Here is a 72089-nt window from a genome sequence, read left to right as displayed (position 1 = left end):
AGCCTCAAAACTTGATTGCTATGATTGACCACATACAGAATCTGTTAGTTACTTAATACTCAATCTTCTGTGAATGGGCTTAGATCTCCAGCAAGTTTAATTTGGCCTGTGTCTGGTTAGCTCTATGCCATGGGAGGGCCATATGGCTGGGTGAATCTAATGATGATCACTTCTGTTGCTTTACCATGTTCGGTCGCCCAAATCCTTAAAAACGAAAGCACTCCGGCACAGCTGGCAAGGATTAGGGTATATTGTAAGGCAGAATGCTGATAGCAGATTTCTCCATGCCATATGTGATGGGTATGCAGCTGCTGTGCTCCAGATGGAGAGCTTAGGTAAAACAAGAGCCTAACATCTGGCAAAGGTAACAGCTGGCCTTTTTATCAAATGTGAATAGAAACAGAGTCAAACTTTTGGAGAACAGCAAGTTATAGAATAGGAAGAAGACAGTAAGGCTATTCTGCACAGAGTGGAAGAAGAGCAACATGAAGATGATGGCCCACTAAGCAACAAGAAGGGTTAAAGGGAAGTAGCAAAGTAGAAGGGCATTTGAAAAAATTAAAGAAAGGTGGATTCAAAAATGCCTCAGTGGTTAAAAATTAGAAATGGTGAGAATTACGCTTAGTTAAATTTGGTTGACTTAATGGAGTTGGCAGTGGAACTGGTGTTAAAGGTTACCACAGTCAACATTTGGTTTGAGGTGTCCTGGGGGCATCCATCATTACTAACTGAGTAAATGACATTAACAGAAAAAATGGACAGGTCTATCTTCAGCTCATTTCACAGAGTCCTGCTGCTATCTAATAGATTCTGCCAAATCCAGCTTTTCTTCAAGTGAATGAAAAATGATGCCGGAAGCAGCCTTAAGAAGAATTGGGTCAACGAGTGATGCAGAAAGATGCAGGTCTCTTTTCTTCAAGTGTTCTTCAATACTTATTTCCTCTCTTATTTTCATTTTCAGTTTCCCCAAACCTGGCTTTCTTCCAATAATTTTTAACCAATATGTAACTATTGGGCCTGGCCCTACTGAAAAAGTAGATTTCGGAACTGAAAGAGGAAACCCATTCCATGACAGAATTAAGTGTGAAATGAAAGCAGAGAGGGCCAGATCACAATGTGAAACTTAGTTTAGCTCTAAGGCATGGGAAGATAATTCTAATTCTAGGTCTTGGAACTCTTTTTAACCTTGAAGTAAGAACCTCACAAGCATTCTTTTTTTCAGGTTGAGCTGACATTGAAGAAACAAGCTGTTCTAGTTGGAGACAAACCAGACAACCTGTCCATTCTTCTAATTGGATTTGGGATATGTGTTGAGGTAGTCAAAGCAGGAAGTTTACTCCACTCTGTTCAAATGCCAAATCCATTGGCCTAGGAGTATGTAGAATTTAATACAATAAATTAGCAAAATAGCTATGTTGTGGACATTTTCAAAATGTATATTGTATGGTTGTGCTCAGTCGGAGACTCTTTTATTTCACTGATCAATTAAACTTGTCTAGCTACATGAATTGTTCTAATTACTGAGTTTTCCCAGAATTAAATACTCTAAGTTAAATCAACTAACATTTAGCTACTTCTTCTGTTTCTCTCCCTAAGAGCCCTCCATAGAATTAAAGTTAGGTGCTAATTGTAAATGATTAAGTGCTCACCATTCTTAGAGTATTTTTTCTTTCAATATTAATGAGATGGATTAGCCTGGTACATGTCTTCTATTAATATTATAAATGGAAGCTTGCATGGATCACTGAGTGCTGTTTTGTATAATAAAGAGCACTTAGTTTAAAGAAGCAAAGAAAAAGTACACTCTAAAATGTATCTGCCTTTCAATTGAGAAATAAAATTCCTAAGGAAAAATGTTTAAATATCATTAATTCAGAGCAACCATGTAACATCTTAACTATCATCACAGTAGAAAACTTTTATATAAAACTTCTTTCATCAATCTCTGTGAGCAAGAATTGCACATTAAATTAGAGTAGAGCTTAAATTATTTCACAAAGTAGACATAGAAACATCCAGCATTCCATAATACTTAGAGAAATTACTAAGCAGTTTAAGGCTATTTTCAGACACCTGTATTCTCTTCCATGATTACTACTTGCCTATTTAAAAATGCTAATTAATTTTTCTTGTTTTAAAATGGAAAACTGAGTGTTTTTATTTTTGAAGAACTGTTACTTAATAATCACTTCTTACCACCTGTTTTTACCAAGAAAATGACATGAAAAGGCAAACTTATGTTTTACACATTATTATTTTATAATCTACCACATTAAAATGTCTCTTAAGTTGTAAACAGAGCATAATTCTGTTTTATTTCATAAAATGTATTCAGTTAAAATATTGTTAGTTTGGTAAGTACTAGTAGTACACAATACCATAGAAACACTGACTTGGTAATTTGTGATTTAATTTTTTTTTAGTTAAAAATACTTTCAAACAAAAACATATACATTCAGGCTAAATCAAGTCCTGTGTTCATTCAATATGTACCATATTTTAAAGACTTAACCTCTGAGTCACACTTTTTGTCCTTACTTTTTATTCTTGAATCCATGTGCATATTCATCATTTACCTAGATACACATGTCCAAGAAGAGTACCAAGAGGTGACTATTTATGCATATTTAATAATAGAGCTTGTATTTTAAAAATCTTTAAAGTGATAATAACTAATATATGACTGTAAAGATCATAGAAAAAAATGAAAATATTCAGACAAAACCTTTGTAGTCAAAAATTGCATGTTTAATTCAATCCAGATTATGCACTAAATGTTGGTCCATTGTATTTCTTTACTAACCTACTCAAATGTTATATTCTTAATAATCTAAAAGTTTTATTAAATAATTTATTAACATTGATTTTTATATGATATTTCAAATAAATTTTTATGTAAAATCACAATTTATAGCTATGATATATTATCTAGATCAAATTAGTATTTGAAATATTTTGTCTTCTGAAGTATGTATTATTATTCCCATAGATGCTGAAATATATACCTAACTTAAGTTCATATAAAGAGTGATAAAGAGAATTTTAAGTTGCCTGCAAGTGATAGACCCTGGATGCCCACATATCCCATCATTTCCTCTCTTTGTGTCAGCAGGACCACTGACTCTGAAGAGCACCACTCTATGATTAAAGTATGTAATTTTGAGTGAATCAAGATTAACTTCTGTGAGTTTAAGCTAATCAGAAGTGTTCTTTAAAAGTACAGAGTACCAGATATACTCTTCCTTGCTGACCTGAAAGAAAGTCGGAGATAATGGCCACAAGGTCAGAACCTAAGGACAGCCTTTAGCCGCTGAAGTTTCAATTATCCAACCACTTTCATATCCAAATGAATTCCACCAACTATCCATCTCTTTGGGAGGGAATCTCAACCCTGTTGGCATATTGAATTCAATCTTCAAAACTCTCCAAAAAAACATAGCTACATCATATCTAGACTTCTGACCCAGAGAAACTTGGAGATAATAGATCCATGTAGTTTTCAGCCACTAAGGTTTAGAGAATTTGTTACCAGTCATAGAATGCTAATATGCAAAGTAGTTTTTTGTTCATTGCATGAAGAATAAATTTAACCTGAGCGTTGCACCCTTCTCACTTAATAAAATGGGGTTATACACTTGTAATAGCCCACAAAACATGATATAATTCACAGAAATTGAAGAAAAAAAAAGAAACAACATAAGTAGCCCCAAGTAAGACTGCTAATTACACAAGAAAACAAGTGTTCATAATTTTGCTTCCTTCTGTTCTTCAGAGAAGATGCTATTATCACTGACAATGAAACTACCAATCATTCTTGAATGATATTTTGCAAGCAATTGGCTAGGCATGTTTCACAAATCTCTTCACCATTCACAGGTTTCAGATTTCCAGGCTCATACAGCTATTAAAAGTCCTTTTAAGTCACAGATTGCAAAACCTGAGCATCACCCCCATCCACTGATGTGAAAATGTCTGAATTAATTTTATTCTCTGGGAGTTCAGACTCTGCTGACAATAAACCCTATTCCCAAGACCCTTAGGGTAAGATCACAATTCATGACAGCAAATGTTTTTGTTAACCCTCTTTGCAAACTCACCTGAATGTTACCCCCTGAGTATCCACAGACTGTATTTCAGACAATGATTCTGAACATCAGTGATTTTCCTTCATGTTTCCCTTGGTTTACAAGACTCTGGTTGGCACACTATTGAATTACATGGATACCTGCCTTTAACAACTCTTAGGAGTCCAGAGGCAAGAATCATTTTGTTTGGTGTAACATGGGCTGAGGCCTGTAGCAGAAGGAACTGGTATTGCAGTTTTCGGGGAAAATGGCAAAATGTCTGTAGAAGTTGAAACTTCAAGTTATTATGAGTGGGTGTTAAATGTACATACAGTCTTGGGAATGTGCTCTAATAATGCAATTGCATTTTTTAAATGCACCTACAACTCATACATGCAAGAGTGTATACACACATACATATACACAAATAATTTCAGAGGGCCATAGGCTCCTATTAGGAATTCTTTTACTATTCTTCTTTTCTAGACTATAACACTATCCTGCAGAGAGAAGAGTTATAGCTCTCTCTGTAAGAGAAACTATCCATACTCTGTCCTCAAAGTAAACCAGCTTAATATCATTTCAGATATTACCCTTGAGAATATACTTTTATGTCTATAACCTATTTAAAATTCCAAGACAGCATCAAGTCATTACAAGAGAAGTTTGCCTTTTATTTTTCTTATGAGAAGACAAACAATTGTAATCAGAGGTTCTTCAATTAAATGTGTATCACACAATTACTAATCTCAAGTTCGTTCATAGATTTGTATGCAGTATTAATAATCTTAATATGGCTAGCTAACAAATTCAGCCTGGTCTATTTTTTTCTCTACTTTGAACTCATGTATACACAATGCATCTTTCCCCCACTTAAGTCCAAAAGAATAAGAAAGAATATGTGAACCTTTGTGTTGTTCATGAAAGATCTCTGGAATGAAAAAGCCTATGTTTGAGATCAGATCCAACTCTTCTTGGCAGCTAGAACACTCTGAACTCATCATTTTTTTTTTGTTTTTTTTAAAACACAATCAAACAAATGCTTGCAATACATTGATGGTCTTGTGGAGATCTTGTCTGAATGAAATGAAAGAATATATGTGGTTGTGCTGCTGGTTACCTGACTTTGAGTTTTAAATTCGTTATCTACACTTTACCTTCTAATCCCATGATTCATCATTTTCTATCTATATCATTTTCTGCAACGCAAATAGCTTTGACACAGGTTAAACAACGACCTGGAGTATTTCTCTCTTTTAATAGTTAATCTGTTTTGCTGTAAATCCTCCATCTTTCAAATGTATACCAGTCAAGAATTTCCTACATAGTCTTATTTCTGGTAAGACACTTTTCTTTGGGTTTAGATTCTTACCAGGTGGTCTCTCTTATGGGTTTTTTTTGTCACTACCTGCTCCTAATCCCTGTCACTCTAGGAGTAGCAGCTCCCAGATTTTGCCTGTCTCTCAGTGGTTTCACCATCTCTTATGCAGCCCCTCTCTCCTCCTAGTTATATAATCAATTAATTGCGCTAATCTTTCTATTATGAAGCAACACAGAGTCTTGGTTGGTCCCTGACTGGCAAATGAGTAAGTGCTTTACATTATAAGTGTTGTATAAGTGGAGACTCTTAGCACTGCAGTCTTTTTAACAATTGAATTATATATTTCCAAAGCAACAGTTAATCAAAAATTTTGGCACTCTTCCATTGTCACCTCCATTCTTGGATATGCAGTATCATGGAATGTCTATGAAATTATATGTAGAGAGATGGGATTTTATGGTTTGTTAATATCTGGAATGTTATGTAATGGTTTTTGTTTCTACTTTACAAATGTGTATGTAATGTAATATATATGTAAATATTACATGCATACAATGTTACATATATATAAAATTTTAGTGGAAAAATATAGAATTGGAAGACAGTATGTTTTGATGTCTTAATTCAAATTTACTTCTTACAAGGAACAGTGGAAATGGTAACCGTTTTCTTTTATTTTCTCTTACCAAATTCATTTCCTGACATTTGCGAAGGAATACAGCAGTCTTCAGCACAAGTGCAGTGAAACAAACAGGCAAGCACTGGAATGAGATATTGAAGTGGTTGATTTTGTCTAAGAACAAATTGATGAAGTTTTGCTCCACATCTATGAATATTTTCTCACCTATGTACTTTAGAGACTTGAAAAATTTGAGGCTGGTCATTGGCATGTATATTAATGAAGCTTCTTGGACTAAACCGCAAGGTTTAAATATTATACTTAAAGTCAAATCTGACTTTGCTGCTTAGTTTAAAAAGGAACACCAGATCAAATTCATGATAATTAGATCATAGAGTGGACATATTCTAAAAATAAGGTGAAATAAATTCTTAACTACATACTTTGGATAACAAAAGTATTTAATTCATATGATAGTGTAAGAGCATTTGCAAAGATTTTCTTTAATTTTGCATTTGTTGGGTCAGACTAGGTGTAACCAAGGAATAAGAAACAAGTCTTGTAAAAATGTTTTTTGATGTTAGTAAAATCTTTCATAAAACAGAGAAAGTAAAACTGGCTGACTTACAAGCATTTATCGAATTACCCATTGTACTCAGTAAAATCACAGAAAAACCAAGATGAGTTTTCAGCTGATTGATCAATAAAAATAATATATTGCGGGCCGGGAGTTTGGCCTAGTGGTTAAAGTGCTTGCCTAGCATGCACGAAGACCCAGGTTCGATTCCTCGGTACCACATACATAGAAAAAAGCCGGAAGTGGTGCTGAGGCTCAAGTGGTAGAGCTCTAACCTTGAGAAAGCCCAAGGACAGTGCTCAGGCCCTGACCTCAAGCCCAGGACTGGCAAAAAAAAAAATAAATAAATATATATATTGCAATGTAATTTATTTTTGCCAGTTCTAGGCCTTGAACTCGGGGCCTGAGTGCTATCCTTGGGCTTTCTCAAGATTGCAGCTCTACCACATGAACTACAGCACCATTTCCAGCTTTTTCTATGTATGTGGTACCAAGGAATTGAAACCTGGGTCTTCGTGCATGCTAGGCAAGCACTTTAACCACTAGGCCAAACTCCCAGCTCCTGCAATGTAATTTTTTATATATACCTTGGAAAATATTTTCATTATGAAAACTTTTATAAGTCTGTATATTGTGGGGTAAGGGGGCTTGAATCCCAGACCTGGTACTCTAGATTGTATTTATTTTAATCACTCATAACCATTCTATAACTTGAGCCACATTTCCACTTGTGCTATTTTGCTGGTTTTTGGAAATAGGAACTTTGCAGATTTGTCTGACTGAGCTGACATTGAATCATGATTTTCAGAGCTCAGTGTCTTGAGTAGGGAAATGTGTGTGTGTGTGTGTGTGTGTGTGTGTGTGTGTGTGTATGCAAGCCACTTGTATATACTTAATATATATATAGTATTTAATAAATATTAAAATATTGTTTAATCAGCTAAGTAGTATTATAATTATAAATTAAAGAAAGCCTAATAGAAATAAAAGTTTCAATTTGTATTCACATTTTTATTAGAGTGGAAAGAGAAGCATAAAATATGTCACATTAAGATACAACTTTGTATAGTAATCAAAATGGAAATATGAATTCAAGGAATGAATGAACTAACACAAAATTTCTCAGTCAGAGGAAAGCTTGTTTATATAATGTTAAAAATGGAGTTGATTGATATTAGATTGGAATGGTATTTAGATACTTTAGAACACTTTCTACAAAATGATCCAGCTGTTTCATTTAATAAATGCTAATTCTTACAATATACCAGAAATTGTGTCCTTTGCAACCAATTAAGCATGGTAAAAAGTCTTTTAGCCAGTATGTAAGAAAAAAAAATTAAGACTTACCCATACTGGGCTCTCTCTTCTGTGAATGTATTCTGTTTGTGTGCTTCTATCTAAGACCATTAATCCTTTCCATCCTGTCTTAATTGTTTCCTCTCCATCAGTTTTATCTTCATCTGGATCACTTATAATGTCTAACCCTATTCCTGGACCCAAGCATAGTAATGTGGCCTCAACATATTTAATATATGAGTCAAATAAAATAAAAATAATAAGTTCATACCCAGAAATATCTTCTGATTTATTTTATCCATCTTACATTCAGCAAGCCACCTATTCTTGTCTATTTTCCTCATCTTTTTCTTCTGCTGATTTGAATTTGCATAACTCCAGTTCCCTGTTTATAATAATGCCTTTATCCTTCCCTTTCTGAAGGAAGTGAATTTAGGTTTAGTATTAGGTGAGTACCAAGTGAATTATTTGGATTGTGAAAAATAGAACTGGTCAATTTCTTTTATTTCTTTACTACACTGTTTTAGTCTTGTTTTACTTCCTCTTTTATGAGGGTATTACTCTGGCACTTATCCCAGTTGATGGAGGATCTCCAGAAAAGAGCGTTAAATTAAAAATATCAGTTACTGGCTTACCTCTTAATGAAGCAGCTGGCTTAAGAAGCTTTAGATTTAAATTATCTACCCCAGCACTATTATTCAAGTCCACCAACTTTCCTTTAAGTCATTGGCTGAAAAGTCACAGACACCTACATTAGCAGAGTGATGAAAAACATCATTGGTACTAGAAGAGGCGATACTTTAAGACAAAGTCAGGTTCAGTTCTCTAAATAGTACTCAGATCAAAATTTATATAATGAGTGTTAAATTATAGTGGATGTCATATTAAGAAGAAAATAATCAGTGAGCAAAATGATTGGAAGGACAGTCTTATGATGATCTATTGTAGATCAAAAAGATTTCTATTATATGAGAAAATGTCCATAGTAGCTTTGTTTTCTCTTTCTATGAGAAGCAGTAGTGGTGCCATCATTTTTAAAGTGAAGTTTTCTTGTTTTATACACACAAAATTTTGTAAACTATTACAATAAAATTTCATTTATTTTATCATCTATAGCATTACTGTGACTTGAATGTATGTTCACACACAAATAAATATTTAAACTTGATGGTCATTGTGTAAGTATTAAAGGGTGATTATAACTACAGGAAAATATGGGCATGAGTGTCAGAGTAAAATCGTATTAGTAATATTGGGAACTTTAAAAAGAATGAGGTTTTCCCCCTTCTCCTCCTCTTATTCTTTCACTCTTTATTTGCCTTTTACTTTCTACCATAGGAAAAGACTTTGCCTGGTACAGGTTCTTCAATTTTAGATTTCTTATCTCCAGAGCATCATAAATAAATCTCTGTTCCTGATGAATTACCAACTCTCAGATACTATGCTATTAAAGCATAAATGGAGAGGCTAGAAGGAATGTAGAATTTACCATGAAATTGCCAGTCCTGGCCCAGGCCTTAGAAATTGTGGTAACAATGTTAAAAAATAATATCAAATTCCTGAAAAAAATGCAAAAGTCACAAAAGTCCTCTTCACTGGAGGTAATACAATTTCCAAGTCTGGTATTGATTTAATTTTCATTTTGGTCTGACTGAAGTTTTCATTCTTGGAGGAGAGCAATGAAAATAGAGATAAAGAAAGAGTGGGAAAGATTTAAAAGAATGTTAAAATGAGACAAGGAAGTACTCTTTAAGTACTGATCAACCATACTGATGATTCTGCCACTCCCCTAATAATAGCAGAAATTTATTGGGCACTCTTCATTTTCCAGGCTATTGTAAGTGCTTTACACATATTGCTATATTAAATCCTCACAGCCATTCTACTGTTCCAGTGAGGTAAATAATTGTCATTAGTCCAGATTTGTAGATAAGGAAAATGGAGGTAAGAACTGTTCCCAGTGCTAAAGGGCCTTCATCACACCCGAACCAAGAACTCATGAATTTGTATGTATCCTAAGGTGTGTAAGTTCTGATTTTAAAAGTGTTGTTTAGCTGGTGGCTTACTCTGTAATCCTAGCTACTCAAGAGGGTGAGATCTGAACTTTGTGATTTGAAGCCAGCTTGGGCAGGCAAATCTATGAGACTCTTATCCCTAGTCAACCAGCAAAAAAAAAAAAGGAAGTTGAGCTGTTGCACAAGTAGTATAGTCCCATCAAGTTTGCACAATAAGAAAAACAATAAGCCCAACAAGACCACAAGGTCCTGAGTTCAAGCCCTAACATACTCTCACATAATTAACTATCAAATTATTTTTATTATGAACACTCCAAAACTATAGTTATCATTGCTGTCATCTTTTTTTATGACTGGTATGACTAGATAGCATCAAACTCTGAGAATTCTAATATTACAGGCCCATATGCTCATTCAACTCTCTAAGATACATAGGTACTGCCTGATAGAAGGCATTATTTAAGGAAACTAAAATATTTCCCACTCAGAATTTCTTTTTTCTTTTTTTTTTTTTTTTGCCAGTCCTGGGCTTGAGCTCAGGGCCTGAGCACTGTCCTTGGACTTTCCTAAGGCTAGAACTCTACCACTTGAGCCTCAGCACCACTTCTGGCTTTTTTTCTAGATGTGGTACCGAGGAATCAAACCCGGGTCTTCATGCATGCTAGGCAAGCACTTTAACCACTAGGCCAAACTCCCGGCCCCCACTCAGAATTTCTGTTCCATAATACAAAATGAGGTTGTAACTACTTCTCATGGAGACAGTCCTTCAACTCAGGGCACTTTTTTACCAGAAGGAATTAATCAACAGAAATATTTACATTAGTATTAACTTGCTCTAAGGAGCCAGGGAAGATAATCATCTCTGGGACAAAAGCAGCTTCATAGTTGACATGTCATAGTAAGTTGTGCAATTATCCATGTTGCTGGTTACCTGGGAACAAAGACTGGTACCTTTCCAGAATGTGTGATGATTACAGGGACTTTGTTCAAAGATAATTTTCATTCCTGCACCACCTCGTCATATACTCTTGCTTTCTGTTTTCTACTCCTTCCATTCTAATGTCCAAGATAAAACCAGCAACAGTGTGGAGCATATACATTTTCAATGTTTCTGAGACTGAAATACAATGAGCAATAAAAATAAGGGGGAATATGTATAGTAAAGAAAACAGTTCACATGAAAGTGTTTGTGGTCAGGACCGCCTACAAATTAAGAGTCACAGACATAACAATCTGTCAAGAAGATCATAAAAGTAAGGAGATACCTGTTTCATTCAATAAGCAGGGCATGCAAAAGACATGAGCAGTGGCAAGAAACAGAGTTACAGGGGCTATTAAAAGCTACGACAAATGATGCTGAAGTCACAGTGTTCTTTCTGCCTCTCATTACACTTTCTATCAGGTCATTAAGTGCCTAGGCCTTTCCCTAAGGTATTGGTCAGCATCAACACCTTTGCTTACCACAGTCAGCCTGATGCTCCTGCTGTTACAGATATTAATGGTGTGGTGAACTTATTTAGTCTAAGTATGTCTTAAGGTGCATTATTGCATTATCCATCAGTTGTATGTTGCCCTTAGCAACTGGTATAAAGTTGTCTGTAGCCAATTGCTAACTTTGTCTCTGTCTTTGTTGGGTCAGCATTGCTGATTTCTCTGCTTTCTATTGCTTCTAGGTTACAACTGATGAAAGTGTGTTCTTTAACTATTTCAACCATACCCATAAACACTGATTGGAGTTCATCAATGACCCTGGGTACATAGGGTCAAGACAAAGGTCTCTGGTTTTGTGGTTGTTCTATTTTTTTAATTTTTGTCGTTCAAATATTCTTTTGGCAAGATAGCCTACTACAGATAAAGAAAACAGATCTACTCTGTATCAGCAATCCACATTTTGAGAACTGTATGTATAGTTTCTTTTTCTTTTTTTATAAATGTTTTTTTATTGTGATTAATAGAAGGGTTACATTATATTCACCAGATAGAAGGTACGTAACTTCACAAACATTGATACCATTTCTCATGACATGGTCCCCATTTCCCTCCAACTCTCCCCCTGCTTATCTTGATTTCCCCCTTTCCTATCTAATTTTAAATAACCAATTAAGCACATATAAAATATATCAGATAAGAAGGTGAAAAATTGTAACAATATGAGATGACTAAGGGATGGCAAAAGAAAGATACCATAGTACATTAAGGACAACAGTCACTCATTATATGGCTTTTGTATGTATAGTTTCTTTTTCTTGCCTTTTTTTAAATTTGGATATCCTTCCTGGGACTTGAGACTGATTTAGAGGATGTGTTTGAAACCAGATGAAAGGTGATATGGCTTTTTTTCTCATGTGAGCTAAAAAATACACTGCCAAAATTGCTTTCAGACCCAACTAATATGCTGAAATTTTGTAAGTCAGGTCATGTTGAGAAAATGCTGTTCATCTTATCTAAGGTTGAAATCTGCATTTGATTGGTGAAACAGCAAAGAGTATATTTTAGAGTCAGTCCCATGGTGCAAAAATCAATTTCAAAAAATTATTATTCATTTGTTTGTTTGGCTAGATTTGGAGCTGAATTGGAAACTGGGGATGAAGCCATTAAATCTGTGTGAGAGCAAATCATCTCGATTTCACATTTCATTGTTTAACCTCTCCGGGTCGCTTCCCTCATCTGTAAAATGAGGTTAGATGACTGATCTCATGGTCCTATTTGAAAGGATAGACAAATAACTGTACTTTGTTCCCTCTTCCTTTCCATAGATTTGCACTGGTATAACACTTGATATTTCATTTCAGCACAGAAATCTGGTTTTAAAATACAACAATGCAATTCTATTATTGTTAGAAGATTGCAGTGATAGGAACTTGTAAAATGCTAATTGAGCCTTCATGGTAAGATCAACTTGTAATTGTAGCCATTTCCAAGTACTGTACTTATATTTTCTTAGTGGCATTAAGCAAATATCAAATTAGATTTTCCCACTGGTCAGGCTAATTTTTGAGTAAATGCAAAGAGGCACGCATGTGTAGAATTGTTTAATGTGTAGTGGCAATTAGAGTTTTATATATTATCTATTAGCCCATTAATATACTTTAGAAGCATGCAGTAGAAATTTATATAATTAAATTGAATGCCGTCTCTCCCATTCTGAACTTAACTAGCAGTTTACTAGCTTAGTTTAGCATTTAATCCATATGGGTCATACAAAAACTTTTTAAAGAATTTATATTCACTGCCCCCCATCTTCCTAATTTAACCCCTTTAGTAAAGCTTGAAGGTATGATTCAGTAGCTTTATGAATCCTGTTTTTGTATAGATTTCCATGTTAAATTAAGAGTTTTGATTCCAAGATTAGTAATATACAATTCAATTAGTAAATGTGGGCAAATTATTCCACATATATTCAAAACCAGTATTTAAAGTTGACATTTCATATTGAAGTTGAGTTTCTTTTTTAGCTTTTGTCTTTTACCATTATAGATCTATGTGAAAATCAAAACATAATGGAAAGAATGTATTATATTCTGGTGGACCCTTTATGGAAAGAATTCTAAAGACTGTCAATTTACCTCTTGTCAGCTATTGCTAAGACCCTATGTAATTTATCCCCAAAGTTTACTTCATGAGTTCTCTGTGCATTGAATATATCTCATTCAAATTTATATGTAAAAATTCGTTAACTTGCAAATTGACTATATTTGGAAAAATTGACGTTTAGAAGGAAATTAAGGTCAAGTGAGGTATTAAAAATAAGTCACTAACCTGACAGCACTGGTAGAACTGAGAGATGAAACATAATACACACACACACACACACACACACACACACACACACACACACACACGCACATACAGAAAAAGAGTGAGATCTCTGTGTCTTGTGTCAACCCAGAAAATAAGAGAAATATGAGGACTTGAGTTCAAATCTACGGACTGACCAAAAAAAAAGAATTCATGTAGGGCATGAATGAACTGAGTGATTTAGTGACTTTTGACATCTGTAAAAGGAAGTCAAGGCAGCTCAGTTTTTGGTCTTGATCTCTTTACTGTGATGTGATCAATTTGCGCATTCTTCAATACACTGACTTTTTCAATCACTTTAAGTCATCTCGACACTCAGACATTTTGATGTTCAAATGTAATTTATTGTTATAGTTGTTAAGACCCTGAAATGGAAAATATCATCTGTAAGGGCCTGTAAATGAATTCATATTAATTTGATGTTTGCTGTAATGATTACCTGGATAGTCACACAGAAAACATCATCCATTGATAAGGGAATGTAGGTTAATTCATGCTGATCTTTTGTTTTCTGTAATAACCACAAATGAATTACTTGAAGAGTTTTCAGGGCTTTTTTTTCCCTTTTAAACTCTAGTATTCTAAATAATAGTGTTTGCATGTCTTTATAGGACCTTATTACATCATAGGAAAGCTACTGCTAAGTCTGAGTGAAAAGTGTGGCAATGATCTCAAACATCTTTGTAGGTCTATGGTAATGACTTAAATAATTGCCTTTATGGCAATTTAGTTTTGAAATTTGCTAAGATTTTTTTCAAAAATTTCTGTTTGTCTTACCATATTTTACTCTTGAAAATATGGATTTCTGTTTCTATAAAAATGGTACTAAGAACAATATATTTTAATAATTCCACCATTCTAAATCTTTCTTTTAAGAATCTTCCTTTTAAGTGCTCTGTTATGAATCAGCATCATAAAAATATTGCAAACCCACAACGAACATGCTAAGTCTGTCTTTGTTCAGAACTTGGTATGTGCCCTGAGTCTGGTTTCACCTCTCCATCACCTGTTTGTCAGCTTTTAATTATAACTGAGAAAATTGGTGAGATTGAGGCTTCTGCACTGCAAGAAAATTCATCTGATATTGGGCATTCTTGTCAGAACATTTTTCTTACTATTACTTCAGTATTTCATCCAGGCCTAGATCATAACAATTGCCTTTTAAATTAAGTGCATCGGTTTGTTATCTCCCTTAAAATATGACATTGAAAAGGTCGTACTTTTCTTAGTTTAACTTGTGGCATTTTCCATAAACCTACTTCTGATTCCTATTGGCCTTCTCTGAGCCTCCCAACTTCAGTTTGTCTTACATATAATTTCCTGTATTTTATTCAGTGATTACTTTTCTTCTCTTTTGATATACTAAAAGAAGGATAATTTTGGAGTCCTCCTAGCTATTCGAAACATGTAACCAGTTTTAATTTCAACTATAAATTTCCTGATTAGTCAACTTTTCAGTCACTGGAACTACTCTCATGGTACAACATGAAGTTGAAAATGCATTACAGAACTTTGCAGTAATTAGTTTTGTATTTTTTAGTATTAGTTCAACAATAAATCAAGATGCTTGAAGAAAGGCCTAGCTTCTGATAGTCAAGTCTTTCCCATCTTGTTCCCTCACCCCCTAAATTTAATAGATTTTTTCAGATATTTTTATTGTAATTAATAGAAAGGTTACATTATATTCACCAGCTAGAAGGTGCATTACTCCACATACATTGATACCTTTTCTCGTGTCTTGGTCCTCATTTCCCTCTCCCCACCCCTGCCCTTCATTTTGTTTTCCTACTTTCCCTATCTGACTTCAAATAACCAAATACGCATATATACAATATATCAGATAACCAGGTGAAATACTGTAACAATATGAGATAACCAAGAACAGCAAAAGAGATGAGAGATAACATAGTACATTAAGGACAACAATCACTCATTACATGGCTTTGAAATTACTTTTGTTTTATTTTATTCTCAGGGTGATATATAGAGGGGTTACAGTTATATTTATTAGGTAGTGGGTGCATTATTTCTTGAACATTGTTAACCCTTCCCAAATTTTTCTCCCACTTTTCGTCCCCTCACCTCTTTCTACTCATCTTGTTTTTCCCTCACTTTCTTTTTCTTCAAATAAACAAATAAACGTATATATAATATACCAGGTACCAAAGTCAAATACAGATAAACCATAAGAGATAAAAAGAAAAAAATAATTTCACATAAGAACTATAGATTTTTAAAGATTTAGACCTTTTGACAAGTGACAACTGAGGGCCAGTTTCATTTATTTATTTAAAAAGCCTGCTCTTAGCTGGGCTCAGTGGCTCACACTTATAATCCTAGCTACTCAGCAAGCTGAGAACTGAGGATCACAGTTCAATGCCAGCTGGGGCAGTAAAGTCCATGAGACTCCTATCTCCAATTAATCACTACAAACCCAGAAGTTACACTGTGGCTCAAGGGGTAGGGCAGGAACCTTGAGCTGAAGAGCTCAGGGACAGCACCCAAGCCCAGAGTCCAAACTCCACTACCGACCAGGCAATAAATAAATAAATAAATAAATATACATAAAGCCAGCTCTTTCTAAAATATCTTCCTTTTAGTATAATTGGGGTTCTCCTAGCTATGCATTTCTTGGTACAGTTCTCTTAGCTAACATTTTCTACATCTCTCAAGACTCTTACAGATGTGAAACATCCATGATGATTGCAGATATTTCACATTTGAAAGATATCTTCTCTCTACTCATTGAGTCTCAGACTCCAGACCTATATAAATGTCTTTTTCCTGTGCCAACACCTATTATGAAACCGTGTTGTTATGGCTTGAATATGAAATGTGTCCCATAGGATTCTGTTTGGATTGCCACATCCCCAAATGTGGTGCTATTTTGGGAGTGTCTGGAAATTTCAGGTGGTAGAGACCGGGAGGAAGTAGATCACTTGGAGCCAGTTGATCCTTGAAGGTTTTTTACGTTTAGTCCTTTTCTGTTACCAGGCAAAGAACAACTACTGCCACATACTTCCACCACCATGGTGCTTTGCTGAAACACATGAGAACACAAAATCTAGTCCTCATCCCTCTGAAAGCTTGAGCTGAAACACAATATTTATGCCTTACCTTGTTTCTATGAGGTGTTTGGTCACAGTATATGAGAAAAATAATACAAATGTGATAATACTGTTCCATTGTTTCTGTCTTGTTTATCTATAAACTATGCTAATAATTTAGCTTTTGGAAATTATAAAACAGTTCTGTTTGATGTAATACTCACACAAATGCAGAAAATAGGTAATTAAGGACTATCAGTTTAATTAATATAGAAAGAATGTAATTACTGAGTGACATTATGAAAGATGTCAAACATATGACAGCATGTAAAATATGCACACTCTAATATAAAAGATATAAAGTGAAATTTTGCCACCATATATGTGAAAGTAATAGAACATAACAATGTCTAATCCCTTTCTATTTACTAAGTATTTTAAAATGTTAATATTAAAATAATCCTCTTTTTGTTTTCCCTGTATTTGTATTAAACAGTAAATAAAACAGATTTTTGTGTGTCGGTATTGACTTGTATGGAACTATAATTGCACCATAGAAAGCCCCTTCATTTGTTCAGGATTTTCACCTTAGATTTTGTATAGATTGATGTACGTAGTTGAAATTTTAATTTTATAATAGTACCTAGATACTCCATTTGCAGTAGTAAAAATGCACATGTCTACATTGTGCTGGTACTGGTGTTTGAAATCAAGGTTCTGTGCTTGCTGGGTACAGACTGCACTGTTCCATGCAAAGCACACCTTCATTGCTTTTTGCTGTTGCCTGAGTTATAGTGACCTACATTTCTCCTATTTATGACACACTGCTTAGGATGATAGTTGTGCACAAACACACCTACATTTCTATTTTGCTCTTGATAGACATTGTTGCTGGTTGTATTCATTCATTTATTTATTTTTACTACTTAAAGTTTAAACTATAGACTTAGGGAGATAAATCTTAATTATATTTTCTCTGGGAAAAGTAACAAAGTACATTTTTCCAAGAAGAAAACATGCAATTGTATAATTTTAACAGGTGATAACAAAATGCCTTCAAATGGTTACTTCATTAATACACATACCAAGGGTCAATAAAAATTCTTTTTAATTCTTGGAGAGTGTTCTTCACTTTGTAACCAATAGAAGCATCTTCTAACTTTCAGTTTGTTCCCAAGTCTCATCCATATGAAAAAATACAGATATGATTTGAATTTGGATTTATCTGATTACTCATTCAAAGAAACTTTTCTTTATATATGATTAAGAACTTGTGATTCACTTTCCATGAAAAGCTGATTTGATTTTATTCAAATCCAAAGAGTTGTTGGGCTTAAAAAATTATTTGTAGGTTTTAATGCTGGATACACTCTATATGTAATAAATATGTTCTCCACTTTGTCACTTAACATATTTATAGTTTGCTACTCACATTTAAGTCTTTAATTCACCTAGAATTGATTTTGTGCCTATATGAGTTATGGATGCAATTTCCTTTTTTATGAGTAACCAATTGTCTCAGGATAATTTATTAAAAATAAATTAAAATACATATTCTTACTATTCTAGTCTATGATGTCTGCATTGTTATAAATCAAGTTTCCATATACACAAAGTTCTGCTGAATATTTATTTAGCATAGTGTCAGGATACTGTCTTAATGTCTTAGCTTTATACTAAATCTTGATTCCTCTGTTTTTATCTCTGACTTAATTTTGTCTACCTTATTTTTTTCTCAAAAACATCTATTCTTGTTAGTTTGGCTTTCTATGATAATTTGGGTTTCAGATTGTCAAATTCTATAAACATATTTACAGGAGATTTGATTGAAATTACATTGACTGCAGAAAAAGTTCATTTTATGACATTGACTTTTTGAATCCATGAATACGTAATATGTTTAGATTTATGTAAACATTTAAAATGGGTTCCAGTGAAGTCTAATTTATATTAAAGTAATTTTCTTGATTAAATTTATTCTTAGATGTGTTACATTCTATATTAAAATAAATGCATGCATGAAATATATATTAGTAGATACTTTGTATCTCAGAATAGCATATTGTTCTTGTTATGATATATATTGAAATACATTTTGTAAATAAATTAATATGGATTATAATAATTTTCTATATTTAGTACCTTGCTATACTTATGTTTCTAGTCACTGACAGAGCATTCTATCAAAAATTTCTTTATGGTTATTGTTGAGGTTATTTAATAATAGTTAATAATGGTTATTGAGAGATTGTTAAATAATCTCTTGATATTTTATTTATTACAAGGCATGTATATTTTTTAAAATGTGTTTTTACTTTATGTTCTGTCTTGTTCATTTACATACTGAGTCTGTAGTTCTTACAGATTCCATCTGTATATTGAGTATTTTCCTCCTTATATTTTATTTCTTGACACTACATTCTATGCAAGAATAGACACGTAAGTGTGCATTTTCTAGCATCTAGGACTAAATAAAGGTTTTCCTAAGTGTCCTATGCTTTTATTCTTATCTGAATCTTTCTTTATATGCCAGTTATAGTGAGATACCCATTGTGCACACATACATATTGTACAAATACATGTGTATATACATATCTGTATTTAATATAGATAGTTGTACATGAAGAGATGTTCAACATCCTTGACCATAAAAGAAACACAACTCAAAACAACAGTGAGGTTCCACCTCACTCCAGTTAGAATGGCCATTATCAAGAAAACTAAGGATAACAAATGCTGGCAGGGATATGTCCAAAAGGGAACATTAGTATACCCTTGTTTGGACTGTAAACTTTTTCAACTAATCTTACAGAAATTTCTTAAAGCACTAAACACAGAATTTCCTTATGACCCTGCAATTTCATTTCATGGCATTTATCCAATTGATCACAAACCAGACCACAGGAAAGCTACCAGCACAATTATGTTCATTGCAGTATTATTTACCATACCCAAGGAATTAATACAAATGCCCATAAGTGAAAGAATATATAAAGAAAATATTATATATACACTATAGATGTACACAAGAGAAATCTATGCTTTCATCAGAAAGAATGATATTGCTCCATTCTTAAGGAAATGGAAAAACTTGGAAAAATTATATTAAGTAATCCAGACCCAAAGAAAACACAGGTTGCATGTTTTCCCTCATTTGTAATAATTTGAATGTGCTTATAAATCTACAAGTAAACACAGTACTAAGAAACAAAAAATTATACTTGGACATGATATATTAAACAGGACTAAACATTCACACAGTGAGAACAAAGGAGGATATCCTTAGGAGAGGACCATAAACTATCAGTAGCTATATGCATATGATTATATAAAATGATGCTTATTAAAATGCTGCGAAGAAATAGAAAAAAGAGGTTTTATTAATTTACTTTTTGTGGATTTTCTCCTTATTTTTGCCCTTCTGTCACCATTTTTTCTGTACATTTTTTCTTGTATGTAACTCTATCTGATTTGGTGAGGGTCAGGGAAAGCACAGAAATGATGGGAAAAAGGCTGAACTCATTCAACAATGATACTCACTAGACAATATGTTGAAAATAAACTATACATCACCCCATTTGTTAGGAAATTGAAAGACTTAGAAAAAATCATATTAAGTGAAATAAGCCAGACTCAAAGGAACTTAGGCTCAATGGTTTCCCTCATTCGTCATAATCAGTAGAAACCTTGGGCTCTACTAGCAGAGATCTGTAATAGAGCAAAATCTTGATACATAAGGCCATATAGTATGAAGCTAATTGAAAGGACCTCCAAGATATTGAAACAAAAGCCATATAAGGAATGATTGTTGTCCTTAATGTACTATGTTGTCTCTCATCTCCTTTGCTGTCCCTTGGGTATCTCATATTGTTACAGTATCTCACTTTGTTGTCTGATATATGGAATTTATTTGTATTTGGTTATTTGAAATTTGATAGGGAAGGGGGCAAAACCAAGGGTGGGGGAGTAGGGGGGAGGGTAATGGGTACCAAGACATGTGAAAGGGTATCAATGTATGTGAATTAATGCACTTCTATCTGGTAAATATCATGTAACCCTTTAACTAATTACAATAAAAAATAAAAAAAGAAAATAAACTATACAATGTGTGGAGGAACGGAACCTGGAGGTAAAAAAAAAAACTGTGAGAAAATGAGGGAGGAGGTGATACTGTTCAAACAGAAATGTACACATTACCTGACTTGATGTAACTGTAACATCTCGGTACATCAGAATGATAATAAAAATAATAAAAATAGAAAATAAAATAGTTGTATGATATGTACTCTGTGTCTGTGCATATGAGTATCATATAAACACTGTGTCTGTGCATATGAATATCATATAAACACATATGTATGTGTAATTTATATGGATTCCATGTATGTAGATTTTATGCATACAAGTATGTGTATGGATGAACATATACACGTTAATCTTTCACTATGACCAATTTAATCAAAAAAAGTTATTGGAGCATCAAATATACGAATACAATTTGCATTTATGAAACTTATTCTTATGAATTGAAATCTAATAGGTCAGTCAATATTTACCAGTTATGAAACACTCTAGTTGACCATGAAATAAGAATAAAGTTGGTAGCATTAGTACATATACTGTCCATGCACTGCCCATTGTTTTGTAGCCGAACAGGGAAAACCTATTTCTAAAGTTTAGTATTTTCAAGAATTTCTTTTCATAGTACTTTATATGAACAGTGATTTGCATTTACATAGAAATCTCATCTGTGTTTGCTACTTTGATACCTTTGCTTGTTCTTTGTAACAATTAGCTTAATCTATCTCAGTTTTAAAAATAAAATTTAATGAGTGGGGTGGTTGACAGTGAGGGAATGATAAAGAGGGTGACATTGATCAAGATTCATTGTGCTCATAAACTGACATGTTGAATTGAAACCACTTTGTACAACTAAAGATAATTTTTAAAAAAAGAAGAAAACTACAATTTAGAAACGCTAAGTGCCTTGCACTAGGCAAGGGAGCTCATCAAAGGTCAGCCTAGCTCTGCACTTCTGCACTCTAAATTCAGAGGATGGCAGCTGGCAGGGTTTACTCTCTAGATTTCTATCTTGTTTGACTATACCTATGTATGCCTTGTATGAACAACTCATGAAAAAATTAAAAAAAAAACAAATGTAAAGGAAACTTTAATTGTGAAGAAAGTTGCTACAGTGTGCAATGTTTTCAGCACAGCATTTAATGCAAAGTCTTATTTCCAACCCATCAACTTCTTTCAAGCATATCTATAGTATTGAGTCACCTTTCATTCACTCCCCAAAGATCTGTATCCTGTGTAGCTTCAAAGAGGACAATTTGATCACTAGTTGATTAGATACATATGCATATCAAAAAATGAACAAGAATTTCAAAAAAGAATAAAGCATGTTCTTCTGGTCAAAGAGCAAAAGTCATTCACTCCAAAACAATATACTGTACATATGTTATTTATATGCCACTACTGTAACTGCTTTTCAATGAAAAACATCTTGTTACCATAGCAACTGCCACATCATCACATGCTGTCTTCAAGAGTAGTACGTCATTGCACTGGACACATAGAAAGACACTCACATCCTTAAGTCATTCCAAAGTTAGTCATTGTAAGAGTTTAAGGAAAAATGATAAATATGGTTTAGTTATCCCTTCTTTGTTGACTTGCTTTAGATTCGCTTGGTTCTATATAAACTATATTTCTCCTTAATTTTAAAAAGGAAGGTTGGCAATTTATGTTTCACTATATTGGAGGCAGCAATAGACAACAAAGCAGTTTAATAGAGAAGGAATGACAATCTGACAGCTACGGCTATATTGTATGCATTTGCTTTTCATTGAGAAGTTTATATCCTGTCACATTGGTGACATCTTACTGAGCCATGATGTGCAGCTAAACATATGGGCTTTCATTCTTCAATATAGAAGTTAGACATGCACATATCTTTCATTTCATCTACATTTTGAATTAATTGTCAACAAGTCCCAAGGGTAAAATGTACCTTTGTCTGAAATAAAACACCTAAGTAGAAATGTGCTATTCTCTTTACATTTCTTTCAAATGAGTCATATTTTTAACTACTAGTGGAAAATTCCAACAATGAATACTAAGACTTACTGAGTGTTTTCTACATAGCAAGCCCTGTATTTTAATCATTGTTTATATTAATATTAAGTTGTTTTAGTGACAAAGGTGCTATTATTATCCCATATTATAGATGGTAAAAACTAATACTTCCCAGTTTAAACTTTCTTTAAGAAGTGATGCACAGTAAAGTGACAGATTTGAATCTTGAGCTCAAATCACTAACCAAAAATAAAAATGCGTTCCTTTCTTCCTTCTTTCCTTTCCTTTCCTATCCTTTCCTTTCCTTTAGTCCTGGGGTTTGAACTCAGGGGCTGGTCGCCACCTCTCCACTTTTGTTCTCAAGGCTAGTGCTCTAATATTTGAGCTACAGCACCACTTTGAGCGCTTTTCCTAAATTAATTTGAGGTAAGAATCTCACAGACTTTCCTGCCTTCTCTACCTCAAACCTCAATCCATCCCCAGATCTTAGCCTCCTGAATGGGTAGGTAGCATCACCTGCATGAGCAACCAGTGCCTGTGAAAACACAGACTTTTTACCTCAGTGCTATATTGTGTTCCCTGCTAAATAGAGAAGTCATAGTTCCTGGATAAAAAGAGAAAAATTACATTTTAAGGTGTTAGATAGATTTAATGTCAATCTGTTTATTGTTTAATTGTTTTAAGTGATTTTAAATCACTTAAAATTAAGAAATGTTCTGTACAATACAGAAATAAAATAGAAAAAGTTAATGCTTATAATATAAACTGAACTCTGATCAGTTAAAACATCTCTGATTCTATTCTACATATTGCCTTGCAGTTATGAAATACATTTCCTGTAATTCTTTACATAATTAATCTAAAATAATTGTAATTATGATAATGAGTCCATGTTAAATCTTTGTAAAATTATTAGAAATATTGGCCTTTAATATGATTTGTTGCATTCACTAAGATAGTAGAAATGACTTCAGCTAATAAATCAACATAATAACGCCCAAAGATTCCCTTTATTACTTTACCAGAACCCAAGGGACACCAAACCAATCAGAAATTTTGGGTTGAAATAAAGTAAAACTAGCATTCATAATCTCTAACCATGAAACATCTGCTTGCAGATGCTGTCATGTATAAACTGCAATTGTGAACTCTATTAATGTCTCTTGATTACAAATGCAGATATAGGGAAATCAGGAAATGAGAAAGTTTAGATTCACTAGGTCATACCTACATGATTATAAACACATTGTGATTGCATATAGACAACTAAAACTTTGGACCTAAGAATTGTATCAAGCACAAAGCTAAGTATTAATTTAAAAAAGAATTTTGTCAAAGAAATGCAAATCAAAATACCTCTGAGATTTCACATCACTCAGTTAGAATGGCCATGATCATGAAATCCAATAACAGATGCTGACGGGGATGTGTCCAGGAGGGATCACTACTACACTGTTGGTGGGAGTGTAAACTCATTCAACCATTATGGAAAGCAGTATGGCAGTTCCTCAAAAGATTAAACATAGAGCTAGCACGATCCAGCAAGTCCGCTACTGGTCATTTACCCAAATGTCCAGAAACAAGGACATACTAAATCCATTAGCACAACGATGTTCACAGCAGCACTGTTTACCATGGGGAAGATATGGAACCAACCCAGATGCCCCTCAGTTGATGAGGGGATCAACAAGATGTGGTCTTTATACACAATGGAATTCTATGCTGCTGTCAGAAATAACAACATTGCCCCATTTGTAAGGAAATGAAAAGACTTGGAAAAAATCATATTAAGTGAAGTAAGTCAGACCCAAAGGAACACAGGATCAATGCTTTCCCTCATTTGTAATAATTAGTACACATCCAAAACTCTCCTACAAGAGGATTACAATAGCTCAAACCCAAGATACGTAAGGCCATAGAGGATGAGGCCAAATTAATGGACCTCCAGGACATGGAAACAAGAGCTTAATTATGAGTGAATTCTGTTCTTAATGTATTATGTTTTCTTCTCTTCTCTTGCTTTGCCCTTTGGCTAATCTCATATTGTTACAGTATCCCACTTTGTTTCCTGGTATATTATATAGATGTTTACTTGTTTATTTGAAATAGGGCAGGAAAAATGAGGGGAGTGGGTGGGTGGAGAAAAATAGGGACAAAAATATGAGAAGGGATATCAATGTGTGAGAAGTAATGCACCTTCTATCTGGCGAATATAACTGTAACCCCTCTATACATTAAAATAAAAAAATAATTTTGTTGTTTTAGGTAATACATATATATGTGATCCTAATGACTTATTTAGTATATCATTTTCACATTGTACTCAAAATCATAGCTGAGATTGAAATAGTGATAGAATTTAAGTTTAAAATTATAAATTTTCTAGCAGAGATTTGCAATAGAGCAAAACTTACATACTTAAGGCCATACAGTATGATGCTAAATGAAAGGACCTCTAGGATATAGAAACAAAAGCCATATAATGAGTGATTGTTGTCCTTAATGTACTATGTTATCTCTCATCTCTTTTGTTGTTTCTTGGTTATCTCATATTGTTACAGTATTTTGCTTTGTTATCTGATATATTGGATATATGCGTATTTGGTTATTTGGAATTGGATAGGGAAGGGAGAAAACAAGATGAGGGGTGGGGGTTGGGGGGGAGGGAAATGGGGACCAAGACATGAGAAAGGGTATCAATGTACGTGAATTAATGCACCTTCTATCTGGCAAATATAATGTATTACTATTACAATAAATTATTAATTACAATAAAAAATATATGGAAAGAAAAGAAAATAACTTTCCATATAATTACTATTTAGCTTAATACTATACCAAAAGATTTGGGTAAATATCCAGGATTTAGGACCATGCGAATAAAAGATAATAACATATGAGTGTACACTTTGTGCAAATTTACTAATGGGAATGCATACAGTTAGGGATGTTAATATGTATTAACGTCCCTAAGAAGACTGCAAGCAAAAGTGTCCTTCCATCTCTTGTGAAAATCTGTACATTGCTTCTGATTGCCTGTTATTGAGTCAAAACATATAAGGTTAGACAGATGGCTTAATGTCACAAAGTTATTGGCTCATATAACTAGATTTTTATTACTAAGTTTGAGATGAAACAAAAGCACTGTGAATAATAAAGCAAAACCATACCTATTAAGTCAAGCTATTCTCCAGTATTGAAAATGCAGTACTAAAAGTTTTAGGTGAAAGTTTGGTAGGAGGAGAAAAAATCGCATCAGAATATGTATGAATAAATCGAATCCCAGTGTTTCAAAGATAGAGACACAAATATTTATTATGCATGAACTTTAGAAATCTTCATAAGGTAAAACATGCACACGTGTGTGTGTGTGCACGTGCACACATACACACACACACACACACACACACACACACACACTACTCTTCTGAGCTACAGCTTCTGTGGAAGGTGCTTTCTAAATACTTGATAGAAAAATAGTTGCAGAGACATGAACCTGTTTACAGAATAAAAATAATTCTTATTTTGTATAAATTTATAAACACAGATAAAAACAACTGTTGAATTTGTATCAAACTTTAAAAACTTTAAAGCTGTATATGTGTTCATTAAACTGTAGGTGTTCATTTCTATTAATTATCAGCAATGATTAAAATGCTAAAATCTTGTTTATTTCACTGTGATTATTATTTCCCTGTTAAGAAATATTGCAAGAAATTATTCAGTCTTTAAATTGTGTACACCTTTTAACTTTGGTGTGTAAAGGGTCAACAGACACTTCAAGGCTATTCCCCTCTTTGTTCCTCTGTCATATCTCATCTGATGTGTAACATGATAGATAGATAGATAGATAGATAGATAGATAGATAGATAGATAGATAGATAGACAGATAGATGTCTTACCTCTTATACAAACTTTTCTTTTGTCTAAATCAATCCCTATTATAACTGAATTATTCTTTTCTGTGCATAAAGAATACAATACCAAGTAACAGTATGGACGAACTGCTTTTTGTTTGCAAGCATCTTCATTTGCTAGTTTTCCTGCCTCCCTATCACAATGAAGCTGCAAAGTAAACAGAGTGTGTGTATTTAGCTTTGTTTGATTTTATATTACTTTTAGTTAAAAATTTTTTCTGATTGTTCATCTGGTTAAGTTTTTTCCATAGTACATTGTGTTCCAGTATATTTTTTCATAGTCTCTGAAGATGATTCTATCTGTTTTCAAAGACCATCCTGATTATTTTTCAAATGAGAATACATGAATTAATCTATTCCTTTTTCTTTTTTAGTTTTTTCTGTTTTGTTTTGTTTTGGTTTTGTTTGTTTTGATTTTGCTTTTGGTGGGCATGGAATTTCATTCTTAACCCTTGATCCTTTGAGGACATCTTCCTAAATTGTCTTGTAGCTAATCATGTGAGTCAGACATACAAGTAATGGAAGGGAATGAATGCACAGAAGAGGGCAGTTTTTCTGATCAGAGGCAGGCATGGGAGAATCTTCAGAACTTCTTTCCCCATCCTTCCGTTGTTGTCCTTGTTTTTGTTTTGACCAGTCCTGGGGCTTTAACTTGGGGCCTGAGCACTGTCATTGGGCTGTACTCAAAGGTAGAGCTCTAACACTGTGCCAAAGTACCACTTCCGGCTTTTTCTATGTATGTGGTACCCAGGAATGGAACCCGGGTCTTTGTGCATACCAGGCAAGCATTCTACCACTAGGCCAAACTCCAGGCCCTCCTTCTCGGTTTTTTGATAATTGGGATAGCATGAGTAGAGGAAAGAGATGCTATCAACTCCGCATATTTCGGCTGGGGATAAAGGGAGCAAAGGCTAACAGTCGTGCTACTTTGCAAACTGACACATACAGTTCGTCTTTCCAAAAAGCCAGTTATAAGGCTTGGTGGTACTGTAGATACTATTGTTTCTTTAATTAGCAAATTCAGAGATCAAAGATTTGAAAACTAATTAGATCATCAGTTTATAGTCAGTAGAGTCAGGGTTCTCTACTCTATCCTTGCAGCTGCTTTTTAAATTCCATTCCTGTGTATTTGAAACCTGTATGCAAACCTTTTCATTTCTAAAGAGCCTTTGGATGCTACTGTTGCTTCTCATGGAATTAGAAGAGTGTTCTGACAACCCAGCACAAGGAGGAAAATACAACTTTCCTTTGATTTCTGCCTTTAGTAATGACTATGTCCTGGAATGAATACCTTCCAACCACTTCGTCTTTCTCTGCCTTCCTTAAGACCAGTATATTACTGTGTTAGGTTCCATGCTGCTTATCTCATGCAAGTGTGATCTGAATGTTTGTGCATTATTTCACATTGGAGAATACTAATTAATTACAGTACCTAGGTGACTGATAAGCCTTCCCATTAAATGTATGATATGACATGATTGGCCAATATCTGTCATATGTTGTATCAGTAACCTGGTAATGACAGCAATTAAAAGTTATTTGGTTTTCAAGACATGTTCCAAACAAGCCCAATAGAAACTCTGAGACTGAAGGGTATACTATATCAAAAGATGTGAAAAGAATGAGAACAAGAATCCCTTAGGATACCAGCTCTATCCCTCTTTACTTCTGCTTCATTAAGTTACACATCTCAGAATCTGGAGAGTTGAAGGGATTTTTTTTTAGTTAGTTATTAGCCCTTCTTTCAGCTCTAGGGCTCCATCTACTGCAGTGCCTCAAGAGTTAATAAACTCTGGACTTCTGTTGCTATCACACATGGAGGGAGACACTGCTGCCTGCCCTGAACAGGCCCCCAAATGAAGTATTAAGACCTGCTGACTTGTGTTGCAATGCCTTTGACCTTCTACTTGTATTTGAACAAAAGCTGAACTGTAAGAACAATCCTTGCTCCATCGTGGCAACAGGAGATTATGGACACTAAAGCCTGCATGTTAAGAGAAGTCTTTATGAAAGTCAAACCTTAGTAAAAGACAAGGTTGTGAAGAAATAGTGAATTTTAGGATTAAATTAGCTTAAAGGCTATTTATAATATATTTATTGTTTGTGTTGTTATAGTTGACATTTATTTCTTTATATTTTGAGTTGGGAGCATAAATGCTCTAACAAAACAAAAAGTATTCCCTGGTGTCCTGACACCTTATTGAATTACAAACGGCAATTTCATACATTTGGGATCGCAACTCCTGAGTTTAGAGAAATGGAAAACAAAGAATTGGGTGAGACACATGTGGAACAAAGCCAAGGTTTTTAAGTACATTACAATTTTATGTGAGAATAAACCTGGAGAAGAGCAGTATGATGTGGAGGATATTTTACTCAGAAGAGTTTAAGAAGCACATTCAAAAACAAAGTTTCTTAGAATGTTGTCACTGAAATTTTTTTTTACATTAATGAAAATTTAATCTCACTGACTTTTCTGCTATGATCTCATATTGAGGAAAATTTGACATTCTGTGCCACATTGTATTACCCCAAAAGTCCCTATTCATTTGCTGGTAATCCCAAATGGCTCAATGCATCTGATTATCCAGAATATAATACTTAGGATATGTTGGAAGCCAAACTGCAAGAGAGACTGGCTTGCAGTTTTTTAAATCTGATTTTTAAGGACAATTGCTTTAAAATGGTTATTTCTGTACCTTAGGAGCAAGAAATAACCTGGGGCAGCAAGATCCTGGTCAAAAGGACCTCTGTAAGTAGACAAAACCATCATAGCAACAAAATAATTTTAGCAATATATAGATTTTACAACACTTCATTATCTCTTCCTCCACTAAAATACAATTATGTGAAATACAGTGTCACAGTGTGTCACCATTTAGACTGTAGCTTTCCATTCTTAGACTATAGAAATGTACAGACAAATCTCATCTAGGGTTAAAATTAGTTTCTATAAAAAATGTTGAGTTCACTTTTCTTATAATTTGTATTTAAAAATTTATTGTATTTTACAATTATTATTCATGAGCAAGCTTAAGCAACTCCCTAATAGAACTAATGGTAGGCCACAAGATGAAATTAAAATTGCTTAGGTAAAACAGGATGACCGTTAAGACCTCTGTTGGAGAAATAGCAAGTGTCCAATTGTGCAAGTGATGGTTGAGTATATGAAAATTTTAATTTGGCTAATTAGTGACCTGGGTTTGATAGGCAATCACTTTGGTTATGAGAGGTAAGTGGTTTCTACATCACCCTTTTGCAAATGAAATAATGTGACATAAGGACTATGAAGAGAAGGTTCACTCAAAAAAGCAAAGAAGGGAAAATATAAGGATTTCATTTTTTCTTTGAAAATGTGTTCCCAGCTAAGGCTTCTTATTCCATCAAATGCTGGAGGCAATCTACCCTCTACCTCACCTTTCACCTCTCACATTTTCTATTCAAAGCTTGTTAGGCCAGATGGCCATAAATGCTATCTTTATGGAATCATGAACCTTAGTACTTTGTCTGCATTATGCAAGCATTAATCAAAGTCCCAAGATTTTAGGAAGAAAAAAAGGTCAAATTTTAAGAGTTGGAGAAACATTGCTACAAGCAAACTCTCACATGTCTCAGAAGGAAGAGTGGTTAGAGGATGAAGAAGACAGTTTTTTTGAAAGTACCTATTCAGCAGAGATCACAAGTGGCCACAGACACCAACTTCTACAGATCAAATGACCCTTCGAGTTTCTCTTAATTTCTCACTGCTTCAAGGCCTACTCTTTAAAAGGAATCAAAGCCCTGCCAGCATTAAAGGTATTTTGATGAAGTTTACCTTTTGAAGTGACTAGCTGTTTTCAGTGACTTGTTGGCAAAATAACAAGAGTTCAATCTACTGAAAGTCCCATACATTAGGAGATTCTTGTGGATGCTCAGGCATGAAGGAAGAACCAGAATCATCAGAAAGGAGGACAATATTGTAGACCAACTGGAAACTCCTCATGCTTTCAAAACATAGAATTCTGTCTTCGAAACAGTCTATGTAGTCAATAAAGAACAGAAATACCTAAAATCATTGAAGATATTGTTAATCTGGGGAGGAGGGGCAGGAGGGAGAGAGGGGGGGAGGGAGGAAGAAAGAGAGAGAGAAAAAGAGAGAGAGAGAGAGAGAGAGAGAGAGAGACAGAGAGACAGAGAGACAGAGACAGAGAGAGACAGAGAGAGACAGAGAGAGACAGACAGACAGAGAGCATTCATGGTGGTTCTGGGATTTGAACTGAAGGCCTAGCAGCTGTTCTTTAGATTTTTCACTCAAGGACAGTGGTCTACCACTTAAAACACAGTTGAATGTTTGGTATTTTGGTTGTTAGTTGGAGACTAGCGTCTAGGGTATTGTCAGGACTAGCTTTGAACAAGCATCCTCTGATCTTGCCAATCTGGGTAGTTAGGATTACAGGCCACTGGTGCCCAGCTTATTTGTAGTATTCTTAAAAGAACATTTCTAAAACAAAGTGGTATGGTAATATCTATCTGTTCAGTCATTTCTCAGAAAGTTTTTTTAAATTTAATTTAATTTTTTATTGTCGTGATAATCTATTTAAGGGGTTACAGTTATATTCACCAGATAGTAGGTTCATTACTTCTCACACAATGATACCCCTTCCCATGTTTTGGTTCCCATTTCCCCAACCTCCCAATCATTTTGTTTCCTCCCCCTTCCCTTTCCTATTTCAAATAAACAAATAAATGTGTATACAATATACAAGTAAACAAAGTCAGATACAATAACAATATGAAATTGACCAAAGGGCAACAAAAGAGAAATAACATAGTACAATTAGAATAATCACTGATCAGGAGTTTGGCCTAGTGATAGACTGCTTGCCTAGAATGCAAGAAGACCCAGATTCAATTTCTAAGTAGCATATACATAGAAAAAAAGGCAGAAGTGGTGCTGAGGCTCAAGTGGTAGAGCTCTAGCTGCAGTGCTCAGACCCTGAGCTCAAGCCCACAACTGGGGGGAAAAAAGAACGTCAGTACACAAGATAAAGCTCTTGTTTCCATATCTTAGCTATCCTTTCATTTAGTGTCATCTTATATGACCTTATGTACCTAGGTTTTGAGCTATTGTGATCCTCTGCTAGGAGAGTCCTAGATGTGTACTAATTATCACAAATGAGGGAAACCATTGAGCCTATATTCCTTTGGGTCTGGCTTACTTCACTTAGTATGATTTTTCCCAAGCCCAGAAAGTTTTTTTTTTCTAGCTATTGTCAGTGTTTCAAAGTATGTAAAGGTCCTTTGGATGGTGGTCATGAAGAAATGTTTTATATTCTTAATGAGAATAACTTATGCCTACTAGTTTCTGCTTACTATGGCTTTTTATTTCTATTAATTTATTTTTACTCACCCTTCCTCCTTCCATTCATGTTCCTCCTTCTTTGCCCCTCACCCCCCCCCAAAAAAAAAAACTGCTTCCATTTCCTGGTAGTCCTTTTGATAAACAGTTCAGCGAAGAGTTATACCTTTGGGCTCTTCACCTAAGTATGCATTATGCCTTTCTATTCTAACAAAATACATATATTCCAAAGAAAACCAGTGCCCTGACATAGGTGTTTCATTTTCATTAACTTTGTGCCTTAACCATATGATGAAGGAACAAGACTTGAACAGTGATGTTCACACTTCTCGATTTGCTTTTAAAATCTGGGCTTCTTCCACACAGGCTTAGAGCTAATTAGTGTCCTGACTTGGCATTTGCCCGGGATAGACACAGAGAAAGAGAAGGCATTTCCCTCTGCTTGGTTTCCCTCATCCAGTTTCACATATTTGGCCACACTTTGCATGTGGAACACAAGAACTATACCAAAGAGGAAAAGCTTTTCTTTTTCCTTTTGTAGAGAATTTATTATAACTTGTCTCTACACATCTGCATGTACTGTAGATGAATGCCGCTTCTTTCATGAAATCCCATAAGGTGTTTCTGCAATGAGCAACACTCATTTAACAAGTGCACTCTGCCATGCAGGCGGGACCTGCCACGAGCAGCAGCATGCCTGGAACGGAAATGTTGTTTAATGAATATTTATTGATTATGAATATTCATCAAATTAACATCTTTATGGCTGGCCCCAGGCTTTGTAACTTCTGTGGCAAGAAAGTGGTTAAGTAAAGTTTTCAAGCCAGTCTTGAAGCCCTTTGAGGTTCAGATAACTATAAGGATTACTAGGACTAAGTTTTTGTTTTGTTTTTTAAAAAGAAATAACTCAGATATTCTGATGTGGTTACATTTGGCATCACAAACTTTGATGCGGGGATCATAGGTTGAAGGGACTTGCCCCTTTATTTCTGATTTTTGTTATTGTTGCTGTTTGTGTTACGATCCCTCCAGCAGGGCAGTGAACTCATTGTTCCTCTATATTTTTTATCCTTCCACTTACTCTATTGACCTAGACTAGCATAACATTTAGCAAGAAGCACTAGGCAAGATTTTCCAGATCTTTTTGATAATAGAGAGGCTTGCGCTATTTAAACCCATTTTGAAGAAAATAAACTTTCCAAATCATATTTTTGGTCATGTAATTTTCTGTTTAATTTTCTCAATAAGTTTTCCACAGCATAAAATCCTAGATCCTCATACCAGATCTAGATAATGCTGTATTTTCCCTCCTTATTTCTTACCAGCTTCTACTTCAAGTGCCAGACATAGGTAACTATTACTCATGGTAAAGCCTTGGATTATGTTTTATCCCTGGACCTAAAATCTGCTCCCTTCACCCTCATTCTTTAACCTGGTTTATCTCCTGCTCATCTTTTTTTAAATATTTCCTTATGCCTCATTTCCCTTGGAAAGCCTTTCTGTGTCTCTAAGGACTGGCATGCTTGTTTTCTTTGTGACTTCACAGTATTCAGAGTTACTGCTATTTCAGGATTTCATGCCCTGCACTGAAGTTCACTCTTCCATCCGCTCTATAAACTCCATGGTCTCTTGAAACTTGGAAAACTAGCATCTTGTCCAATATTGAAATGGCAGCACCCAGATCAGTGCACAGTATCATAGGTGCTCAACACACAGGTTTGTTTACTAAAGCTTGATTCAGCCAAGCCTTCTTGGAAGGCTTTGTGCAACCTGAAAAACTCACTGCAGGGAGCACTAAAAGAAAAGGTCACACTATGTAAAAAAAAAAAATGACCATGGATATGTCTCGATATTTGGGAAAATAATAGGGGGGGTGGAAATTTACATTACATTCATTGTAGGACAACCTAAAAACAAAATTCAATTTTCACTACTTTCTCTTAAATAATAGCCTATGTTCTCGTTCAGCCAGAAAGTCAATCAGCTCTATTCCACAGCCTACAGGACTCTGACTATAAGTAAAAACAGTAACTAAGAAAAACTACCTGATAATAGTTAAAATAAAAAGGAGGTGTTATTTTTAACAGTAGCTCACTAAATACACTGAAAAAATGTGGCAGGACTCTGTTGGGAAGAAATTTGAAACTATAAACTTAAATTGGAACCATAAACTAAGAAGAGTTCTCATAATCATATCTTGTGTATTTCTAGTGAGAAATTCTCCTTCTCAGGCTTATTTTTGCTTTTCAGATTGCATGGCAGCTGCCTCAGTTCATATGATTTCATTCAATAAAGAAGCCTAGATGAAACAAGATTTATTTTTATAAGATTTCTAGGAAAACTATGATCTTTTTAATTAAGAAATAAGGTAATGTTTATTAGCAGTTTACTTCGGAAGGTAAATAAATCCTTGTAAGAGTATACTACTGGCCTACTGGAAAACTTATAGTATCTCACCTATAATCTTAGCTACTTAGGAGACTGAGATCTAAGGATCATTGTTCAAACCAGCCCTGGCATTAAAGTCCATGAGACTTTTTTTGTCGGTCTTGCGATTTGAACCCTTGGTCTGGGCATTGTCCCTGAGTTCTTCAGCTCAAGGCTACCACCCTACCCCTTACGCCACAACACCACTTCTGGTTTTCTGGTGGTTAATTGGAGATGAGTGTCATGTTCTTTAGTGCCCAGCCTGGCTTTGAACCATCATCCTCAGATTTCAGCCTCCTGAGTACCTAGAATTACAGGTGTGAGTACTGCATCTGGCTTCCATGAAACTTTTATCTTCAATTAACCACTAGAAAACTGAAAATGGTGTGGTGACTCAAAGTGGTAGATTGCTAGCCTTGAGCCAACGAGCTCAGAGATAGTGCCAAGGCCTAGAGTTCAAGTCCATCAGAGAATATAGTTTTCTACTTCTGTTTTTTTTTTTTTTTGCCAGTCCTGAGCTTGAGCTCAGGGCCTGAACACTATCCTTGGACTTTCTCAAGGCTAGAGCTCTAACACTTGAGCCTCCACACCAGTTCTAGATTTTTTTTTTCTATGTGGTACCAATGATTCATGCATGCTAGGCAACCACTCTACCACTAGGCAAAACTCCCGGCCCCACTCTGGTTGTTTTATTGTCAGTAAAGCAAAATGAAAGAGCATCATTCGTTTCGAAAGAAGGAACATGACCCACTTCAATGAACTAGGAAATGCTCTTTTACAATGGGGTGAGGATTGTCTGTTTTATTCAGCATGCCAATTCAAATGCTACTTTGAGGATTTCCTCCTTAAAATTACATCCTCCCAGATAACAACCAACATAAAGTCTAAGCAAATATCTGGGCATTCCTTGACTCAGTTATGTGGATACATAAATTCAGCCATCATTTGAAGTGATCTTAGTTCTGAATTTTAGGCCCAAATAATGTCTATCCTTTTGTAAATTTTTCACTAGGGTTATGGGTGCCATCTTATGAACATTCATAATTATTTCTAGCAGATACAATTTCCCTCGACATCATCAGAATTTATGTTTACTCAGTCCTAGGTGACTGCTTGACCTTGCCATCGTTGATTTAGGCATTTTTGTTCCTTCCTCTTTATCTAACAAATCTAAAGATATAGAATATTGCCACTCTGAGGCAAAAACCTTTCAAGCTTCTGCATGTGTCCCATTTCCTGTGTCACAACTTTTTCAACAATAGCTACAATAAACCTACAATTCAACATTTTCTCTGGAAAATAACAACAAAAACAACAACAAAATAAAAACCTACATCTCTTTTTGAGGAGGCTTGCACTGTCTTTTGTGTAGGTTTCCTTCCCAAGGTTGAGCGATTAGTTAGTTGCATCCAGATTGCATTGCTCACTGTCCCAGCACAGAGTTCATCTATCATCTTGAAGTCTGCGTATGAGAAGAGTGGAACTTCCTGTTACTCTGTGTAGAGTTGGATGCTCCATTGTGCTCCTCATCTCCCATCCTTTTTCATTAATTCTAAAGTTCCTCATCACCCTGCACATGGCAAAATAATGCCTTTGTGCACAGGCTCTCTGCATTAGCTTCAGTAGTATCAAACCATTGCACTGTTACTGAACCAAAGACTGCCTTGCTAACTACATCAGAGGCATCAATCCTTTATGTTCATGTCAGAATACTTCTGCCTCAGGCTCCCTTGGGCAAGTCTGACCCCATTTGCAGTTGTTTCTAGTTTCCCTGTGGAGATGGGCCTCACTGTTTAATGTTTAACAAATGCTCTACAACACAGGGGTCCAGCTGCAACATTTTCCCTAATCACAATGATGTCATAAGCCCTGGTCCCAAAGCTGTCATTCCTTTAGGGGATGGTAGGATTCTGCTGGCTCTGCTGCTGCTAAGACCAGGCAACCTCCTGGAGCCCTGCTCTGAGTGCCGCGGGCTACGAGCTGCCTGTACTTAGAGGGCCTGCAGGAGAAAAATGAAGTAAATATCGTTTAGGGTGTCTGAGGGTAGAACTAACAGCAACAGTCACAGTTATAGGAAAGCAGTTTTAGATTTAACCTAAGGAAACACTGCACAATAATTTAATTCTATCTAACAATAGAAGGGACCTCCTGAGCTCCCTTTAACAATGACCAAAAGAAAGATGGATAAACAACAGAGACAAGAACAGAGGATGACCATATTGGTATATAGATTTGCCATACTGCTTCAAAGGCTCCTTGAACGTTAGATTTTATCTTAAGCCTTTTCTTCCTTCCTCCTTCCCTTTTGCTTTCCTTGTAATCCTTTCCTTCCTCCTTTCATTCCACCCTCCATCCTTCCCTATCTCTCTTCCTCTCTCCTTCCTCTATAATCCTTCTCTCTCTCTTTTCTTCCCTCCTTTCCTTTCTTACTCCTTCTCATCTTTCCTCTCCTCATTCTTTAGTGCTAAATTAAACTTAATTGAAATTCAGTTGCACTTAAAGGTGTATTCTATTTGCTTTCAAAATCATTAGAAAAAATAATGGTTAAATCTCCTTTTACTTTCTTCACTTCTTCTCTCCTCTTGTATTTCTAAAAAAGTCAAAAGATGTAGGCTTATGAAGTGAGTGATCCCACCCTTGGAGTGTTTCATTTTCAAGATCTATACTTCCTCTCAATACATATAGCCAGTGGAAAAAAGCACATCTGTCTTTGAACTCTCAGCTGTCAAACATCATCCACAACAGTAGAGCTACAGTTTGGACGTCAGTTTTCAGCACCTCGTCTCAGTTGAAAGTGTGAGCAGTTACCTTTAAGATCTTTCATGCCCAGGAAACACTTGCCTGCAAGTGTAGCTGTGCTTTTCCTCATAGAAATTCAGATTAGTAGATGAGCTTTTAAGCTTTCCATTACAGAGCTAGTACAAAACCTGCTTACTGAAGAGCTCCTATTTTAGAAGTTGGCTTCCCACCAAATTGTTGGAAACTCAGGAATAAAACAAATCTGATTCTTGCCTTTTCTGCTGATATGTTTTGCTTTACAGTGGTCAGACTTCACATCTTAATTCTGACCACTTAACTCAGATCAAAATGTTTATTGTTGACTTCCCCAGGGTGGCACTCTGGTCCCTTAGCATTTGGAAAATGATCTTTTATGCCAAGACATCTGGGTAATTTCTCTAAAAGAAATTTCTGACCTTGGGGGTAATACTTTATTTGCAAAATAGCAGAACAGTGGTGATCAAGCAGTGTCAAGTCAGGATTCTTTGGTATTTATCTTTGTGTTTCTTCCCCTGGAAAAGAGTAAATACATTTTGTTTGCCAAACATACCACATTGATCTGTAGAACCAAAACAACTTTGAAAAAGCTATCCTTTGAGTTACATTTTACCAGGTTGGTCTGTGTACAGCAGAGTCACTACCATTTCATAGCAATAGTCCACTATGTCAAGTCACATATTAACAAGCATCCAACAATTTTCCTGCCAATATTTTAAAGATCTTCTAATTAGATTAAATTGCTTTCCAATTACTGTGATATATCTTTTTGGTTGAAAAAAAACCTCACAGTTTGTGATCTATATGTGTTATGGGGTCAGGAGGAGGGGATTCCTTATCCCTCCAGGTGGGGATTCCACGTCTCACCAGAGTCCACCATATAGAGACAGTTTCATATAAAAAGGTGGATTTATTGGGGAAGTAGATGGTGAACTGACCGGCCAGGAACTCAGTGCAGACTCGGGAGCTGACACTGTGTCCCTGAGCAGCTCTCATGCTGGGTTTTTAAGGGCAAAACCCATGCGGTCGAACCTGGCCACACACAGGTGGCCAATGGGATAGTTATATACACAGAGGGACCATAGGCAGCTCCAGCCACAAGCAGGAAGTCAATAGGGTTACAGCTCAGTGTTTGAATTTACCTATCACCTTAGTTGGAGTTGGCATGCGAATTGGGCAGGTCTCCACACAAAGCAGGCCTCCCCACACCCACGCAGATATCCCTCCTCATGTGGGGTGGGGAGAAGGTCAAGGTTACCCCTCCCTAGAAGGGCAAAGGTGGCTGGGCTGTACCATTGCTAACCTTCCATAATGGGGCGGGGAACTCAGCGCATTCAGAATGGCACCAGTCCCTGCTCCCCTCAGCATATGTGCATGCTACATCTCTGTTGAAAGTCTCCCAGACATCTAAGTACTTCTGAAACTAACTCATAACTGATGTGACCTAATTCATGGCTTAGTGCCCAAACTGGTCACTTTTTCAGAATTCTCAGTCATAATAAATAGCTCTCCTTATTTCTTTATACTTTGACAAAGTGCCCTGAGCTTTTACTAAAATCTATTTGTGTGTATAAATAATATGTATGTACATACACAAATGTTTAATCTTGGATTTGTGACTCCTGAGTTTGAATTCTCTGCTAAAGGCATTGATGATATAAAGAAAAGACAGCTACTTATCTAATGCAAAGAATTATTTGGTGGAAATTTCAGAAATATATTTTTCTTTAATATTTAATCCACCATGACCTCATTATTTACATCTCTTTATTTTTCTTCCTATCCAAACATGTCTCAAAATTCATTATTTCAAATTCCTTTTTTAAACGTTCTCAGTTCATTCTTCATCTCTTCACAACACCCACCAAAACACTCCTTATGAATGAATAAATACAATTTTCTTCTTCCTTTGAGACACTGAGAATATTCAATGAATATAAATAGTTCACATTATATCAGGAAGTATCAGACAGAGATATCACTCTTCCTTTCCATGGCTTCCTTTCTTCCTATTTCTTTCCCAAACCTCTACTTATCCTATCCAGATCTTGCCACTGTACAAACTTCAATGTATGAATATATGTGGTAGGCTAATAGTTTACAATCTGGGAAATACAAGCACAAACTACATCATAAAGAACATTTGCTACATTTCAATCAAGACTCTGCCACTTATTTCTTTGACTTTATAATGGCTCCTCAATTATTATTATTATTTTTTTGCCAGTCCGGGGGCTTGAATTCAGGGCCTGAGCCCTGTCCTTGGGTTTTTCTCAAGGCTAGAGCTCTACCACTTGATTCAGAGCACCATTTTCACCTTTTTCTATGTATGTTGTACTGAGAAATCGAATCTGGGTCTTCATGAATGTTAGGCAATCACTCTTACAACTAGGCCAAACTCCCGGCCCTGGCTCCTCAATTCTTTAGCTTCCTCCTTCATGAAATGCAGGGATGTGACTCAATACAACTATAGTAGAGAATTGGTAGGAAGATCATAAATGCAGTCCATGCATCTTATTTTAATGCTCCATATTAAATGTTTGACAAATATCAGCAGCTAGTGTGAGTTACCTATGATCATTATCTGGCTAATCTGGTACAATTTTTTTTTCTCTTTCCTTTCCAGTTCTGGGGCTTGAACTCAGGGCTTGGGCACTGTCCTTGAGAACATTTGCTCAAGGCTAGCACTCCGCTACTTGAGCCACTTCTGGCTTTTTCTGTGTATGTGATACTGGAGAATCAAACCCAGGGCTTCATGCATGCTAACACTAGGTCACACTCCTGGCCACTGGCAGTTTTTGTAACCAGATTCATGTGATCTAACAGGAAGTAACAGTGATAGTTTCATGCTTATCCAGGCATAGAGTGGACAGGAGAAAACTAGAATCTCTTGTGGTCTACAGATTGAAGAACTTGAGAGACATTGCTGAAACAAAAAGGGAGGAGGAGGGGAGGAGGAGGAGAAGGAGAGAGAGAGAGAGAGAGAGAGAGAGAGAGAGAGAGAGAGAGAGAGAGAGAGAGAGAGAGAGAGAGAGAGAGAGAGAGGAAATTCCTCTTTAATTCCTATTTGAGAAATTCCCTGGAACTAAGCGAACCCTGACCAGTTTGCAAATGGAGCTGAAATTTATTTTCCCAAACACACATAGAACTTTGGAGATGAGAAGTCAAATCAGAGAGATGAAAGGAGAAGTCAAATCAGAGAGATGAACAGGTCCCTTACTAACTCTTGTTGAAGATGTTATTCCTGAGTTCTCATTGATACAGATTGTACCTAAGCTTTCATTTGTAATATGTGAAGAGTTGAAAATTGTAGATATGGCTCAAAGGAGATGACACTTTAATGGAACATGAAGCTATAAAGACCATCAGAAAATAGGGACTTTCCAGGATGCTTCTTAAGACAGCAGTTGCTAGACTACAGATAGAAACAAAACAACACAGCTCTGGTTACCATGACTCCCTGAGAGCCTGAAGACAGCTGCTGTGGCAAAGGATAGTCTAGTTTTATAGGATCCTGACTGTTAAGATTTCAGGTTCTACCTACTAGACTGGAGATACATGGGAAGAAGCAAGTAGCCTGAATGATTTAAGGGTGCTCCCTATAACTGTAATCTAAATAACTTCCTTAAAATAGTAAAAATCATGATGTGTGTTTATATTACTATTTATATTACAAATTCAGCCAACCTACTGTGTCTTCATAGGTTTTATAACTTGGTAGAATGCTTAGCATTACAAAATAATCATATACATAATACATTATGTAATGCATGTGCGTGTAATTTTATATATGCACAAATATAATAAAATGCATTTTTAGCCAGATGCCAGTGGCTCATGCCTATAATACTAGCTTCTCAGGAGGCTGAGATCTGAGGATTGCAGTTCACAGCCAGGCCTGCTAGGAAAGTCTATGACAATGTGATATTTAGTTAATCACAAGACATTTGGACCTATATAGCTCAACTGGCAAACACCAGTTTTGAGTACAAAAGGTCAGCAACAATACCATACCGAGGCCTTGGCTTCAAGCCGCAGGACCATTAAACACACACAAAAGGATTTTTACACATGAATACACGTACATATATGTTTGTATACATATATATTTATGTATGAACATGTATATATTCACATTTAAATTGTAATGTTAAATACATGATTGATATATCACATATAATAATATATGGTATTATTATAAGTATTTAAAGTTTATATTCAATTCTGCTTCCATTTAAATATGTGTGTGAAAATCATATTTGTATATATTTACAGGTCAAAATTCATTATACAGGGGCCAAAAGTGTGGCCTAATGGTAGAGTGCTAGCCTAGAAAGCACAAAGACCCAAGTTCGATTACTCAATGTCACATACACAGAAGAGGCTGGAGGTGGTGCTGTGACTTAAGTGGCAGAGTGCTAGCCTTGAGCAAAAAGTATCCAGTGCGAGGCCCTGAGTAGAAGGCCCAGGACTGGCAAAAAAAAGTCATCATATAAAACTGAGAAAAGTCTTGTAGATCAAATTAAACACTTCTATCATACATGACAGAATTCAATATTTTACATATTTATCCTCTTTTATGCTAATTAAGTAATTGGAATTTGGAATATACAGCATGTATGCCTTACCTATTAGAGATTTTTTAAATCCAAATAATGTATCTTGATATCTTTTCCAATATCAAGTAATCTTCATAAAAAAGAAATTTGTATGGCATATATGTCATAATTCCTTGATATATCCCCCTACTGTTGAACATGTAAAATATTTTGCAATTTTTATCATTATATACAGCACCATGTTGAAGTTTATTAATATTAGTTTCCAATGCCTATTTTTCTCACAAAGCTGGCTTATATAAGTGTAATTACATACTGAAAGGGCCTAACCCTTTATAATGGTGTATGTTGCTAAGGTCTTTTTGAAAATCCTGTGTTAATTTTTACTTTCCCTGTCACTATAAAAATCTCCACATATAAACTATTTGTTATGCTTTGTGTAATAAAATTTTAAAGTACTTGATTTTTGTTTTAATATACATTATATTGAGTAGATAAATCTACCTTTATACATTATTCATAAATGTACCTTGCTCATATAATTTGCCAGTATTTTGAACTTATTTGTCTAAAAGGGATTATTTGCACATTATTGATACATGGTGTTAGTCAAATTTGTGTAAATTTTTTAATTGTTTAAATTTCATATATTTTAGTTCTTGAAAAGCATACAAAATTATTTATACAATCAAATTGCTGAACTCATCTTCCTGGTTTGATCTTCCAAATTTTAGTAAATATTCACTTGTTAGTTTTAATTTTTGCATTTCAATTTGTTTTTCTTTTCAAGGTTTTAGGGCATTGCATAAAATTAATTTTTTATGTGGGTAAAATCAAACAATTCAGTAAAAACTAATACTAATACAGTAATAATAATATTCCCTTCTTCATTTGTATCCCAGATGCCTTCTCTCAAAACAGAAGGTTTGTAGCTCTCTGCTTTTGGAGCTGACTAAAATATTTCTGCAAATATATGTTCTTTATATACGTATTCACTAACTTTTAGATAGCATCTACTCATGATTTACTGTCAATCTTTATTTGAATAAAGCCTATACCTTACTTCCTTATAGTTCTAATTTTATTATAATCCTATTTTAGTTAAATTAGTAGAGTATTTATATTGCAATGATATATATATATATAGTTAGATGATTGCATTTCCTTTGATGTTTTTCCAGAAGTTTCTCATGATTTCTTGTTCATATGCACACTTTTCTATTAATTTGCAGATACATACTTTCAGTAATTCTAGAATATTTCTCTCTTCCCTTTCACCCATCCAAATCATTGTACAATTCAGGATGCCTGCCTCAGGGTTTTCTGTAAGGCTTTAACCTTGGCTTCTTTTACTGTATGTGTATGTGTGTGAAAGTAAAATCATCTTTTTTTTCTTGAACCCACCACATCGCACGTATTACTTCATTAGTATTTGTTTCTTATTCACACCTTATCAATTTACCTCCAAAGGGGTGCTTAAATGAATACAGTATGCCTTCAGTTTTAATCAATTAGCCCTAGTGACCAGTGGAGGAAAAGCAAGACCCTGAAAAAGTTTCTATTGCCTTGCAGCATCCTTTAACATAGCACAGAAACTAGTTCTTATTAGGGAAGGGTGGACCCCAATGAAAGCTCTAAAGATCTGAGGGTCTACACAGCCCAGATCATCACAGGCATCCATGTATATGCTCCTTTCCACATTTCACGGTCAAGTCTTTCAAGCTGAATATTCGCGCTGGCACAACATACTTGACTTGCCTGACCATTTGAACATTTCTGTTGCTCTGTGATTCTAATCACCTCGGCTTCAGTCTGATGCTCACTGTATACATCTATAAAAAGCTTTCCACTCCAGCTCTTTCACTGCCCTTTAACTGCCTGTCCACAGTGTTCAGTCTCAACTTACACATTCTTGCAGCATAACAATAGAGGTTAAGGGCACTCATTCAACTGCAATGGCATTTTAGGCAATGCTCTCCTCTCCCTTATATTTTTCAAAGGACAGAAGCATGGAACTTGTGATAGTTCTGTCACCAAAGAGAGCATTTCCTATTTTTCACATCATCAGTGATGAGTACTAGCCATGATGTCCTCATTCTAGATAGCATTCCAACTGTAAATGTCCACAAGGAGACTGAGTCTGGCTCAGTGCCAACCACTTGTGTTTTCAGATTATTCCTAGCACCACATGTTCCTTCAAGTAGTTGATACAGCAATTTTATATGTACAACTGGCTTACTGAAGGGCATACATTCAATGGGTAAAACAGATGAGACTATGAATAGCAGGGAGAGAATCTAGGCCACAGTGGGGATCTTATGTCTGTGAAGAAGAGAGGAAAGAAAGGACTGGACAGGATGGGTCTGGCTACAGTGTGATTCAGAGAAGGCTTTAGGTAGGCTAATGAGAGTTCTCAAGAGAATCACATGTTAAAGGAGTCCCATATCTTGTAGTAATTGATCTTTTTCAGACACTGACGATGCTCAACCACTGGCTTGTGGAAGCCCCTGGGAAGTGTGTCGTGTGAACACAGTGAGGCTAGGGGCACACTTAGCACTCCTACAGAGGTGACATAAATAGTGTTTATTCATGGAAACCAGAATAAACGTTTAAATTCATTTATGATGCAGTTTTCTCTACTCCTTCCTCCTTTTCTCAACTGGCTAATTTACTCGTATTTCTTTATTTCAGTCTTTCTTTTAGATCACACATTTTCCAATATACACACAGTGACCTCTGATTCTCTTTACACTGTACTAGATTCATTAATGGTCTTAATAATTGAATAGCCTCAGAGCTAAGTCGGCATACATTACTACATTATCCAGAAGAGAGAAGCTTTGCTTTCCAATAGCCATGTATTTCTTAAATTTGTATAAGTAACTGAATGTTTAGCAAATTGCCACATGTTTACAAGGCATGAGTTAGAAGCTCTTGTGCATCTAAGACTGTAGTAGAACAGCGGCTGACTAGCTTTTATAATCCATGTTCCAGTAATCCCTGTGTATTTTCACTTCCTGGCTCTATCTGACCTTCCCTTGTTACTTGTTATTTCTAATTTTCAACCCTTGGCCTTGGATATGTGATGGAAAATTTGCCAAGTGCTCTGCAATCTTGAAGTTTTCTCTGGATTGTAAATTGTTTATTCTTCCTTCCTTTGCTTCCTATCTCCAGAAACTTGTTCAAAAAAATCTCGCAGGCTTATTGGTCAGCCTCTCTTATTTCCTGTTTCCTGATTCCCTTTTCAACTATTCTTGCCATTCTTTATTTTAAAGGATCTTGGAAGGGAACGGAATGATGTGTGTGGTCTGCCTGCCATATTGACATGGGAATATTCATCTCAAATTAAAAATCTGCACAGAAAGTTGGGCACCTATAATCCTAAAACCTTGAGTAATTGTTATCTGGAGGATTACACTTCAATCCTCAAGATTTCACTGCTAATAAATCAGAAAAATGCCTAACTGGAGGCATGGCTCCAGTGGTAGAGTCTCAGCCAGAAGCAAGAACACAAGCCCTGAGTTCAAGTTCCAGTAACAGTGCACACATGAAACAATCTACAGAAGTTTTTTTATTCACTTCAGTAAATTTTTTTATTGTACAGAAGATTTTTTAACGTATAGCATTTTAATGTCAGTTTGAAGCCAGTGCAGTGTTGTTGATAAAGGTTAATATGTTAAATTTCCAAGGTGAGCATTAACTGATCTACTTTTCTCATGTCTACTCTTCAGTTGAAATGACACAATAGTAAACATTTTGTTAAGTAAACTTAACAACATACAGTTCTGACAACAAATGAACAGCTTTCATCTTTCCTCTGTACCAGCAGTAGCATAGGTTTTGTTTTGATTTTTCCCCCTTTTTATTCCTTTAAAACCTGGAACATGTTCTGGTTTTGTAATGCTAAATTTCAAGTCAAAATTATATTAGATGAATCTACTGTGTGTCTAAAGCTTTTCTAGGTTATTCTTCATGTAATTTATATCAATGAATGAAGAATTGTTCTTTTCCACAGGGATTTTCAGAAAAAAACTCTACATTATAGAAGTTTCTTTCAATCTCATACCAATCTACTTAGAGAAGTACAATATAATAAGATACATGTCACTTTAAGTCAATTTGATCCTAGCTTTTCTGTTCTGAAATTGTTGCATAAGACATTTTCCTGGAGGATGGCTGAATAGTGAAGGCCCTGGAGACAGGTTGGTTTTCATAGCAAAGGGAAGTTGCTGAGCCTCTCTATGTCTCTATTTCTATCTGTCCCTGTCTGTCTGTCTGTCTGTCTGTCTGTCTGTCTGTCTGTTTCAGTCTCTATTTCTTTTTTAGACACACACATACGCAGTTAGCCTCAAAATAATAAAAACCTCAACTACTGAATCAGAGAATCAGCACTATCCTGTTTTTTAGTGTCTGCCTGAGAGGCTTGCTCAGGAGTTGAGTAGGGTTGGGTTTTGAGACAAATGCCAGTGAAAAACCTCAATGAAATCAGAAAACAGTAAGCAGAAAGTATTCACCAGCCCCTCAAAGCTGAAATCGCTTTATGTCAACTTTACATTAAATGTAAAAAAAAAAAAAAAAAAAGAAAATGGTGCAATATATTTTCCTCTGCTTCATTTCTTTTGCATTGCCTTCTCCTGGGCATTTTGCTATGTAGAAGGGTAATGTGTTTAGACATTTTGGAGCTAAGCAGTCATAAAACTGTATAGGCACAGCTTGGAACCACCATCCACAAATTAGAAAGATCCCCTAGACTTGCCCGTTTTATAAACACAATGTGAAGAAATAGAGAAAGAAAAACAAACAAAACCCCAGGAAGGTAGTTTCGCTTTTTTTAATTTTTTGTTTGATTTTCCCCCAACTCTTCTCTTATATAATTTCTAAATAGTCTATTTGATAATTATGCACCAAAATATGATGCAAAGTAATGTAAATACGCTTTTCATCAAACAACAAGAAAAACTCTTCAAAAATGCCTTCAGCAATGCCAGCTGGAATTCAATAGACTTTATACATGTTTGAAATAAATTGCAAATAAACTTTTCTTTATAGTAAAAAAAAAACAAAGCTTAATTGAAAGAAGCATATTTTTTGTTGTTGTAAACTATAGACATAAGAAATCATTAGTGGTCAGAAGTAAGTTTATCTTGTTCAAAATCTCTGATGATATTCTGTGCTAAGCAATCTTCCTGCTCATTGACCCATGTAATTTTAGAAAATATGCTGAGCATTGAGGATTTGGACAAAGATTCTAAGGCTTTTCTTCTTCATAAAAGTGTAAAATAAACAAAGCATTGGCTATCACATGCTGAAAGTGTGACTCCTCCAAAAAAACCACAAATAACTTCCTACTTGATTCAACAGTATTTTTTTCTGGATTGCTGTTTTACCACTGAACTCATTGAATAGGATATCAAATACCACTGTATTAAGTACTGCTTTTGCTTTAGATTTGATAAAACTTTTAAACAGGAAAGCCATATATATATATATATATATTTGTGTGTGTGTTGCTATTGCAAGTCATAATGAATAGGCAATGTTTTATCAGGACAGCGTTCTTCAAATAAGAGATCTTCTATATATCATACTTTGCCAAGTCTAATAATCCAGTCCATCTATTAATAAATGACAAATTTACTGATTGTGGGAGGAGGATGAAACTCTGAATACTGGTAAAGAAATAGACTATGGTAAATGAGATTGATTTTAATACAGTACTATACTGAAGACTTAAATATGTGTCAAAATTAGACTATAGCAATAATTGACATATTGCCTTACTTAATAAAATCTGTTGAGTGAATGCATAAACTTTACTTATAGCAGAAAATACCAAAAAGCCCCCAAGGAAATATGTTTCTGACCTCCAGTTTTATTTCCTAGGATATTAAGTATGCATTTAACTGAAACCTGAATGCTCTGTAGAAGTTTGGGGTGTAGGTAGATTGATAACCTCCTTTGATGCTCAGCAGGGAACTCATAAATAGTTAAGTGTATGCAAATTACTTGAAAGAAGTTTGTCTTCATTCCTGGTTTTAGGTCAGACTAATGATTTTCTTTTTCAAACGGAACCAAATGGATGTGTCAAAGAGGTAAAATCCTTAATAGGAGTGGACATAAATAGTTTCTAACCTGCTGCTAAGGTTACAGATGTCACTGGTAGTTGTCATTATAGTAGAGCAGAGGGTCCTTCATCATTTCAAACACATTTCCAGATCCACAGGTAGTGAGATAAGTGACCATTACCACATGCACCAAAAAGACAAACAGATGGTGTGCAGATCATTTATTGTTCTGTGTGTCTTATAGGATTCAAGCATTTTAGAAGTCATTCAGAGTCATGTGTTTTATATCAACTTATGTAGAGGCATTTACATATATTGAACCCTTACCCTTCATTCCTGTTGTTTTTTTTTTCTGCACCTTCCCCACATCTGAAGTGTAAGTAAGTGTGCAACTCAAGTGTGCACCTTTCCCTAGGTGGTGGGGGCAGGGAGAAAAAAGCTCCATTAGGATTCCAGAAGAACATTTTCATTTAATCCTTTGCAATCTCTCTAATGCCTGGGGAATGATAAATTGAACAATCTAGATCATGGGCCAAAGGCTTGTCCTTTCTTATTGAGTTTTGCCACTGAGTTGAAGTGAGGGCGGTGGGTATATTGAAAGAGCACAACCAGGTTTCCCTGGCAGAGCTGATTCAGAACTTCCTGCAGTGCTTCCCAGTAGAATGTAAAACAGATTGTACCCACAATCTAAACAGACCATGGATATGGCCAAGAAAACTGAACTTACTGGGTAGAGTCCATTTTAGGGCTGTTTTGTTGTTTCCTGGTCCTAAAGATAAAGGCAGTAGAAGGCATTATGCATTGCCCTTTCCCTGTCTGTCGTAATTACCTCACTGCAGCCCATATAAAGCAGGTGGTAAATTATTTGGCCCAGCCAAAATCAACTAATTCAACCTGCACTTTGGAAACTTTCCAGAAGTTGCTGAAAATTGTATGTTCGACAGTTACAAGTAGGCTATGGAGAAGGATATCGTATTTTCAGGTTTCACGATGCATTTTTTTTTTAATCAGCAGTTCTCTCATTCACCTTCAAGCACACACCCAAATGATGTTGTTTAGACTGTCCTGAATTGACCTACTAAGTAGAGTAACGTTAGATCATGAGATTTACTGGCCCAAATAGAATATCTCTCTTTTTTTTTAACCACAATCCTGTCTCAACGTGTGCCTTTTCAATTCATCTCTTTAATTTGGATTTTCTGGTTAGATTACTTGACTAAGAATTAAATGGATTTAGCACTTGCGAGTTCGGTTACCTCCAGCTAAGTTCAATTTTCCATATTCAGTTCACTAAAAGCCCATTCCCATGTGTCCTTAGCTAGCTGAGACATGTCTGCAAAGATCAACCCGAGAGAGAAATTGTTTATTTATAGTTAGACTTTAGAAAAATGATTCTACACAAACAACATATACATAAATGCTATGTTAATCAGAGCCAAGCATAGAAACTGGTATTCCCATCACCACGTTTTACCAATATGACAAAATGAAGTAAGATTAGGCTCCACGGTAGTTTGCTTACATCAGTAATATGCATTTCAGTAATTTGGGACATGGGACCCAATGCACCATATGAAAAAGCAATTCAAAAGCCCCCAGCTATGAGTAAATCAGGGCATGTGAAATCTCCTTTCACAGTGTTTGTTGCCACAGGACTTTGTCTTAGTTTTTAGAATATTTTGTTAGAAATTAATATTTTTGATGTTCCATGTCTGCTTTATGTGAAAGCACAATACTGTGACATTTGAAATGAGTACCCTAAAGCTTGCTTGAATCAACAGTGCATTTGTTGTTCAAAACCAACTTGGTTAAAAAAAAAAGACAGTCTGTGTGTAGGCATTCTTAAACTACTGAGGCTTAGAAATACACTTTTCAAAGCAGAGATCTTATACACTCAGTTTTCTTTAAGTCTTCTCCTGTAGTAACGATATATGTAGTAGCTCTTCTTACACAATTTTCTTATATAGGTCAGTTCTATGGCTTGCCTCTAGAGTATTATTTGTGTTTATATAAAAGAGGTATTTTTTTGATATCCTATGGTTATGGATTCCAAATACCTTAGAAAGAACTGTAAGTAGTCTACATCATGTTATGAACAAGTACCTTCCCCTCTCCCTCTTTTTTCTATTTTTCCCCCAAAAGACTCAATGTAAAAACAGACAGGAACATTTTGGGCCTTTCCAGTTTAACTATGAATTTATTATTGTTCTTATAGTGGTCCAGTCAAATCTGTCACAACACATGTAACTCTAAAATCTGAGTTAGACCTCTTGGTGATACAGAAGTAGATATTAACTCCTACTCACTAGAACCAGCAGTGAAGATCTTCCTAACAGACTTCGGTGTTTCCTGTGTGGAAACGGCCTACCATTTGTTTGTAGGTGAGTAGACTTACAGTTTCGATTGATTGCATGGACCTAGTCCACAGGTTTCTCTGATTCCTCATTCATTCATTGCATAATATTGACCCGATTTAAATAGCCATCGTTTGAACAGCAGTTCAAGATAAATTCTAAAACCTGAGAGACAAAATCTCTTCCTTAAAGTTTTCCATATTTATTTATTTGACCCTCAGGGTCTGTTCTGGCTCTAGCTGTGATTTCATCTTTTCAGTTCTTTCTTTGCTACAAATTTATTTTTCCCCTACTTTCACTTGACATGATTCTTATACTCCTCAAAATATAAATACTAAATAATTAAAGTGAAAATGAAAACTTACAATATCAAAATCTTAGATGGAAATGTCACTTTTGTTCCCAAATGAATCAATCCTCTTTTACGAAGTCCAATGATTTCCCCCAAATAGTCAAGTACACTAGATATTGGAAGGAAACTTGTATTTAGAAAATATTCAACTCTAGTAACCAATACAATGGCTGGTAAAATGTTATATCAACCTATGAAATGTAACAGTTTTTTACAAATATTTGTTTCCACCAATATTTTTAGTTGTTTATTTTACAGTACTTAAGAGAATGTATTCAATGTACTTACACAACAGAATAACAAATAACATAATTAAAAGTATAATTTAAATGATAATTATTTGAGCTTATTTTGGTATTCACATAAAAAATTTGTTAGTCAACTGACAAGCCAATAACCAATGACTTAAGGTGGCTCAGTATTTTTTTTTGCCAGTCCTGGGCTTGAGCCTAGGGGCTGAGCACTGTCCTTGGACTTTCTCAAGGCTAGAACTCTACCACTTGAGCCTCAGCACCACTTCCGGCTTTTTCTATATATGTGTTACTGGGAACTGAACCCGGGTCTTTGCGCATGCTAGGCAAGCACTTTAACCACTAGACCAAACTCCCGGCCCCACTGGCTCAGTATTTGCTGCAAAGTTTGGCACTGTAAAAATTTTTGGTAATTTAAAGAAGTGAGATCTCGTCTTAGGTAATAACAATTGTAAGAAAAAAATGTAATGGTAACAAATAATAGGGTTTTTTGTTGAATAATAAAGAGAAAATAACTGAAAAGCTCCTTAAGTCTTAAGATTATAAAACAAAATTCATACAAACATAAACATTAAAAAAATCACAGTGCATTTTTGGTAGTGAACTTAATTATGATAAAAATTTCTGTTTACCTCAAATTAATCTACAAAATGAGCTCAATAAAAGCTGTAAGACACTGCATAATACCTTCGTAAATATTTTTTTTCAATTTCCTTTTAAAGAAGACATTTGCAAGAATACTCAGCAATTTTAATAATAGGGAACTTTTACTCTGCAGCTACAGAAGTTAAAGAAATTTATGTTTATTGAGGAAGAGACAAATCAATTGTAGTATGATATGGAATTGAGATAGAGTGAATTTGATTTTCCAAATTATTTCAGAAAGGATCCATGTTTAAATAAATGATAATGTATTGTTGGTTATCTATTTGAGAAAGATAAAATCTCCATCACAGCATGCTTAATATAAATTTCATATGCACTGAATATGTATGTTGAACAAAGCAGCCACGAGCCTAAAAGAAAATAAAAGTACACAATTTACAATATTGAGGAGCATGAAACCAAATCTAGACGTCATGAAACCAAATCTAGACGTCATAAAACACAAACGACAAAAAGAATCTGACTGTGCCTCAAATGTTTTAAAATAATTTGCAGGGAAAATACATTGTAAGAAAATTCAGAAAATGTTTTAGTTTTGAAACACCATTAACTTATCGTGTATTACTGCATATGTAGGTAAGATTCACACATCAAAACGTAAGATATCTCACTAAGATTGTGAAACTATATGGAGACAGATTGTAAATAATCACCAATCATATCACATATGTTCAATCTCACTAATTCTCAAATGAAAACTAAAATAACAGTGAGCCTGATGTGGTGGCTTTCACCTGTAATCCTAGCTACTCAGGAGGCTGAGATTTGGAGATCATAGTCCAAAGCCAGCCTGAGCACTGGAGACCATGAGACTCTTATTAACCACTAGAAAAGTGCAAGTGGCCCTGTGAATCAAGGAATAGGGTAGTAGCCTTGAACTGAAGAGCTCAAGGATAGAGCCCAGGCCCAGACTCTAAGACTCATGACCAACAGAAAAATAAATAAATAAATGAAAATGAACAGTGAAAGCCTTCCTTGAAGGAATGCAAATGGATAGGAATTAGAAAGGTCATCTGCTATGCTATTTATTGGGTAGTTTCCATTAATATTTGTACTAATATTTATACATATATACACACATATATATGTGTATATATATATGTACACACACACACACACACACACACACACACACATATATATTGGCTGTGGGACTTGAATTCTGGGCCTGAGTGCTATCCCTAAGCGTTCTTCAGCTCAAGGCTACTGACCTTCCTCTTTTTAGTAGCTAATTGGAGATAAGAGTCTCAAGGACTTCAGTACCCAGGCTGGTTTTGAACTGTCATTCTCATATCTCTCATCTCTCAGCCTGCTGAGTAGGTAGGATTAGGTGTGAGCCACCACTCCGGGCTAGGTATATATTTTAGTCAGTAAGTTTTAATATATAATTTATACAAAAAAGTCCAATGAGTCTATAAAGTGCAATATAATCAAACAGTTTTTTCCAAAAATTATATAGTCTAAATAGCTACCAATGGATAATTTGTTTATAGTGTTATATTTATGAAAGATAATATAATAAATAAAATTAAAAATTACTCTTTTTATCATACTATTAGTAGATAAGTAATAAATGAAAAAAACCTAACGAGATCACAGGAACTCAAAACACATCTGAGCTGAATTATATCTATGTTTTTCATTCATAGGATCATGAGGTAAAAGAAGAAAGGTGTTACTTTGAAGCCAGTGTTTAAGAAGTTCTTTAAAGAAAAGAGACATGATGAATACAATCTTCTACTGGACACACAAAATAGAATAGTTTCCTGCTTGTAGTGAGGTGAGAAATATAGGATATTTAGTATGGTACAAAATATTAAGATCATGAAAAGTAGGGAAAAAGCACTCCCTGTTCTAGAGAACAGAGAGAGATTTGTTAGGTAGACAAATGCAAAATATTACAGTCTTCATGACAGACAGAGGGAATTATATTCCTGCTTTGATATGTTTCAACTACAGATCTTTCATTTCTGGAGAGAAAAGGGACAATCCATGCCATGGGAATGGTAGTTTTCAGCAGGGACAAAGAAAACTTTTGTGTTGTGTTGCTGGAGAATCTGAAACTCTCAAACCAAACAGCTGGGGCAGATGACCTCTGAGCGTTAATTTTTTTTTTATTATTCCATAGGAAGAGCTTTCTTTTCCTATGTTATTTAGTAAACAGCATTACTGGAGATTTCAATAGCCTGACAATTCTAGGTAGATGCTATGAGTTTGTTAACAGCTCTTTTCAGTGAAACATTTGTAACCCAGTACCATATTCCTGACATACTGTGGCCTGCCAAGAATATGGAGGGCACTCAAAAAATTCTTGTTACTCTCCACACCAAAAAATACCCTTAAAGTCTAAATAGGGGAGGGCTCCATTGGCTGAATACTAAATGTTGAAAGCAATAGGGAATGTAGAGTCTAAGAACACAACATTTGCTATATATTTTCCTTAAAAATAGTCTCATTATAAGGCAATTCATTCTGTTTCACATAAGCATGTTGATAAGCATTCCATTCTTGTGTAGCAGTACCCAAATAGCATCCTTCTATTAATCTTTATCTTCTCACTCACAGCACATGAAACCACTTCATTCTTTTCAACAGAAAATATATTTGATGCATAGCTACTTCATGCTCCATATACCTGCAAATACCTTTAAACTGTTAGTATCCTAGCAATCACATTCTTAGTTTCTCACTTTTAACCTCTGTTTTGACATCTGCCACCAAACCTGCAAACCCATTCACAGGTAACCCATTCATAGGTTTAATTCCATCAGATTTCTATGATCTTTCTCTCTTCATCTGATACTGAAATTCTTTTATTGACTTAAATAAATATGCATTTTGGTCAGCACAGTTTCTTCAAAACACCAGATATCTGCTACCTATACCAGAGATTTATATCTATTTCTATACATAAAAGAAATTAAAAACATCAGTGCTTGCTAGATCACAAACAATAAGCAACATTACATCTGGTATTGTGTAATAGTCAAGAAAAACATTCAGATAAATGCATTAAATTTAAAGAATTTTTTCTTATTAGGAAATTAGCTAAAATTGTTCACTAAATTTGGTTTTTAATCAGTCTGCGTTTATACAGCATTATATTTTAAAGAGTTTTTATTATTTGCTTAGTGTCTGACTGCAATCTATTAAGTGCTACTCTAACCATTCTAAAGATAAATATACAAGAAAAGAAAAAATGATATTGTACCACAGCTGTAATCACTGGTAAATTAATGAAGAATGAGAAATAAACTTTTTATTTAAGTTTCCCCAAGTTCACCAACATGGATTTACCAGTATTAAATAACATTGTAGGAGCCATATAATCACAGGAAGCAGAACGATGTGTGTGGGATAAGAGCAATGGAAATTGGTAGTACCAGAGTTTGAGAGAGGATGTTAGAATTCCATGTAAATAATGATGTTAGGTTAGCATTGAGAATTGGTTTTGTTTTCTCTTGTCGGTCCTGGGACTTGAATTAAATGCCTGGTGGATGTTTCAGGGCTAGTGTCTAGCACTTGAGCCACAGCACCACTTCCAGCTTTTTCTAAGTATTTATTGAAGATAAGAGTCTCATGGACTCTCTTTCCCCAGGGCTGACTTCTAACCACAAACATCAGCTCCTAGTCTCAGAGTAGCTAGGATTTCAGGCTTGAGTCTGGCTGAAGATTGGCTTTAAATAAGCCAGGTTTGGTGGTCTTGACTTGTAATATTAGCTTTGCTTGTGGACACAGGTAGCAGATTTGCCATCTAAGACCAGCCTCAGGGCAAAAGGTAAGATTCTTTCTGAAAAAATTACTAACTAAAATAGCTAAAAATAATTTAAAATGATTCAAGGAGTAAACTGGGTCTACCAATCGACTTCTTTTAAAAGTTAGATAATTAATGTCCATGTAGGGAGAATAATTCTTATCTAAGCTGAGGATGCAGCTAAGGAAAAACTTAAGTCAAAAATATGTTTATCATATGCAAGAAAGGGAAGTGTCCTTCAATGGAGTGAGAAAGTGATGAGTCTAGAATTTTGACTCAGCCTCATAGAAATGGAGGGCATTGCATGAATTTCAAATAGATACATGAGATGATCCATCTTAAATATTAAAACCATTACACTGGCTGCCATGTTTAAAATCAAATGTCAAACAAAAGTGAAATTAATTAGCAGTGTTTGGTAGTATAGGTACAAGAAATTAAAAGGAATGAAGAGTCATATTATTTATTATCTTTTTTTGAAATCCTGAGCAATTAGAGGGATGCAGTTAAAATCAATTAAGATGTCAAAGGTTATATGTGAGGCAATCTGGTGTTTATTTCAAGGCATATTGAATTTCATATGTCCTTTAGAAATTCAATTAAGTGGACAACATTACAAATGTGATACTTGGGATAATGGACTGGATGAGATATGAATTTGTGATTTTTTCTACATTGATTATATTTAAAATCGTGTTTGAATGAAGTTGTCAAAGACATGAATAGAGATACTTATGAAGAAAAAACTCTAAAAAGTCTCCAGGGTTCTCCAACATTAACAAGTTTCAGAGAAGAAGAGACTCCACTTAATAAGACAGAGATAAACAAAAATATTGATGAAGAATGAAAATCAAGGAAGTACTTGAAGGAAGTACAGAAAGAAAGATGTATCAGGGAAGAGAATGTACTGCCAAGAATGCTTGTTGTGGCCAGTAGTGGCCACTGAACTCACTAGTGTAGAGATAAAACAAGAGGAAGACATTTTCGACAGGGTAATAGAAGTAAAATGTGAGGAGTTTTGAAAGAAAACAGGAAGTGATAGATATATTTCTTAGAAATTCAGTCCATGTGTACACTGATTTCAGTGATGTAGGAAAGAAAAATACCAACACAGGAAGAAAAGAAAGAATTGCTGGAATGTATTGTTGAAAGAATTCCTGGAATACTGCTCTTATACAAGTAAGAAAAATCTATGTAAAAGGGGGAACTGGCTTCAGAGAGAGAAGTTTTTCTATCTATTATTTATTTTCTACCTGGTTTGTATTCCATTTAATGACTTCCATGGAATGATCAAACTGACATTCAGAAATACAATATATCTGTGCGTACTGTGGGATTTCTATTTTGGCTGTCAGTTAAGACTGAAGAATTTTTGAAAGCCATAAAGGGATGTCTTCTTCTATATTATTTTTGTTCCTTCTGAACTGGGAATTGAACATAGAGCCTTGTTCATGTTGAACATGTGCTGTGCCCTGAGCTACAGGAATCGCTAATAATCGACAATAAAATGCAGTTAATATATTTATATCTTTTCATAAAATGTATTAATTGCTCAATATTCAGAGTCCAGACTGGACACAATGTCCAGTTATCTATTAATTCTTAGCTAAAACTCACTGAATACCTATGATTGTTGGGGATAATTAATCATTACTTGAATCCCTGAGTTTGATTTCACTTTTAATGAAGCTGGGCAGTCAAAAGGGCAGTTGAAAAGTAGTATTTTTAAGTCTTTTAAGTGAAAACCAGAAAATAACCTTCAGAATGGTTTTATTTTATGAAAAGATATTCCTCTGTCATTTAGTTCTTTTAGTTTTCCTTTTAAGTTTTCATTCTAGTATTCTGTCTCCACTCCTTTTCTCCTATAATCTATTCATGAAAGCATGGCCAATTTAACTTTAGCAAATTAGAAATTTATTCATGCCACTATTTGTCTGCTTAAAAGTATTTTATAGTTCACTTTATAGAGAATTAAATCTGAGTTTTCTTGATTATGTAACATTATCTCCATCATCACTCAAAGTTGTTTTTATCTCTTTTCTCAATTATCTGAAGATTATTTCATTATTGTGTGCACCATAAGCTCCTTAATCATTTATTTTAATAATGCCTATTCTATCAGTTTTACAATAGGCACATTGTCTAACAAACATTGTCAGATCCCAGTGGCTTAAAGCCAATAGGAGATATATATATATATATATATATATATATATATATATATATATGTAACGTTTAAGTAGCCCATCTCAGGAGTTTTACTGGTATGAGGAAGACTTACCAAGATGCATTCAAATCTAGAAACAAATCAGTGAAGTTGCTTTGATGTTAGCTGGGATCTGCAGTATGCCTGGCTGGTGGCCAAGCAAACTGGATAGACCTCTATAGAGAATACTGTTCTGTTTTATCTTTCCACAATCAGCATGCTCTCCCAGACATGGATTTGGGAAGGTGTGATAAATCAGAAACATATAGGTTAAGACAAAAATACTCCATATATGCCCCATCTCCCCATAGTTCTCTTTCCTTATCTATATAGGCCTCACTTTCTCTGTTACCCTCACTTAGCTATTTCATTTTTATTTATGATTTAGTTCAGATAAAATATCAATTTGTATAAGAAATCTTTTCTAATCTCCAGGCTAGAGGTAACCTCCTGTAAAACTGAGTCTTCTTTCTCAGAGCACTCTGAATTGGGTTAAATTATTATTGAGATAATTACCTTAATTTCTGTCTCATTACATCGTTTTCTCTAAGAACAAGAACTCTGGCATATCTGTGTAGATACTCCTAGTTTGTGACACATAAATTGTGTAAGCTGGTTATATTTTCCTGATCATTGTCTCTCTTCTTCTCTTGTTCTTTTTCCATAAAACATTATAAAATTTGGAAAATATTAAGAAAAACCTTTTTAAATGGGGAAAAATCATCTGTTATTCCATGCAAATAGTATTGTGAAATCTTCTTTTTTGCCTATTATTTAGGACATTCATTTAGACTCTGTTTCTGAGTTCTTGATTTCTCAGTGACATGATTAAAATCTGAGCTGAGGGAAAAGTACACAGGAATGCAATTTTCACCTCTCGGATTACCTTCTATCTTTAAATTGAGGACAAGGATATATAACTTGCTCTGTGGGTTAGGGATATAATACCATTTCCCAGTGAACTATCTGCTGTAACCAATAAAGCACCAAATTTTTGAATCCAGTGATACAGTGTAAATAAATTGTAGTTCTTTGTATGGGTCATTTTACTTCTTGAGGCTTTAGGCTTACCACAAAATTTAGAAAGGATACAAAGACAGATGGAATGCAATGTCCTTTCTGGTTTAAACTGCAACAACAAAAATATAAGCAGTGTTTTGGTATTTACAGTTATAATTCTTTTTTTTTTTTTGACAGTCCTGGTCTTGAGCTCAGGGTCTGAGCACTGTTCTTGAACTTTCTCAAAGTTAGAGCTCTACCACTTGAGCCTCAACACCACTTTTGGATTTTTTTTTTCTGTGTATGTGGTACGGAGGAATCGAACCCTGGTCTTTGTGCATGCTAGGCAAGCACTCTACCACTAGGCTAAACTCCTGGCCCTACAGTTATAATTCTTATGTTTTCTAATTTAAATGGTAGCATAAGCCTTCGGTCGAAATTTACTCACTATGTAGCTTCTATGCTAGATTACAATGTCATATTTTGCTTAAAAACTATGTCTTCTTCCTGGTGCTTGACACCGTTAGGTACTGGGTTTTTATTTTATGTTACCTCGATTGAGATTTCTTCTCAATTCAGTTTATACTTATACATTTTAGAGCACATATTTTCAGGGATTCCTTTGGGCATTAGCTTTTGCCTTGGATATAAGTGAGACACATTGGAGATGCCAACTGGGAACTGTAGTTCTCATTCATTAGTCCTTCCTTGAACTATATGGAATATGCATCTTGACATACTGAGTTGAGAAACAAACATAAGTCTAAAATGAAAAAAAGAGTATTTTGTAATGATGACCTTCCACATCAGAATCACACACATTGACGAACATGACCTTAAAATCAGATATTATAATCTATTTAGTATATACTAAATTAACATAAAAATGTTAACTTCAGATTGTGAGAATTCTAATTATTGAAGCTACACACCAAAAAGGACACTGAAATAATATCAAAGAATCCCGCTGGTGTGCCATTGGGGGTTGGGGTCAGGGAAGAAGTGTTTGTAATGGAAAAACCAATGGGTCTTTTTCTGTAGCTGCTCCTGCTGGTGCTTAACCAGAATGGGTAACACATACCAAGTGAAATATCCATCTCATGTATTTAAGCACACATTTTCACCCCAAGGAAACTAGATGGGCCCCATTTCTCTTAAACATTCCTGGCCACTTTGGATAGTCTCCCTTTCTTTCCTGCTTTTTTTCTGTCAGTTTTTATTTTTAATAAAAACATTTTAAAACATTCATGCAAAAATAATTCAGTCACATCCTTTTTTTAAAAAAACAGATAACTCACTTTAAAAATCATGTAAAGTGGCTCTCTTATGATCTCTATCTTGTTATGATCTATAGGTCATTTCATGTTTGCCTTGGAGGTGTCAGGCTAATGAATTCAATGCTTATTCTGGCAAGACAGCGGTACAAACTAAATGTATATATTTTTTTACTTATCGCCCCCCCAAAATTAAAATAAGATGTTTGATGATAGTCAGTCATTGATTCATTCATTAGAAATTGGGTTAGTTTGGAACGGTTTATAATTTTCATATGTCCTTCATTAGGCTACTTTCATGTCAAGACATTTCTTTTTCATAAAGCCTGCATAGACCTGATCATACCAGGCTAAATAGTTAAGAAATTGAAAATTGTCCAGACCAAGAAAATTAAGTCACAAAGTCACAATGAATATTATTTTTGTACATGTTTCTCACAATGTTTTGCAGATATAGAGGCAGGGAGGAAATATAGCACAAAGGAAAGCACCGCCATTTGTATTTCTACAGAAAATAGATTAGAGCATTAAAGCCTTCTAACGCTATTTTTGTTCCATTTTGTACCTGCTTCTTGGACTGTTCCAGATCTTAAAAGGGCAATCAATGAATCTGCTTTAACATATTAGATTATGGAGACCATTTCCCACTTTGTAAGAAGGAAAAATTACTTTTTAAAGATCTGTGTTTTCTTTTGAGGAAAAGGAAGAATTTATCATTTCCACTTCCAATTTACTTCATTTTGACAACTCCAATTTCAGCCCTTGCCCCTGCAGGGTTAGCAGCTGATTAGACTAATACAACACATAAAACCCATAAAAAGTTATTGCTGATTAATTTTTAACCTAGTCTCTAGTGAAAAACTTTGACAATTATATTAAAATTCATTAGAAATCAAATGTTTGCTCTAGAATATTCAAAAATCAAGACTGATAACTACATTATCTGAAACTCATTTTCCTTAAGAATTTTTTATTTAAAAAAAAAATCTACTGAGAGATTGGTGGAAGATGGCGGCAGTTCAGTGTTAGTCTGAGCTCTAGCCAAGATACCAGTTCTAGCATCGTAGGGTAAAGTTCATACCCAAAGACCCATCCTAAGTAAGCTTTAGCACCACTGAGATCTTAGGATAAAGGCAGGAAACTGGCACAAGAAGACAGTGAAGAGCAGCCCAAGTTGCTCAGAGCCACCGCAGAGACAAAGCATCTGAGCAGACAGTGCTTCTCGGCAGCCCAGACAGAGCCAGACAGAGCCAGACAAAGACTGTGTGAGCCCAGAGCCATCACCAGGCTGTGGCACAGCCCTACCCACTTCACAGAACCAGAAAATCCAGCAATCTGTGAGTAACTCCATGGACGTTTCCATTTCTGCTTGCGAAACTGCATTGGGAAGGAATCCCTTCCCCCAACAGCCGACAGCAGAGCCATCTTGACTGCTGGCAAAGGCCCTGCCAAACCAACTAGAGCCTGAGAGGTGGTGTTAGCAGTGCCATCATTCAGAAGGGCAAAGGTTTTCCCAGAGGCAGCATAGCCGGATGTCCACCCCCTTGCTAGCGGAAGTTCCTCCCCCTGGGTGGGGCCGCATTCCTGGTAAACAAAGACCCCTCCTCCTCCGCTCCCCCCCCACCCCCCCGCAGCCACAGCTCCATTGTTTTATTTTTTTCTGCCCAATCAAGAGAACTGATCAGAAAAACCGAAAAGCCAAATGCCAGGAGAAAAAGACTTTTTAAAGTGTTTGGATCCCGAATTTAGTGGAGACACAAGTTTCCTATCCCATGCCCCCCCCCCAAAAAAATAAACTGAAGAATACCCTCCTTTTTTCTACCTTTTTTCATTTGCATTTTGTGTTCTTTTTTTTTTTTGCCATTTTACCTCTACCTTTTTTTTTTAATGTTATGATTCTTTCCATTTTTTTCCCTACTTTCCCCCTAATATTGTGGTCATTCCTAGAAACGTAGTGACAGCACTGGGTACAGACTGGATTATATTTTTATTGATATAGTCACCTGCTTTTTAATCTGTTGATTCTTAACCATAGTATTTCTTGTTTAAGAACTCACAATTGTGTGGAATCTCCCCCCACTTTTTATTCTTGTTTTTCTTTCTTTTTTAAAAAATTTTCACTTTTAAAAAATTTTTATCATAGATTTCATCCATATATACCTTCCTCTTTTCTTATATATTCTTCTTATTACTCTTCTTATTTTCATAAGTTTTACCTTATTTTTTCTAAATTTTGTACTCAACTATTTTGCCTTTCCATCAACTTAGATCAGTTATCCTTACGCTATCCCTCTCCTTCATTGCTATGTTAATTTTACACTTTTCCATTTCTTTATGTTAAAAGCTCTGGAGAAACTAGGAATCTATGGAACATTCCTCAAGGCTGTGTATGACAAACCCACAGCTATTATACTTAATGGCGAAAAGCTAAAGCCATTCCCTCTAAAATCAGGAACAAGACAAGGATGCCAACTCTCTCCACTCCTCTTTAACATAGTATTAGAATTCCTAGCAAGAGCAACAAGGCAAGAACAAACATAAAGGGGATCCAAATAGGGAAAGAGGAAGTGAAACTTTCCGTCTTTGCAGATGACATGATTCTGTATATAAAGAACCCTATAGACTTCACTCCCAAGCTGTGTGAGCTGAATCAAAACTTTGGTAAGGTAGCAGGGTATAAAATTAACCCTCAAAAATCAACTGCCTTCCTCTACGCCAACAATGAGAGGAATGAGGCAACAATCTGGAAAGCAATTCCTTTTGCAATAGCCTCAAAGAAAATAAAGTACCTAGGAATTATCTTAACTAAGAATGTAAAGGACCCTTTTGATGAAAACTTTAAAACCCTGAAAAAGGAAATTAAAGCAGAACTGAGAATATAGAAAAAACCCCCATGCTCCTGGATTGGTAGAATTTACATTGTGAAAATGGCAGTCTTGCCAAGCGCTGTCTACAAATTCAATGCAATACTCATCAATATCCCAATGTCACTGTTCAAAGAAATAGAAGAGGCAATCCAAAATTTTATATGGAATAATAAAAGACACCCTATAGCAAAAACAATTCTTAGCAGAAAGAATACAGGTCTAAACTTTCTAAAGAAGGACCCAGAAACACAACAAGTTAGAGAAAATCTGGAGAAGTAGGACCGCATTAAACTGCAGAGCTTCTGTATGGCAAAGGACATAGCTAGAAAACTAAATAGAAAGCCTACAGAGTGGGAGAAGATATTCACTAAGCATACAGTGAACAAAGACCTCATATCTAAAATATATCAACAGCTCAAAAAATTGAAGTACTCCCAAACTAATCTCCAAAGAAACAACCATCCCACTAAAAGATGGGCCAAAGACTTAAAAGAGAGTCTTCTCTGAAGAAGAAATAAGAATGGCCTATAGACACATGAAGAAATGTTTGACAGCTCTGGCCATGAAAGAACTGCAAATCAAAACAACTCTAAGATTCCACCTCACTCCAGTTAGAATGGCCAGCATCAAGAAAACTAATAATAACAGATGCTGGAGGGGATGTGGCCAGGAGGGATCACTACTACACTGTTGGTTGGAGTGCAACCTCGTTCAACCACTATGGCAAACAGTATGGTGGTTCCTCAAAATACTAAACATAGAGCTCCCTTATGACCCAGCAATTCCACCACTTCGCACTTACCCAATCATTCAGAAACAAGGACATACTAAATCCACTAGCACAATGATGTTCATTGCAGCAGTATTTACAATAGCAAAGATATGGAACCAGCCCAGATGCCCCTCAGTTGATGAGTGGATCAATATCATTGTGTGATATTTATACACAATGGAATTCTATGCAGCTGTCAGAAAGAATGCCATCACCCCTTTTGTAAGGAAATGGAAAGTCTTAGAAAAAAATCATATTAAGTGAAGTAAGCCAGACTCAAAGGAACATAGGCTCAATGGTTTCCCTCATTTGTCATAATCAGTAGGACAAAACCTAGATACATAAGGCCATATAGTATGATCCTAAATGAAATGACCTCCAGGATAATAAGTGATTGTTGTCATTAATCTACTATGTTATTTCTCACTTCTTTTGTTGTCCCTTGGTTATCTCATATTGTTATAAAATTTCACCTTGTTATCTGATATACTGTAATGTATGCATATTTATTAAATTGAAAGAGGATAGGGCAGGAGGGAAAACATGATGAGGGGCAGTATTGGGGTAGAGAAATGGGGACCAAGACATTAGACAGATTATCAATCAATGTTTGGAACTAATGCACCTTCTATCTGGTGAATTTAATGTAACCCTTCTTTTAATTACAATAAAAATATGTGGAAAAAATGAAAAAAAATCTACTATGTTCAGCTCATACAGGATGCCTTAATCACTTGGCTTTATAATGTTGACTGCATTATCCCCTCATTCCCTCACAGTTATTTCTTAGATTCAGTTCCACCTAGTTTTTAACTAATTATGTATTTCTTTGGTTTAATAGCTCTTCCTGTCTCCATGGATCACAGTGTTTGATAGAACTGACAAAAAGAGAAAGCCTTACTACCAGATTTTCCACTTGAATTCAAGATGAGGTCAAGTTTAAACTAAAATTTTCTTAATCAAATTTGTCAGTTACTTATGATTATTGTTTAATATAGTCATGTGGGTTCACATGAAAGATGGAAAAGGTAAAATTTAGCTTTTAGTTATATATCTAGAAAAAACTTTGGGTCACAGATAATTACTTCTGTGAAATGAAAATAGTAATATAAGTAAACATACCTACCATTAATTGAGTATTAATTGTATCACCATCTGTTAAGTGCTGAGATTTGACATATAATAGTTATTTCCTTTCCTGGTTGTTCGTAGATATAAAATATCTTAATCTAGATAATGTAGCTTTTAAGTTGTTTGGAATGAAAATTAATGTCCAGAACTTTACAAAGCCTTCATAGAATCCATTTTGTATTTCTGATTATTGAAATAATGATGGTACTTTTATCTAGACATAAAAAATGTTCAAATTTAAGCAGCCTCTAACCATAAATTTATGAATTTCTGACAAATCCTATCTACCAGGATAAAGGGTCAGACTACATTGGTGATGTGATATAACAAGTACATTTAGCCTAGTCATTGTAGTTAGTGTTCTCACTATTGAAAGAATTTTGAAATCACTTTACCAGATTCACTCTGCATAAAACACAACAGTAAAACACCAAAACCCAGTCCTCCACAATCTATCTCTGAATCAATGGTAGATCCATGTCCTAGGTTATTCAACTGCCACTGTAGTTTGGTCTTCTAAGATAGATCATGTCTCTTTGTTACTGTGTTCTCCTATATCTAAAGTAGACCGAACTCAATCTTACAAGCAGATTATGTAACATCTCATCTCCAACAAGTTTACACTGTTGGGTTATTCTCTCTAAAAATCACGAAATTCAGTTTTTCTATCTGCCTAAGAAGTTGTGTACAACAAATATCAGCAGTGTAAATGGAAAAGGTAGACCTTCAGATATACTGTAACCTGTACTTGAACAGTAACCCTAGTCTACATCATTGCCTTTTGAGCTCTAACTCTGTCACAGTTATAATGAATCACCATAGTAGAGTATGGTGACACATTCCCTTAATTCCAACACTCAGAATGTAGAGTCAATGGGCTGAATTACATAGTGAGACCATGTCTCATTTCAAATGAACAAGCAAATAATGAACAAGCACCTTAAATAATAAAATCAAAATTTATACATATACTTTAGTGTATATGCAAAGTGTTCTATTCACTAGTGGACTGAAAATTTAAGGACCTATTACTAAATTCAGTTTACCTGAGACTTAAAGATTTTATCATAGTATATTTTTTATTTTTTCATATATTTTATTGTGATTAATAGAAGGATTACATTATATTCACCAGATAGAAGGTGCATTACTTCGCAAACATTGATACCATTTCTGATGTCTTAGTCCCCATTTCCCTCTCCCCACCCCTGCCCCTCATCTTGTTTTCCCCCTTCCCTATCCGATTTCAAATAAACAAATATGTAAACATACAATATATCAGATAACAAGGTGAAATACTGTAAAAATATTAGATAACCAAGGGACAGCAAAAGAGATGAGAGATAACATAGTACATTAAGGACAACAATCACTCATTATATGGCTTTTGTTTCTATATTCTGGAGGTCCTTACATTTAGCATCATACTACATGGCCTTATGTATCTAGGTTTTGTTAAGGATATTTTTTTATAAAATAGATAATATGAAAACATGTTGGTGCATTATTTTATATACGAATATGTAACTACTGAGCTAAAAACGTTTATAAAGTTCCAATTCATAATGTTATAACTTCATTAAAGAAATTTCAGTGTCTAAAAAGGAAGAACCTATCAAAATATTGAGTGTCTAACCAATGAGAAAGTCACCTTCCAACCACCTATTTATTCTAAAAGTTAACCAATTCTCAGAAGTAATGCCAATTAAAAACCTCTGGTCCCAGCCACCTGATCAGCAACCCTTTTGCCCTGTAAAATTTCTCTTTCCTTTCTTATAACTTTGAATCAATTTGTTACCCTCACATTCACCTCTTTTTCGCTGTGGATTAATTTCACTGCTTGAAGTTTGTGAAGCAAGTATTTAAGGTGAATGTATGATGGCCAACCACACAGAGTGAGATCCACAGCAGGTATTGTCTGTTGCTGTGTCTGTTGACTGTGAAGCAAGGGGTGGGGGGCGGGCATCTATGCTGGCTAGGATCTAACAGAAAAAGTCTGTGTCACTGAAATGAAGTGGATGAATCCTTTCATAACAGAGATGATATCTCTCTTGGGTGCATGTGTCCCTCTATCTCTTACTGTGCTGTCATGTGACACACTTTGTTATGTTACCATGGGACAAGAATGCCCAAGAAAATTGGAACTTCTTAATTTGGACTGTCAGAACCATAAACCAAGTAAAATATTTTATTTGGGCTTTATCCATTCTGGGGTATTTTGTGATAGCAACAGAAAATGCACTGAGATACTTGGGGAAGCAACAACAATTCATCTTAGTAGATGTTTGAGATTCATTTCTGGGTAGAAAAGTATTAAGGGCATTTTGAATACATTTTTTGTCATGAAAAATTTTTTGACCCCTGTTACTTTCTGAAATTTGCATATCTTATGTAAGATAATCTGTGGATGAGATATCAGATATCAGATAGCTCGAAATGGTCATTGAATATATTTGACAAATATCAGCAACTAATAACAGGGAAGTGGTGCTATGATTCAAAATAGTAGAATACTATTGAGCAAAAAGTCCTCACAGACAGTCCCAAGTCCCTTAATTAACTATAGTATTTGTGTAGAAAATAAGTAATATTTTAAATGATATTTCAAATGAAATTGATAGTGTTCCCTCCATGTTGAACTGTGACTTGCTTCTTCAAATGTTAAAAGCCCTACCCAATGACTGATAAGTGATTTTATTTTAGAAGCAATAAAAAGTAAATTTATAGAAATAGTTAAGCTAAAATTAAGTTAAAGGGGTTTACCTTATTGTAGCACAGCTAGTGTCAATATAAAAAAAAAAGGCCACTTAAAGGAAAGACTTTTTTTTTCCCCTCCAAGCCCTGATAAGGAAGCAACCCTACCAGTGCCTCAATTTTCAACGTCAGAATTGAAAGTCATTAAACTTCAGTTAGTAATACTTTCTAGAACTTAAAGTAGTATTAAGGTACTCTGAGCAAACTTAGCCAAAGTTTCTATCATATATTTTTTTCTTTATCTTTTCTTTTCTCTCTCTTTTTTTTTCTTTTAAGTAGTAGGGCTTGAACTCAGATCCTGGGTGCAGTCCCGGGCCTCTTTGTGCTCAAGGCTAGTGCTAGGGCCACCTGGGCCACAGCATCACTTCCGGTTTTTAAGTGGCTATTTGAAGATAAGGGTTTCATAGGGACTTTACTCCGCTTCCTGAGTAGTTAAAATTACATGCATGAGCTACCGCTTCTGGCTTTCATCAAAAATGTTATTAACATTTTATTAAGATTGGACGTGTGGGTCAAGTGGATGCTTATCTACCATTACAAAGGCCCTAGGTTCAATCCTACTACTTACCCTCCCACTGGCAAAAGAAGATGCTTTTAGCAACTATCATTTGTGTTCTTTTTTAATATATATTTTTATTGTAATTAATACAAGAGTTACATTATATTCATCAGATAGAAGGTGCATTACTTAACAAACATTGCTACCCTTTCTCATGTTTTTGTCCCCATTTCCCTCCCCCATACCCCTCCCCTCATCTTGTTTTCCCTCCTTCCCTATTCTATTTCATATAAACAAATAAACATATATACAGAGTGACTATTGTCCTTAATGTACTATATTATTTCCTATTATTTGTATCCTTTGTTCAGATTGAACTTGCTGAATCTAGCAATGCTACTAGTTCTTACTGAGCTTTTCTGTTGTTTATAAAAATATTACAGTTGCTTTTTAAATACCTTAAAGTTGGGGACATGTGGGAAGTCATAGTGTTGGAATTTTTTTTCAAAGCAGAACAAGCTTATTGTCTATTCATAAGGCTTCTTTATGTGACAGTTCAGAATAAATATTACTGGAAAGGTCATTTGAACAGGATTTTGAGATGGTACAACAAACATAAAATGAAACCTTTGCTTTTTCTGAGACAGGTTTACTTCATAGTAGTTAATGACATACCTGCTTTATTTCAAGTAGAAAAAAGCTCATTTCCTTCTGTATGTCATAGACATTACTTTTAAATATATTAGAAGCTGAAGTAATTTTTAACATTTAATGGGTCAAGTAAGAAGCATTTAAAAGTCCTACCTCTTTACTTTTATTTGGAAGATCTAAAAATTGAAGAATATTTATACACAGGAATTTGTAAGGATCTGGAATTCAAAGTATAAGCCAAGAAAATTATAGTATGCATAGCCTCATGCTTTTCTTAATCAAATTTCTATATATCAAGAAAAAAATATATTGCCACTTAAAATTATTCACAAAATAGTTTATAATTATGCAGTTTCTAGAATAATTAACAATGTCCTATAACATTTAGATAGATTGTATCATGGATATTTGCACATTCTCTAGAATAACAGTATGTATCACAGAAACTACACCCAATTAAAATCAGAATTCATACTGTCTGTAAGACAATTGTCTTACAGAATAATTTAATCCTGGACCAGGAGTGTGGCCCAGAGGTAGAGTAATTATCTATCATTCATGAAGCTCCTAGGTTCAATTCCTTGGTACCACATATATAGAAAAAGTTGGAAGTGGTGCTATGATTCATATGGTAGAGTCCTAGCCTTGAGATGTATAAAAGGAAACCTGCACTGGCAAATGAACACATTGTGAATATGTCCTAAGTAAAGCTAAGTAGACATGTCTAATTAGAACATGGAGTTGATAAGACTTGAGTTACATTTGACTGTGCATACTGTAGAGATTATTAAAGAACTCATGTGCCAGGATGGAAGGAGCTCCTTAGAGAGTTGAATATCAGGGGTTTTGTATTAGATCTCCAGACCAACACCTTGGCTTTTAATCCATGCTCTAGTATTTCTTGCTTGTTGCTCTCCAGGTTTTTACATTTCCATAATTTTAGAGCCTGTATCATTTTGAAAGGCTTTGTAATAAAACCATTTGTTTAAAAATTTGTAATTAAAATGTTTAATATGAATATAGTGGTTAACAAATTCTTCACTGACTGAAGAAAAATAATAAAAAATAAAGCCAGATTATATTTTTGAAAAGTAAGGCAGAAGTATCTGATTTTGATGCATTAAGAAACATGTAATCACTGATATGTTATTAATTGATTTTGAGCAATCATATCCTCTACAGAATTATAAAAAAAATACCGAATTGGAAGTCAGGAAATTTAGCTTAGAGTCTATTACTATGTCCTATGTCTTCTCTTCTCTTCCAATTCTTCTATTAGCCTGATCATTCTCACATACAGACCCAATAAACTCTCTTAAATTCTGATTATTTTCTTAATGGTTGAGTAAACTTCAAATTATTTAACCTCATAGATGTTCATGATTATGTGGAAGACATAAATATAAAAAACATCAGTACAGCTATATTTGGAGTTTCTTTCAACTTACACCAAAGATTTTATTTTTAACATTTTGAAAAGAAAAATAAAGTTGCTTGATACAACAAGAAGATTATTTTTAACTTGAGCTATTTTAGGATAGATGTTAAATGTCATATTAGTTTACTGAACTGGGTACAACAGAGGATATTAGAGAGACAATCTCTGTATCTTAGGAAATATACAGATGGCTCTAAAAGTAAAATAAGTGCACACATACACATCACACCCTAGACAAGCTTATTTCTGGAACTTATAACTGAAATGTGAAGTCTGGGAATAAATACAAAAGAGCTAATGTATTAGAAGCAACTCTTGGTTGCATGAGAGGAGCATTAAAGTCACAAGGTCCACAAACAGTAACTGACTATTCAGAACTGTGGGAGAATTAGAATACAGTAGAACAGAGTATTGTAACCCCTACATCACCTTAACAAAATAAAATAAAATAAATAAATAAACACATTCTAGGGGATAGGAGCTATCACTTGAGATCAAAGAGATGGTAAGAGATAACTCCTTCTTCCTTTTTTCCTTCCTTCCTTCCACTTCATTTTATTTTCCTTCTAACTAGGAGGTTGTTTCAAAGAATATTTTAGTTTTTTTAATTTTAAATAATTAGTACAGTTACTTGAGTTCTAATTAATTGCTAACTTTGAAAAAACAACCAACTTTTGGAAAATTAGCTTCATCTGTTCTATGGAACATGGATATCTAAATCCCCTCAATTCCAGTGTCTAAACTCTACTAATTAAGGGCTCTATTTTTTTAATATAAATATGTGAGAGTCTAAGGTATACATATGCGTGAAATTCTTACTCAAACTGATATTAAATTAGTAGTTAACTTTACCACTAAGCCTTTATGTGATTGTTTTGCAGCTACTCAATCAGACGCTGACATCAGTGGGTCCATGAGGGAAGCATATGTTATTCACAGAGATGTGAGGATGACTCTGCATTGCATCACCGCCACCCACCTTTATTTACGTGAGGAGGAAAGAGAATCTTTTCCAAATGTTTCCAATCTGAACTCTGCATTCGTCTCATACAAATACCTCCCAGGAATGTTCTTATCTCATCCACCATGATTTCTGCCCTCTGCTTTCCTCCTAAGCCTTGCATGGCAGTACTTCACTTAGGCTCCCTCCCACCAGCAGATCCCCCCACAACCCTGCTCAGGGATACCATACTGGCCCTCTGGTCCCTTCTAATTTTGTCTAGAGGCTAATTATTTGATATCAAACTTCTATATTTCTCCTGGTTGTTTTTAATTTACTGATTTTTATCTTTCTTGCAAGTGTATCCCCCCTCCCTTCCCTTGAGATATATTTGGTTGCCTATTATAGCCAAGACTCTACAAAGAAACACTGATATGATCTGTATGAGTAGTTCAGGGTGATTTTTAACAACATTCTTCCTTTTGAAAGCATGCCTTTTAAAATTCCAAAGCAAAAGGACCTATTGGATTTCTGCATTCCTCTTGTCTGAAACACTTCTTAATGTAGTAGTGCTGCCAAAACACATAGGAATGGATACAACTGACAGAGTTGGGACAATCCTCTCTATTCTGGGAGACAATTTGAAACACAGTTTAGAAAGTACATTACCTAGAAAGCCCTGGCATTCCCCCACCCTGTCCCCACTGTCTTGCCCAGAAACTAAAAGAATACTCCCTTCCACTGATGAACAACTACTTCAGAAAGAGTTCTTTAGGCTAAAGTTATAAGATGACTGAAAAGGCCTATTCCACCAGCATAAAATATGCTTAGTGATTGAGATGTAAAAGAGTCAGCTTTAAGTGTTTCATTAAAATCTCCTCCATACTATGCATAACAATTTACAAAGAACTCATGAAGCTGCTTGTCTAATAAATGAGGTTCGTCTATAGTAAATGGTTTGGTGCAACCAAAGTGGCTCTAATCAAATTGGGGACTGATGAGTTCTGTAGATGTAGCTTATTTCATTAATTTACTACAGTTTAGGGTTCACAGTCAATGGCCAATTGATATTATTTGTGACAACACTAAATAAAATAAGTAAAGGCAAATAAGTTGGGTGATATATTGCAGAGATAAATCACAGCCCGGCATGTGGGGAGATGTAACCCTCCAGCAGAAACACTCAGCACACTTCATTTGCTTCTCATTCGTCAGCCTCAGTGCCAGTGGCTCCCAAAAGCATGCAAAGGTAAATGAACACCAAAATATGATTTACAGCAC

The 72089-nt window shown here is 35.0% G+C and overlaps 1 long non-coding RNA gene across 1 annotated transcript; it reads left to right on the top strand.

The window, feature by feature from the left end:
• Positions 1–40749: 40749 nt before the first annotated feature.
• LOC150061591 (uncharacterized) lies at positions 40750–71329 on the top strand. The gene is made up of 5 exons (XR_016535840.1): positions 40750–40844; positions 50116–50281; positions 53173–53303; positions 64237–64327; positions 70750–71329. It is a non-coding gene; the product is annotated as an uncharacterized LOC150061591 (long non-coding RNA).
• The last annotated feature ends 760 nt before the right edge of the window (positions 71330–72089 follow it).

The sequence above is a fragment of the Megascapheus bottae genome, chromosome 6, assembly GCF_031878675.1.
Source record: "Megascapheus bottae isolate mThoBot1 chromosome 6, mThoBot2.hap1, whole genome shotgun sequence".
Classification (NCBI taxonomy): Eukaryota; Metazoa; Chordata; class Mammalia; order Rodentia; family Geomyidae; genus Megascapheus; species Megascapheus bottae.
The sequence above is the reverse complement of the archived record's forward strand: the minus strand, read 5'-3'. Positions and strand labels throughout refer to the sequence as shown.